Source organism: Cucurbita moschata, unplaced genomic scaffold, assembly GCF_002738365.1.
Source record: "Cucurbita moschata cultivar Rifu unplaced genomic scaffold, Cmos_1.0 Cmo_Scf00042, whole genome shotgun sequence".
Classification (NCBI taxonomy): Eukaryota; Viridiplantae; Streptophyta; class Magnoliopsida; order Cucurbitales; family Cucurbitaceae; genus Cucurbita; species Cucurbita moschata.
This window is the reverse complement of record NW_019268558.1, coordinates 1,643,740-1,715,828: the sequence shown is the minus strand read 5'-3', so window position 1 is coordinate 1,715,828 and position 72,089 is coordinate 1,643,740. Positions and strand designations below refer to the sequence as shown.

General features: G+C 36.3%; 4 protein-coding genes and 1 long non-coding RNA gene across 8 annotated transcripts; 3 read left to right on the top strand and 2 right to left on the bottom strand.

The window, feature by feature from the left end:
- Positions 1-16,946: 16,946 nt before the first annotated feature.
- On the bottom strand, positions 16,947-18,143 carry LOC111433407. Its single transcript, XM_023070458.1, has 4 exons — positions 17,895-18,143; positions 17,611-17,790; positions 17,379-17,475; positions 16,947-17,320 (listed from the first exon to the last, which is right to left on the bottom strand). Exons 1-4 carry the CDS (start codon positions 18,141-18,143, stop codon positions 16,947-16,949), a joined length of 900 nt encoding a protein of 299 aa, XP_022926226.1.
- Positions 18,144-37,668: 19,525 nt separating this feature from the next.
- Positions 37,669-55,059, top strand: LOC111433441 (basic blue protein-like). 2 transcript variants are annotated; one of them, XM_023070493.1, is made up of 3 exons: positions 37,669-37,672; positions 54,085-54,327; positions 54,747-55,059. In XM_023070493.1, the coding sequence occupies exons 2-3, from the start codon at positions 54,135-54,137 to the stop codon at positions 54,944-54,946; spliced, it is 393 nt and encodes a 130-aa protein (XP_022926261.1). In that variant the 5' UTR covers positions 37,669-37,672; positions 54,085-54,134; the 3' UTR covers positions 54,947-55,059. The 2 variants fall into 2 exon arrangements, with proteins under 2 accessions (XP_022926261.1, XP_022926262.1); XM_023070494.1 differs by lacking the exon at positions 37,669-37,672 and having other exon boundaries at positions 54,054-54,327.
- A 770-nt stretch (positions 55,060-55,829) lies between these two features.
- On the top strand, positions 55,830-56,846 carry LOC111433467. The gene is made up of 3 exons (XR_002708826.1): positions 55,830-55,941; positions 56,049-56,121; positions 56,490-56,846. It is a non-coding gene; the product is annotated as an uncharacterized LOC111433467 (long non-coding RNA).
- Positions 56,847-60,482: 3,636 nt separating this feature from the next.
- LOC111433406 lies at positions 60,483-60,978 on the bottom strand. The gene is made up of 2 exons (XM_023070457.1): positions 60,686-60,978; positions 60,483-60,621 (listed from the first exon to the last, which is right to left on the bottom strand). Exons 1-2 carry the CDS (start codon positions 60,976-60,978, stop codon positions 60,483-60,485), a joined length of 432 nt encoding a protein of 143 aa, XP_022926225.1.
- Positions 60,979-66,610: 5,632 nt separating this feature from the next.
- On the top strand, positions 66,611-68,604 carry LOC111433381. 3 transcript variants are annotated; one of them, XM_023070428.1, is made up of 2 exons: positions 66,611-66,789; positions 67,060-68,604. In XM_023070428.1, the coding sequence occupies exon 2, from the start codon at positions 67,075-67,077 to the stop codon at positions 68,131-68,133; it is 1,059 nt and encodes a 352-aa protein (XP_022926196.1). In that variant the 5' UTR covers positions 66,611-66,789; positions 67,060-67,074; the 3' UTR covers positions 68,134-68,604. The 3 variants fall into 3 exon arrangements, with proteins under 3 accessions (XP_022926196.1, XP_022926197.1, XP_022926195.1); XM_023070429.1 differs by having other exon boundaries at positions 67,018-68,604; XM_023070427.1 differs by having other exon boundaries at positions 66,932-68,604.
- The last annotated feature ends 3,485 nt before the right edge of the window (positions 68,605-72,089 follow it).

Sequence of the window (72,089 nt, the reverse complement as noted above, 5' to 3'; positions counted from 1 at the left end):
TTGTTGTGTCGTTTTAAAAATGTTTTCGAAACACGTAAGTCCATGGCTGTGTTTTTAAGTTAAAGGTTATGTTTTATGGAGTTTAAATGAAGTCTTCCGCATTCAATGTTTATGGTATGTATACAGAAGCGACCTTAAATTAAGTGAAAAATTTCGAGTCGTTACATAAAAAAATGTTTAAAAATATGTTTAGTTCACATTAACCATCATTAGTATGGGTTAAAAATATGTTTTGTGCGAATATTTGATTTCTGATTGATAATTATTCAATTTACAAGTATATTTATCAGATGGGTTTATTTTGAAAAGTTGAAGAAAAGTTAAACTAAAGTGAAAATTCATTTAGGTAAATCTATCAACATATTAATCGATACTACAATAACTTTGAATTGAAAGAAAGTGGAATTGTATTACAACTCTTAAGTATCTGTAAGAGGAGAAAAGAAGACTTTGTTAGACACGCTCACATAAAAGAAGAAAAAAGTTATACGTCATTACCAAACTATTGTTAGATTATGAAATAACGATGATATGTTGATCATGACTGCCTTCAAAACTATCCATGAAACAATCTTGAGATTATGGAAGAAGAGTAAAGTTAGTTTAACACTTCAATAATTAAGATTGCTAAGTATATATGTTGGAACAAATACAATTAGGTAAAATATGTTCAAAGATATGCTTAATTACAGGCTATGATAAAATTCTTAAAAAGATAAAATGGTACTTTATCTAATCTTGATGAAAAAAAGAGAATTTTAGGACGAATATCATTTTTTTAAAGAAATTTTAAATGAAAGACCATAAACATATAAGAAAATGGGTTAGTGTTAATAAAATATTTCCAAGTGAAGTCACTAAATAGTTAACAAAACTGATTAACGATTTAATTGCATTTGAGAGTCAAATGGATTCTAGTCATGATTTAGATAACTTCATTTTAGTGGAGAGTTATGAGATGATTCAACCGGTACCACAGGAGAGTTATCTTTAATCTATCCAAAATGCAACGACCCGAAATTTTTTATTTAATTTTAGGTTGCTACTGGATACGTACCATAATATTGAATGCGGAAGACTTCATTTAAATTCCATAAAACATAACTTTTATTTTAAAACATAGTCATGGACTTACATGTTGCGAAAACATCTTTAAAACTACACAACAAAAGACTAAATAAAATGAATAAGAGTTTAAGTTAAAAACATCCTATTCTAGCCTAAGTCTAAGAAAATAAATACCACTATTCTAGGCATATGCCATGATTTCGAATTGCGATGCCGTCGTCAGCCGTACAGGAATGCCTTGCCTTAACTTGAAAAATGTAGTAGCACATGGCTTGAGTATTTAAAGAAATACTCGGTAAGTGACCCCACTATTGGGGTTAAATGCAACAATCACATGCAATGAGATGATGGGACCTATCTTTCATTCCGTTTTTCCTACAGTGCTGTCCTAACGGATAATTTTGAACGTGTACCATATACACTACTGTAACACCCGCTCATCGACAATGCGATTAAAAGGAGTTACCATCGACAACGATAACAAACTCTGACATCCAATCATAAATCTCAAAATATTTCTAACAACATCCAGTAAAACATTTAAAACCAGTACTTTTTAAAACTTAAAACGACCAAAGTAAATTCTTGACAACGAAAGCATAATTACATAAATAGACTCAGACATGGATTCCCAGTCGTCTCTAGCCCGCTGGTCTCGTCCTCGGTTGGCCTGCATCATCTAAATCTGGAAAGAAAAGTTGTAATAATTTTGATGAGTAATTAGATTACCCAGTAAGTAGCTAGCTTATCATTCACGAGTTCATAACTAATCTTTCCAGGTGTTTTTAAGTTTTATTCGTCATTGACTCCTAGTTTATCTTATTAGGGTCATCTGTTCGTTAATGAGGTATCTTAGCTACCTCCAGCTTAGGTTATTGACTCTCTCTTGATATGCTTATCTAGAATTTTCGGACTCGTATGTAAGACTCACTCTCGGTCAAATACGGCCCGTCTACTAATTTCTTTGGTGGCCTGTTTATCTCATATACCAATGGTCAAGAGTACTCATGCTCCCTGACTTAGCACACAACGCGTTGGTCAGGAACTTCGCGGGAATTAGTAGACTATCATACTCATATAAATAAGTCATGGCTCAACAACCAATAAGCATATCCTAGAGTCATAACCTTTCCATTAACGTGCATAACATACTCACATTTACGACATGTTTTCATACATTTATCATGTTCAACACATAAAACATTCTGGCAATCGTTTATATCATGCTTACATCACAGGCAAGCAGTCACAATATACAATAAACATTCAATATCATCAAAGCTCATCTTAAAATACTAAGCTCTTAATCAGGTAAACAACATACTCACATGTTGTAAAACAAGTTAAGAACTAGTTCAAAGTTTGATATGCTACTTACTTGGTTTCGAACTTCTTTTCCCCCTTGAATGTACGTTTAATAGGTATTCGAACACAATTTCTTCCTATTAGACCTATATTTTACCAATTTCAACATAAGTATAGACCAATTTTGATAGGATAGGTCAAAAGGAGTCGAACGGGACAAACCGGGAGCCAAAATACCTTCTCATGCGCCCTCACGCGCCAACACAAATTCGGGATGGTTTTCCCATGCGCCTGATCCGCGCACAATCGCGCTCTCACTCGCAGACTCCCACGATCCTCGCGTGTCCCTCACGCGTTCGTCTTCAACCTCTATTTCCTGCAAATTTTCCAAACTTTTTCTTTAATACCCGTTATGTCCCGAAGCAATATTCCATCTCTACAGCTTGGATTTCATTCTGACTTCTTCTACAACTTTATAGATCTCCTAATTACGGTTCTAACAAGCCCTATTTCATAATTTATTATGCAATATGAACCAAGATATCGAGATTTAAAGGTTCGGTGATATGAATTTTTCGTTACCTTCGAACAACTGTCCGATTCAGCTCGTGGCCGTATCCCCTTCCTCAAAGGATTCCTTAGCAACAACCTCTCTTCCCTTACCCTCGATTGACAACCAAACTTAAGCAACCAAAACTCGAAATCTCAGAATTTTTCCTCCTCTGTTTTCTGGGTTTTCCTCTGTCTGCTGCTCTTCGTTTTCCTTTCTTTCTAAAGCCTAATCAAGACCCTAATTCGCTTCCACACCATCTACCAATCCCTTCATCATTCCCACGCCTCCAGCCTACGCGTCCATTGCCCCTCATCCCCCTTTACAGCAGCTGCTTGACGCAGTTGTTTCGTTTTCGTTTTCGTTTTTCGTTTTTCGTTTTTTTTATTTTTTTAATTATTATTATTAACAAACACAACAACAAATAAATAAAAATATATATTATCATTATTTTAGGTTATTACATCTACACACAGCCCATACATGTGAATATGGGCTCACCAGCTAGTTCGCACACCGCTGGGCCACTTTCCTTATTCGTTAGGCATACTCTGGGAGCCCCTTAGGTCGGACACCCGCTAGAACTAGTAATCGTTACGGCAGCGCTATGCAAAGCATAACGATCATTGTCCTGCCATTGGATGTACGCGTCCGTACCCTCGTGATGGGATAGGGATATCCCCCAAATGTATGAGCACACATAATGCATGAGGTCCCAAAACTTTTCCATTTTCATTATCCTTTAATACAACCCCGCTAGCATTATGTACATATCATATCATTTTTCATATCATTTCAGCTATCGTTCATTATTCATATCATATCGTTTCTCATTCTTCAGTTCTCAAATCATCTCAAATCATACATAATTTCTAACGGGGTTATATTTCATGCCATTTACCGTGATTTCATGTCATTCATATCATGCTGTATACACACAATTTAAGAGACCTAACATAACATTCTATGTTTTTAACATAACATTTCATCATATACACATCATACCATGACATGTTGCATCACAATGTATCATATCATAAACAAGTCATAACGTAAACACTTCGTAGTCATATCGTTCTCTAACTTATCATAGCCTTAACGTTCTTATTCCTATCACAGACATATCATTACATAAACGTACCATAGTCATATCATCACAAGAACGTATCCTAACACTACCGTTCTATCAATCCTAACGTTATCGTTCTATCAGTCTATCACAAACCATCCCTTTCTACCTGTAACCTAACCGTATTCTTCCGTCAATCTCTCTTATCCATATCACTCCGGTATGTAACCTAACCTTAATGTTTCATGAACGTTTTTTACTCCTATTGTTACATTTTGTTTTGTGCATCATTCTCGTACCGTATCGCAAACATATCCTTGAACACATCGTACCGTAATTATTATCATACAATTCACATATTATAATATACACATAACATATAAGAAGCATATCGATCCACAAACAATTCACACATATCAATATATATGACACGTGCAGAACCATGGGGCACGTGTCAACATCAAATATAACCATGCCGATAGTAAGGTCACTTACCTGGTTAGCTTAAGTCATTGTCACGAATATATCCTTAATGAAAGTTCGATTTCGTCATTTGAAATCCAAGTCAACCTATGTGAGCCCATGACGTTAGCTTCAAGTTTGAATTCTATAAAATTATTTCTCTAATTTACATTGGCCATCGTAAAATTCTGATATTTACTGTTAGACAAACTTTAATTGAGTTCCTTCCCCTATGATATTTCCTGTTTTATTGTTAAATTCTGTTCAACAAATCTTTCCTCGATCTCCCTGTAATTATTGTTAGATTTTCAACTGTGTAAACAAATATTACTGGCCAACTTTAGGCTATTATCTTACCGTTTATAGGTCTGACAACTAAAATTTTATTGAATCTAACCTTATTTACTATAACTTGCTAACAAAAATCTAATCATACGAATCTGATTATTATAGGGTCTAATAAAATATATGAGAAGATTTGATCTTAAATTAACCAAAATCTCTAAATTTGCAATCTGCCATTTTACTTTTCTCAACCTGTTGTTTCTTTTGCAGTAACTATTACTCTGGATTGTGGAGAGATAATTGTGGGAAGGGATAAGAGGTTAGTGAAGAGAAGGGGAAAAAGTTGTTTTATTTTTTTGTTTATTTATTATTATGATTGTTATTTAACTATTTTTTTTTATAATTATTTTTACTTGTTTATTTATTTTTTATTTATGATTTTATTTATTTTTTATTTATTATTTTTTTGGGCTATTACATAAGATGACCCAAATGATTTAAAAACTTTTCTTAGTTTTCAATAAATTCTAAATGAAATCTATAAACACGTCCTCCCACATCCATTGATGGACATTTAGTTGTTATAATTATCTCGAAAGCTTTTTTTTTGGTGTCTTTGTCTGCACATAATTCAAACTTTGACTCACATACTTACCTACCTCTCTTCATTTCTAGGTTTTCAAATCCTAACAAATCTGTGTACTTTCAATGTGAAATGTATATGATGTATCTTGGGCTTCAATCATGATCTCCTTCAGGATACCATCTTCTTCTGGGATGATAAATGGTCTTGCAATAGCAAATCATCATCTGATGAGACTGTAAACTCCTTTGATCTTACAGAGGTACATATCAATTCTCTAAGCATCTATGACATGTTTTTTTTAGTGTAAATCGGACTATCAACTAAGCTAACTTTGTTGTGATACCCATAACCATGATCTCAATCCCAACTCTATATATCTCATCCTACAACTCTCTCTAAATTGTGATTAGTGTAGAAGTGAGTTGTTTTTCTACTTAGTGCATTAGTCATAACATTAACTTTTCTTAGGTGATAAAAGGATATCAATATCAGTCTTTTATCAATTTCAACCATCTCCTTTGTCTCATGTTCAACTCTTCCTATGTAAAAAGATACTTGAGACTCTTATGGTCGATGAATACCTGTTCATTCTCATCATACACGTAATGCCAATAAAGTTCAACATGAACATCATGGTCGCCGATTTCATGTCATTGGTCGGATAGTTGCATTCACATTTCTTAAACTTTTTCAAGCCTGCAATTCCTTTTCATTTCTACATCAATATTCAACCTAACCCTTTCCCTACTCGATACAATATGTCCAAGAAAAACGATCTCGTAAAGGCAAAATGCACACTTCAAGTACTAGGCATACAACTAGTGCTCTCTCAACATCATTAAGAATTTTCTTAGGTGATTCACCACTATTTTAGAATAAGTTCTTATTCTAGTAATTAGCTCACAGAGTAACTTATGGAGTAATTTTAGGAGAATTGTTAGGAGACTTAGTAGAATAAATTACTAAATTATGAAGCAATTATAGATGAATTGTTAGTATTTTCCATATTGTGGACCAAGTTGAGTGCTTTCATTAAGAAGATTGTTAGTCGTTTTTAACTTGGAAAAGTTAAGGAAACTAGTTAGTGATTTGTTCAGTATAAATACTCATTAGATGTATGCTCTTTTCAAAATAACAAATAGAATTGAAAAGCATAAGGGCTTATGGTTCCTCTATTCAAAAGTTCTTTCTCATCAAGTTGTTCTTCATGTTTCAGTTGTTTGTTTCGACATATTTCGAGGGTAGGCTACATCTAACATTTGGTATTAGAGTTAGAATACCGAAAAAAATATCGTCACTACACAATGTCTTTGGAGGAGATATTATGACGATAAAGAGTGGAAAGAAGGGGAATGTAATGGTCCAGTACCTGTTACTCATGAAGAGTAACTATGTATCATGGTCGATAAAGATGCGTGTCAACTTACAAGCATAAGGCGTGTGAGACGCAATCGAGCATGGTGATGTTGAGGAGTGTAAAGATAGGATGACTCTTGCACCCATCTACCAAGCAGTCTTGGAGGACATCCTTCTCAAGTTGGCAGAGAAGGATTTGGAAAAGGTAGCATGGGAGAGGCTGCAAACAATGTATGTGGGTGTGGAACTTGTCAAGGAAGCAAAAGTGCAGACCTTGAAGAGTGAGTTCGAGTCTATTCACATGAAGGAAGAGAATCAATAGACGAATTTTTCATGAAATTGATGACGATCATCAACGACATCCATTTGTTAGGCAGTAAGGTGGATGAGATCTCCATCGTTAAAAAGTTACTTCAAGTTGTTCCCTTAAGAGTCATGTAGATTCTTACCTTTATCGAGCAGTTTGGCAACCTCAAGAACATGTTAGTTGAGGTGGTCATTGGTCGTCTTAAGGTCCATGAGGAGAGACTTCGTGGCTACAAAGACAAAGAGGTGGAGAAACACCTCTTGCACATGAGGAGTGGCTTGCACGGACAAAAAAGAATGATGTGGCTAACTCTTCTTTTTCGGGTACGAGGGGACTTGACAACCATAATAAGGAAAATAGAGATAATTGTGGAGTTCACTGCCCTGGAAGAAGAGGGAGACACAACCGAGCTAGAAAATATACCGACATCGACACCAACAAATCTACACATGTCATCATTGGTGATATTGAAATGCGTGATAAATTCTCTAGAACAAGAGCGCTCAGACGAGAGCACATGTGGATCCACAATAGAGCATGTACCAAAGAAGTTTCATTCTCTTGCTGAAATTTGTGCAAATACACTTGAAGAAGAATTGGATCTCGATGAGTTAGTATTGCTCGCGGGCGAGGAGCCGACATCTTACTGTGAGGCAGCAACTGAGACAATATGGAAGGAGGCTATGCAAAAAGAGCTTGAAACTATTGAGAAGAACAAGATGTGGGCATTGACTAACTTACTGCCCGAACACAAGTCCATCGATTTGAAGTAGGTATTTAAGCTGAAGAAGAAAAGTGAAGGAAATGTCATCAAGGATAAAGCAAGACTCGTGATTTTGAGGAGGTTTTTGCACATGTGGTTAGACTGGACAAGATTAAAAATATTCTAAACTTTATGATGTGCTCGCAAGAAAAAATAGTGTATACAAGAAACAATGGAGTTGAAACACTCATTGTTGGCATGTACGTTGATGACCTAATCGTAAATGGTATAAGTGTGGAAAGTGTCAAAGATTTCAAGCAGCAAATGATGAAATAATTTGAGATGACTTATCTCGGGTAACTCATGTACTACTTCGGTATTGAAGTGTACCAAAGAAAAGATTGCATCATGCTAAAGCAATCGGCCTATGCTAATAAGTTGTTGCAACAATTTAAGATGACAGAGTGCAACCCTACCAAGTATCCCATGGAAGAAAAGTTACAACTCGAGAAAGATGTTGAAGGAAGCTTGATGAGTTTCAATAAGTATAGGTGCATCATTGAAATGGTGAGGTACTTGACTCATACTTGTCCGGACCTTTCATATGTTGTTAGAATGGTAAGTAGGTACAAGGAAAAGGCCACTACGTGCATCATCAAACAGTTTAGCACATTCTCCACTATGTGAAGGGAACCACAAGCTACGAGTTGAAGTATTAAAGAGGAAGAGATCCTAAAGAACTAGTCAATTTTACCGATAGTGATTTAGCTGGAGGCATTGACGATAGAAAAAATACTGCAGGAGTGTCATTTTATCTCAATGGAAATTTGATCTTTTGGCAATCTCAGAAGCAGCAAACTATGGTACTATCTTCTTGTGAGGTCGAGTTCATGGTAGAAACTGCGACATTGTGCCAAGCATGGGATGAGAAATTTGTTGAACGAAGTGTTTAGAAATGAATTAAAGCCAATAAATCTCTACATCGACAACAAATCTGCGATTGCACAAATGAAGAATTTTGTATTTCACGAATGCAACAAACACATTGACACTCGCTTCCACTTCATTTATGAGTGTGTCGAGAAGAGAAAAATCTAGTTTTGGAGTCCACATGTACCAGAGATCAACGTACAAATATTCTAACCAAGACCCTAGCAAGGATTAAGTTTGCAGAGATAGGGAGTTGCTGGGAGTGAAGAATCTCTGAACAAAGTCAAGCTTACAGGGGTGATTATGAGCTAATAAACTTGACTTAACTTATGAAGCAACTATAAGAGAATTGTTAGTAGTCGCCAAATTGGGACTATGTTTAGTGATTTAATTAGAAAAATTGTTAGTAGTTTTTAACTTAAGAGAAAGTGCAGGAAACTAATTAGTGTTTTCTCCACTATAAATACTCATTAGATGTATGCTCGTGTTTCACAACAACAGAGAGAATTGAAAAGCATAAGTGCTTAAGGTTCCTCTATTCAAAAGCTCTTTCCCCTCAAGTTGTTCTTCCTGCTCAAGTTGTTTGTTTAGACATATTTCAATCGTGGGATATATCTAACATACACTAATATATCATCAATGAAGTAAATGGTGAATCTATCAAGAAAGTCTTCGAACGCTCAATTCATTAGTTCCATAAACAGTGCAATGACATTAGGTAAGCCAAATGACATAACGATGAACTCATGTGTCCATATGATCTCTTGAAATCTGTCTTATGTATGTCTCATCTCTAATCTTCATTTGATGATAACCTAATCTCAAGCTAATCTTGGAGAAAAATGAAGTTCCCTAAAACTGGTCAAATAAGTTATTTATCTTAGACAAATGGTACTTATTCTTGATAGCGACCTTGTTTAGCTATTTACAATCTATGCATAGATGCTTAGGTCTATCGTTCTTCTTCACGAATAATACAGAAGCTCTCCAAGACGATACACTGGCCGTATGGAGCCTTTATCTAATAACTCCTATGAATGTTCCTTAAGTTCCACGAGTGCCATTTTGTAGAGTGCTTTACGTATCAACGTGGTTTCTTGTTTAAGCTTGATCCCAACGTAGACTTCTCTGCTGGTAACCCTGATAACTCCTACATAAACACAATCTTGAATCCGTTGACCATTATTACTAAGGATACCATTCTCTCACGCTACTAAAATCCATCCGACCAACTAGAAATATCCATGCACCATGGATAATCAATGTCCTGGTCTTCTAACAATGACAACTCTTAGGGTATTCCTAGAACTGTCTTCTTTGTACATGAAAATTTGTAGAAAATAAATTTTCTCTAATACCAATTTGTAGAAAATAAATTTGCTCTGATACCAATTTGTTGAAACTAAAAGCTGCTTCGATACCAACTTTTAGAAAATAGACGCTCGCTCTGAAACTAACTCGTTTAGATAACGCTCACGAAACTGTGAAGGGGGTGTCGAGAGGGGAGAGACAAGGAGACAAACAAATTCTCAAAAGCCTTTTTCTATTTCGCATAACTTTAACTCTTTCTTCTTACTGTACTCTTTGCTCTCTGTGCTCTGATATTACAATGAAAGGTAAAGCCTATTTATAAGTTTTTCTAACGTTAAAAATGACCATAATTATCACACGTTTTCTCACCCATAAACCACTCCTTTCCTAAAATACATATCGTTTTTTTTACTGAATTTAAAAACCAAAATTAATAACAGCTACTTTTTTTTTTTTTTTCTTTTCTCCCTCTCATTTAAGTTTATTTTCAACAAAATCCCTCTATTGAGGGTCTGAAGGTCACTTCACTGCCATTACAATATATCCTGACATCATTCTCTTCTAGCCAGTCCATCCCTAGGATGATATCAAAATCTCGCATATTCAAGACAACTAGTGTCATCCTCAAAGCTCATCTTAAAGTTACCATAATACTTGCCTTAACACTATGGGTGGCCAATAACATCCTTGTCATAAGTGTGAGGTACCGGTAAGGTGAATCTTAAAGGCTTCAGATCTAAGTGAGCTTGTTCGACAATTCTCTCAGAGATAGAGTGTGTAGAACTATAATCAAATAACACATATGCGAAATGAGTAAAGATGGGCAAGGTATCTATAACAACTGCATCAGACTAATCAAACTCTCTTTTCTGACCAATCAGTAGATTAACATCCTGGTTCTTCTTATGAGGGCCCTTAGTAACTCGGTGGTCTAGCTTGCCAATCCAAAACACACTTTCGAGCTTGTTGTGCACTCACCATCGTGCTTGTAGCTGCAATTTGGGCATACTACTTTGTCTTCGTTCTACGTCTGATCAGTCACCTAATCGTTTATGATACTGTCTATTAAAGATCACGTATTTGTTTAGATTGTTGTAAGTTAGTATTTGATTAAATCTTCTTTTAGTTAGGAGTAGATTTGATTTTGATTTCATTTAGTTTTTTTATTTGTTTATTGCTTTGTTACTAGATTTTATGCAGATTTTTAGGTAGATTTTTTAATATTCTTTGTATATATATAGAGTCTTCTTGCTCTTCAAAATACAATCCTCTTATCAATCATTCAATCGCTCATTCTTTCACTAATATATTGGTATCAGAGTCGTCTTTTTAAGGAATCATCAAATGGAAGGGGAATCAAGTTTTTCAGCTATTGCACCACCAGCCTTCGATGGAGACAATTATCAAATGTGAGCAGTTCATATGGAGAATTATTTAGAGGCTTTGGATCTTTGGGAAGCAATAGAAGAGGATTACAAAGTCCCTCCACTTCTAGCAAATTCTACTGTAGTACAAATCTAAGCACAGAAGAAAAAGAAGACAAGAAAATCAAAGGCAAAAGCTTGCCTATTTGCAGTTGTATCTTAAATGATCTTCATTCGAATAATGTCCCTCAAACCATCAAAGGAAATTTGGGATTACCTCAAGGCTGAATATGAAGGAGATGAAAGGATACGTGGAATGAAAGTCCTGAATTTGATTATGGATTTCGAGTTGTAGAAGATGAAGGAGTCTAAGTCGGTGAGAGAGTACTCTTACAGACTTCTCAGTATTGCCAACAAGGTGAGATTGCTTGGTTCTATGTTAAATGATTCTAGGATCGTTTAAAAGTTGTTGGTCACTGTTCCAGAGAAGTTTGAAGCCACCATTACTACTTTGAAGAACACCAAAGACCTTTCAAAGATTTCTCTTATAGAGCTCTTGAATGCTTTACAAGCACAAGAGCAAAGGAGGTCTATAAGGCAAGAAGGGGTGATTGAAGGTGCCTTACCTATTAAGCATCAAGGCAACAACAAGTATAAAAACAAGAAAAATTTGAAAAACCAATCGAAGAATGTTGATTCATCTGCCAATTATCAGAAGACAAAAGGAGGAGATTTCAAAAAAATCCTGTCCACCTTGCCGCCATTGTGAGAAGAAAGGTCATCAACCATATAAGTGTTAGAGAAGACCTAGCACTAAATGCTCCAAATGCAATCAACGTGGACATGAAGCTGTGATCTGTAAAGTCAAAGGTCAGGTAGAAGAAGTAGATGCACAGGTTATTGATCAAGAATCAGAAGATCAATTGTTTGTGGTCACTTGTTTCTTAGACAAAGAATCAAGCGAGAGCTGGTTGATTGATAGTGGGTGCACAAATCATATGACACATGACAAGAAGTTTTTTTTAGGAATTAAGAGACACTGATGTCAAGAGAGTGAGGATTGACAATGATGAGGCACAGTAGCTATAACAAGCTATGAAGGTACAAAATTTATTCCAGATGTTTTATTTGTACCTAACATTGATCAAAATCTCTTAAGTGTTTGTTAGTTACTTGATAAGGGCTATAAGGTGTTGTTTGAGAATAAGCCGTGCTTGATTAGAGATGCTAGTGGCAAAGACTTGTTCAATGTCAAAATGAAAGGAAAAAACTTTGTTCTAACTTCAATGGAGAAGGAGCAGATGACCTTTATATCCAGAGCTAGTGCCATTGAGATTTGGCACAAAAGACTTGGGCACTTTTATCATTAAGGTTTGCTTCAGATGCAGTCAAAGAAGTTGGTAGAAGGATTCGTTGACATTGATGATGACATGCCTCCTTGCCACACTTGTAATTTTGGGAAGCAACATTGGCAACCCTTTCCTAAACAAGCATGAAGAGCCTAAAAAAAACTGCAGCTGGTTCATACTGATCCTTGTGGTCCTCAGCGATCACCATCATTAAATGGTAATCTTTATTACATTGTTTTTATTGATGATCTAACAAGAATGTGTTGGATCTTCTTGCTGAAACAAAAGTCAGAAGTTGTGGGTGTATTTTGGAAATTCAAAGCCAGAGTTGAGAACCAAAGTGCATGCTTGATTCAAACTATAAGATTAGATAGTGGCAAGGAGTACACTTCAGAAACTTTTAACAGGTTTTGTGACGAGGTTGAAATTGAACATCAATTGACACCACCATACACTCCTCAACAGAATGACGTCAGTGAAAGGAGGAATAGATTTATAATGGAGATGATGAGATGCATGCTCCATGAGACAGATCTCCAAAAAGGTTTTTGGGAAACAGCAGCAAATGTTAGTTTATTTAATCTTGTATTAACCATAATTCAGTTTATTTAATCTTGTATTAACCATAATTCATTTTATTTACTGTTTGTATTTCAAATTATGTCAGTCAAGGGAAGTTTAGCAGTTAAGGAAAGTTATTAGCGGTTAAGGGTAGTTATTAGCGGTTAAGGGAAGTTATTAGCAGTTAGTGTGGCTATTCTGTCTATATATGTACTGTGTAACAAGTTGAATAATAATGAGTAAGTTGGTTCCTCTCTTAGTTGTATGAGTGTTTTTTGACAATTGGTATCAGAGCCAAGTTACATGCCAAAGATCATGTCGTCAAAGTCTACAACAAAGGAAGGTCTGGTATCACTCCAATACCCGACGTTATCGAGAACCAACTACTCAACATGGGCTATGAAGATGAAGGTCTATTTGCGTGCTCAAGGGGTGTGGGACGCAATCGAATCAACTGAGTCTCTGGATAGTCTTGATGAAAGGAAGGATCAAATGGCTTTAGCAGCTATCTATCAAGCAATCCCTGAGGAGATGTTTTTGTTAGCAGAGAAAGAGACAGCAAAAGAAGCATGGCAGACGTTAAAAACTATCCATGTCGGTGTTGAACGTGTAAAGGAGGCAAAGATCCAAACTCTGAAGATTGAGTTCGAAATTATGAATATGAAGGAGTTCGAGACTATTGATGATTATGCAACAAGGTTGACAGGAGTTGTTAATAAAATACGTACTTTTGGAGACAAGTTTGAAGAGGCATATTTGGTGAAAAAATTTCTCCGCTCAGTACCTTCTAAGTTTCTTCATATCGCATCGGCAATAGAGCAATTTGTCGATTTAAAGGTGATGACCATGGAGGAAGTCATTGGCCGTGTTAAAGCATACGAGGAACGGATCGGTGGAAACAAAGAGAATGCTGAACATGTCTATTGACTCAAGAAGAATGGAAAGCAAAAGAACGTAGCGACAATGGAGGCCATAGCCGAGTGCGAGTTCGCAGTGGTCGCTGGAGAGGGAGAGGTCATGGACGTGGAAACGAATCGTTTCATCAAGAGAAGAAGGCTGACAAGAGCAAGGTAAGATGCTACAATTGTCAAGGCCTAGGCCACTATGCCTCAGAATGTCGGAAGGTGAAGTGTTATAATTGTCAAAAGATTAGCCATTATGCATCCGACTGTAGATCGAAGAAATTGGAGGATTAGGCACACTTGGCTGAGACGCAAAGTGATGAGGATGAGCCAGCCTTATTTACAGCACAAGTTTGGGAAGTCCGAACTCTCAGTTCACCAGAGTTGACGGAGATGGTTCTTTATGAAGAGAAGGTTGTCCGAGAAGAAATTGAGAAGAAAAGCAACACTTGGTTCCTAGATACGGGAGCCAGCAATCATATGACTGGTTGTCGAAGTTGGTTCTCAGAATTGAACGAGTCAGTGACTGGCACGGTGAAGTTCGGAGATGGATCACTTGTATAGATAAAAGAACGTGGAGATGTGAAGGTTGCGTCTATGAAAAAACATAGAGAAGTTAATCGATGAGAAGATAATCGATGGCTCTGTGAAAGATTGAATCGGAGGAAAAAATAGAGAAGTGAGAAGAGAAGAAGAGCGATGGCGAGAAAATCGTTGGCGCTGTGAAGTTTGAATCCGAGGAGAAGAGCGATGACGTTGTGGCGGAGGTCCAGAATGTGGCAACGGAGGTAGTGAAAGCAAAGGAGATAAAAGAGAAGGACTGTGACGGTGAGAAGAAGGAGAAAGAGGACGAAAATAATGGCTGTGCTATTGAAAAACAGGTCACCGGAGAAACGAAAGCAGAGAAAGAGAAGGAGAAGGAGGCCATTGTTCCTGACAGTGCAATTGAAGTAGCACAGGTAATTAAACTTGTTGAGGAAAAGCTGTTGGCCGGACAAGTAGAATAGGTAATTAAAACTGTCAATGAAAAGCAGTTGCCCATTGAAACGAAGACAGAGAAGAAGGAAGGCGGCGATAATGGCAGTAGCGGTATCGTTGAACAAGTAGTCAAACTGGTGAAAGGAACTATTGATATCGAATGTCATTATGTGAAGGTAAAGCAAGTAGAAAGAAACAATTGCATGGGAATCCAATTACATGGACTTCAAAGAGACAAAAGATGGTGGCAGTTTCATCCTGTGAAGCGGTGTATATTGCGACAACGTCAGCTGCTTGTCAAGGAATATGGTTAGGACGTTTACTGAAAGAATTGGTTTGAAGAATGTAAGAATGTGAAGATCGAAATACAAGATTAAGGGGATGATTTGTTAGTTTATTTAATCTTGTATTAACCATAATTCATTTTATTTACTGTTTGTATTTCAAATTATGTTAGTTAAGGAAGTTATTAGCAGTTAAGGGTAGTTATTAGCAGTTAAGAGAAGTTATTAGCGGTTAAGGGAAGTTATTAGCAGTTAGTGGGGCTATTCTGTCTATATATGTATTGTGTAACAAGTTGAATAATAATGAGTAAGTTGGTTCGTCTCTTAGTTGTATGAGTGTTTTCTGACAGCAAATACTGTTGTGTGCTTGCAAAATCGAATTTCAACAAAACCTGTGAAGGTCCTGACACCATTTGAAGTTTGGTATTGTTACAAACATTCTTTAAAATTCCTTAGAGTATTTGGGTGTCTTTGCTTCACTTACATTCTGTTAGTGAAAGAGTGAGTGATTGAATGGTTGATGAGAAGATCATATTACGAAGAGCAAGAATGCTCTCTATATATAGAGAGAATACAAAAAGATATTTAAAAATGCTACCTAAAAATCTGCAGAAAATCTAGTTACAATCTAGTAAACAAATCAAAAACTAAATCAAATCAAAACTAAATGAACTCCTAACTATAAGGAGATTTAATCAGATACTAACTAACAACAATCTAAACAATTACGCTTTAACACTCCTCCTTGTTTAGATGCTGTGAACTCCAAACTTTTTTTTGAACACCCATCTTACTCCAATTATCTTTCTGTTTAGAGGTCGATCAACCAGCTGCCAGGTTTTATTTTTCTCGATTACCGAAAGCTCCTCCTTTGACAGGTGCATCATCAACCAAAGCATCTTGTCGTTCATCTTCAGACTCTTCTTGTCGTTCATCTTCAGAATCTTCTAACATGCTACCAAAGATGAAATTTTTTGGTGCATTAGAAATCTTATTAACCTTCGTCAGTTCTTCCCAATTCCATTGCTCATTTCCAGCAAAAAGAACATCTTGGCTCACAATAACCCAACTAGTGTGTGGTTGAAAAACTTCATAAGCTTTGGATATACTGTTAATACTCAACAAAGATGCCAACTTTTGCCTTTTTATCAAGCTTATCACACTTAACCTATGGAATGTAAGTGAAGCAAAGACACCCAAATACTCTAAGGAACTTTAAAGAAGGTTTGTAGTCATACCAAACTTCAAATGGTGTCAGGTCCTTCATAGCTTTTGTTGAAATTCGATTTGGCAAGCACACAATAGTGTTTGATGCTTTTCCCCAAAAACGTTTTGGAAGATCATTCTCAAGAAGTATGCATCTCGTCATCTCCATTATAAATATATTCCTCCTTTCACTAACGTCATTTTGTTGAGGAGTGTATGGTGTTGTTAATTGATGTTGAATTCCAGCCTCTTCATAAAACCTGTTAAAAGTTTCTGAAGTGTACTCCTTACCATAATTTGATTTTATAGTCTCAATCAAGCATGCACTTTCATTTTCAACTCTAGCTTTGAATTTTCGAAATACACCATTTTATGATAGTGTTCGCTGATGACCACAAAGATCAGTATGAACCAGTTGCAACTTTTTGGAGGATCTCCATGCCTGTTTAGTAAAGGGTTGCCTATGTTGCTTCCCAAAATTAGAAGCACGGCAAAAAGACATGTCATCATTAATGTCAAGGAGTCTTTCTACCAGCTTCTTTGACTGCATCTGAAGCAAACCTCGATGATGAAAGTGCCCAAGTCTTTTGTGCCAAATCTCAGTGGCACTAGCTCTAGATACAAAGACCGTCGGATTTAGAGCAAAGCTTTTTCCTTTCATTTTGACATTGAACAAGTCTTTGCCACAAGCATTGTTTATTCTCAAACAACACTTTATAGCCTTTATCAAGTAACTGACCAACGCTTAAGAGATTTTGATCAATTTTAGGTACAAATAAAACATCTGGAATAAATTTTGTACCTTCATAGCTTGTTATAGCTACTGTGTCTTTTCCCTTGACTTCCAAGTGTTCATGATTGCCAATCCTCACTCTCTTGACTTTAGTGTCTCTTAATTCCTAAAAAAAAAAAACTCCTTGTCATATTGTCATATGATTTGTGCATCCACTGTCAATCAACCAGCTCTTGCTTGATTATTTGCTGGAGGAACAAGTGACCACAAACAATTGATCTTCTTTTTCTTGATCAATTACCTGTGCATCTACTTCTTCCACCTGACCTTTGACTTTGCAGATCACAGCTTCATGTCCAAGTTGATTGCATTTGGAGCATTTGGCGTCAGGTCTTCTCCAACACTTGTATGGTGGATGATCTTTCTTCTCAGAATGGCGGCAAGGTGGATAGGATTTTTTAGAACCTCCTTCTTTTGTCTTCTGATAATTGGCAAATGAATCTCTATTTATTGATTGGTTTTTGAAAATTTTCTTGTTTTTATACCTATTGTTGTCTTGATGCTTAACAAGGCACCTTCAATCACCCCTTCTTGCCTCATAGACCTCCTTTGCTCTTGTGCTTCTAAAGCGTTCAAGAGCTCTGTAAGAGAAATCTTTGACAGGTGTTTGGTGTTCTCTAGTGTAGTAATGGTGGCTTCAAACTTCTCCAGAACAGTGACTAGCAGCTTTTCAACGATCCTAGAATCATTTAACACAGAACCAAGCAATCTCACCTTGTTGGTAATGTTGAGAAGTCTGTCAGAGTACTCTTTCACCGACTCAAACTCCTTCATCTTCTACAGCTCGAAATCCCTAATCAAATTCAGAACTTTCATTCCACGAATCCTCTCATCTCCTTCATATTCAGCCTTAAGATAATCCCAGATTTCTTTTGCTGTTTTAAGGGACATTATTCGCATGAAGATCATCCGAGATACAGCTGCAAATAGGCAAGCTTTTGCCTTTGATTTTCTTGTCTTCTTGTTCTTCTGTACTTTGATTTGTGCTACAGTAGGATTTGCTGGAAGTGGAGGGACCTCGTAATCCTCTTCTATTACTTTCCAAAGATCCAAAGCCTCCAGATAAGTCTTCATTCGAACTACCCACATTTGATAATTATCTCCATCGAAGACTGGTGGTGCAACAGCTGAAAAATTGGATTCTTCTCCCATTTAGATCTCACAGATCCCTTAAGAAGATAGCTTTGATACCAATTGTTAGTGAAAGAGTGAGCGATTGAATGGTTGATGAGAAGAGTATATTACGAAGAGAAAGAATGCTATATATATATATATATATATATACAGAGAATACAAAAAGATATTTAGAAAATCTACCTAAAATTCTGCAGAAAATCTAGTAACAATCTAGTATACAAATCAAAAACTAAATCAACTCCTAACTATTAGGAGATTTAATCAGATACTAACTGTCAGTAATCTAAACAAATACGTGATCTTTAACACATTCCACAGGTCAAACATGATAAGCTTGCCAAAAAGGCAGAAGCTGACACCTTTGTTGGGTATATCATTATATCAAAAGCTTATAGAGTTTCTCAACCACTCATTATGTTGGGAATAAACTTAAATGAGAGAGAGAAAAAAGAAAGAAAGAAGTAGTTATGAATTTTGGTTTATAAATTTAGTTAAAAGGCATGAAATGAGTGGTTTATGGGTGAGAAAACGCTCGATAGTTATGACCAATTTTTAGCCTTAGAAAACTTATAAATAGGCTTTATCTCTCATGGTATAAAGCAGAGCAAGTAGAGCAGAAGAGAGTAGAGCAAAGAGTAAGCAGAGCAAGAGTTACAGAGTTAAAGTACAATGTAATAGAAAAGGTTTTTGAGAATTTCTTTTTCTCCTTGTCTCTCCCCTCTAGACACCTCCTTAACAGTTTCATGAGAGTTATCTAAACGAGTTAGTCCTAGAGTGAGCGTCTAATTTCTACAAGTTGGTATCTGAGCGATTTTTAATTTCAACAAATTGGTATCAGAGCAAATTTATTTTCTACAAGTTGGTATCAGAGCCGATGACGAACATGATGGGACAAATGCCGCTGCCACGATTGACAAAGACGACTACGAGAATTGGAACATCCAAATGAAAGCTCTTCTTGGTTCGCAAGACGCATGGGAGGTGTCCGAAGACGGTTTCGATGAACTGAAGGATACCACGGGTTATACGGCGGTGCAAACGAAGGCGCTAAAGGAATTACGATCAAAGGATAAGGCAGCATTATACATGCTGTTCCGAGCTATTGACGATTTGAGCTTTGAGAAGATTGCAAGGGCAATTACTTCAAAAGAAGCGTGGGACACTCTAGAAAAGGTGTTCAAAGGAACCAACCGAGTCAAGCAGGTGCGTCTCCAGACTTTGCGTGACGAGTTGGAGAGCATGAAGATTAAGGAGTCAGAAAATGTATCCAACTATATTACACATGTACAGACCGTGGCGATTCAGCTAAATTGAAACAGAGAAATGTTACCCGAGACGTGGGTTGTGGAGAAAATCTTGAAGTCTTTAACAGACAACTTCGAGAATGTCGTATGTGCCATAGGAAGAGTCAAAGGACCTGATGAAGTTCACAGTCGATGAGCTTGCCGGTTCTCTCGAGGCACACGAGCAACGTAAGAAAAAAAAGGAGGAGCCACTCGATCAAGCACTTCAGACGAAGGCATCGATAAAAGATGAAAAAGCACTCTACTCACAAAATTTTCGAGGTAGAGGTCGTGGAAGCCGCTAGAATGGTCAAGGTGGTCAAGGCAACAGTTACGAAGAAATCTATAATGAGAAGAGACTATCGAGCCAAGCAAATTGGCGTGGAAGATGACGCAATCAAGGATGCGGTCAAGGATACAATTCCAACATCTAGTGTTACAAATGTCAGAAATATGGCTACTATGCAAATAATTGTAACACCGACAGATGTTACAATTGTAGTAGAATGGGTCATTATGCAAGATATTGTCGAGCCGAAGAAAAGGTGGAAGAAACCATCAACCTGGCCTTAGATGACGCAACAAGTGGAGGTGTAACGATACACCTTCCAAGGAAAAAAAAACCCGCCGAAAATAGCGAGATCCACTCCGACTCCCTTAAACCCTAGGAGTGGCTGCCTCCTTTAGGTAGGAGCGGACGCTAGTGTACTTCGGAGCAAGGAGAGGTAGATGCGCCACCAGAGATGGACAAACGACGACGCTTCCACCGGCGACAGTAGCCAAGCTCCGCGATTAGGGCCTTCAAGGCTTTCGGACGAGAAAGACGAAGCGGCAGGCGTGGGTCGACCCTCAGCATTTTGCGAGTCGTCTCGGCCAACGTGCAGCTCGCACCTCGCAGGCCGCACTCGGACACCACCCCTGGGCCCCATTCCCTTTCGACCCAAACTGGAGGCACGTCCAGAAACCCTGCGCCGGTAGTGTTCTTCACAGTCGTCGGTTTCAGCTCCATCGGCGGCTACGTGCGCACCTTGCTCCACTAGGTTCAGCTTGGCAATGCGGCTCGGCGGCGCGGCTTGGCGGCTCGACATCCAAATAGTATACCAATTCCTAGGTTTTTTACCCTTTTAGAGCCATTCCCACCCTTGTTTCAACAATCTGAGGTCAGTATAACTCCATTTTGACAAAATAGCTTGCGATAGGGACGTACCTTGGTAGCTAGGCATAAGGGATAGTTGTGAAAGGGCTCTAAGTGTATCATGTTACCTTACTGTTGGCATTAGTTATGTATGTATGTTGGTGTGTGCCTCGTGGCCCTTGCATGCACCATGTGTGTTGTTGATGTATGGTAGGTTAGATGTTTCTTGCAGTGGAATGCTATGTATGCCATGTTTATGTATATGTTTCTTGTAGTGGAATGTTATGTATGCCATATTTATGTATGTGGTTCTTGCAGTTAAATGCTATGTATGCCATGTTTATGTATATGACGTTTGTGACACGGTTTGCTACCTTGTATGTATGAGCTTGATTGACATGTCATGATTGTAATGAGAACCCCGCATGCCATGAATGTGATGACTAGTATGCTACGATATGCTTACCCGATGTTTGACCCAGTTATGCTATGTAATGCGGTGAGGGGATGGAACGTTGTATGTATAATGCCATGGAGGTAAACCTCAAGAACCTCATGCACGCTATGGTTATGTACCTGGGGCACTCCCCCGTTATGCTACTGATGATATGGACGCGTATATTCGATATGTGTTTGCCACGATATCATGCAGGCCCTCCTTTGTCCGTGGTGTTCGGTATTGTATGTCATACATACCCAACCAAGCCAGGCCTAGGGAGTTCGCTTGTGAACTCGCCTAGTGGGCCTACAGTCACACACGTGGGCCATGTGTGGGAAAGTACCCTGCATCCACCCCGCCCGGACAAAGCAAGGGCCTAAGACCATGGGAAGGAATGGAAGACAGACCCCTCTCTCAGTTTCTTTCTTTTAACACTTGTGCTCATGTAGGTGTATTATGTGCTACATGTATGTGTATTGTGTGCGACTGTTTGTATCCGGATGTATGATTATATGCTTAACCCCAACAGTGGGGCGACTTACTGGGTATTTTATATAATACTCAAGCCACGTGCTACCCATATTTTCAGGTAAGGGCAAGGCTCCCATGTACGGCTGACGGTGGATGCTGCGAAGGCCATGAAAATCTTGAGGAGAGTTTGTAGTGTCGTAGGTACCTTGTTGGATTCTTTTGGGTTCATAGTTATTGCAATTGTTTCCTCTAGTTCTCTGTTGATCATTTCTAGGCTAGGTTGTCGTTATTGATTTCCCCAAGTATGAACTGCTTATAATAATGAACGCATTGTCGTTATTGAGATTGTCTTACGTGAACTCTTGTTCTGTTGATTATGCAAGTATAAGGTAACGTCGCTAATTAGGTTAGAGAAAATTAGGGGCGTTACAGGAGGCATCCTCTTGATGGCCCAAAATGAAGAGCCGAACACAAAAGGAGACGGCGGTATGAAAGACGATGGCGATAGTCGTGAGGTAGTGGAAACTGTTAAAAATGAGGTGATGCGCAGCGGATGTGGCGAAATCCTGATAGCAGAGACAAGAAAATCGGATAAAGATAAACAACCGAATAACAGAGAGCCCGAGCTCGAAGAGAGAGAGCTCCAATGGCCGGAAAAGCAATTCGAGGAAGAAAGAAGAAAGAGGATGAAAATTGAAGAAGAAAAGAAAGAGTTGAAAGCAAAAGTTGAAAGGTTAAAGAAAGAAATGACTAAATTGAGTAAGAGTTCATTCTGTCTAAAATAAGAGAAGGAAAAGAATGAGAAGATAATCTCCGATCTTACGAAGAAAGTTGAAGAAGGTGTGGAGAAAGAGAAAGGCCTGTTCATGGAGATCGAGGGTCTAGTGGACGAGCTAGTGAGGGAGAAAGGTATAGAAATGCTGACTCAACAGGGAGACTCACTCAACGTGAACCTGAATCAAGTTCAACAGGAGGCAGTGAATTTACGACACACGATTGAGACACTCACTCGTGATAAAGCCGAATTGGAGGAAGCAAGAATGCTAGCTGTAAATGTCGCCATGGACTTGCGAAGGGAATTGAGTAAACTGAACGAAGCCATGATGTCTGAGTCAAGCGCGGCTAAGAACGGGAGAAATGAAGAGTTGGTGCCTCAGATGGGCTGTTCTCGAGAAGATCCAAATGAAGTCTCATCAGAGAAGGACAACCTTATTTTGCCGCTCGAGGAAAAGGAGAGAAAATTGAAGTAACCACGACTGAGCTTGAGAAGACGAAAACGGCGCAGATGGAATCATTGAATAGAACATTTAAGTTTATGTGGGAGTTTTGTTGGGAATAAACTTAAATGAGAGAGAAAAAAAAAAGTAGTTATGAATTTTGGTTTTTAATTCAGTTAAAAGACATGAAATGAGTGGTTTATGGGTGAGAAAACGTGGGATAGTTATGACCATTTTTAGCCTTAGAAAACTTATAAATAGGCTTTACCTCTCATGGTAAAAAGCAGAGCCAAGTAATGCAAATAGCAAGCAGAGCAAGAGTTACAGAGTTGAAGTACGATGTAATAGAAAAGGGTTTTGAGAATTTCTTTGTCTCCTTGTCTCTCCCCTCTCGACACGTCCTTCACAGTTTCGTGAGAGTTATCTAAACGAGTTAGTCTGAGAGCGAGCGTCTATTTTCTACAAGGTTGTATTCGAGCAATTTTTAATTTCAACAAATTGGTATTAGAGCAAATTTATTTTCTACACATTAGTCGTGTTATTGTGAGCCGAGATGTTCATTTTGCTGGAAATGACCAATGGCATTGGGAAGAATTGACGAAGGTGAATCAGATTTCTAATGCACCAAACAATTTAACTTTGATAGCATGTTAGAAGAGTATGAAGATGAACGACTAAAAGAGCCTGAAGATGAACGACAAGATGCTTTGGTTGATGATGCACCTGTCAAAGGAGGAGCTTTTGGTGATCGAGAAAAAATAAACTTGGGAGTTGGTTGATCGACCTCTAAATAGAAAGATAATTGGAGTAAGATGGGTGTTCCGAAAAAAGCTTGGAGTTCACAGCATCTAAATAAGGAGGAATGTTAAAGATCACGTGTTTGTTTAGACTGTTGTGAGTTAGTATCTAATTAAACTCCTTATAGTTAGGAGTGGATTTAGTTTTTTATTTGTTTATTGGTTTTTTACCAGATTTTCTACCGATTTTTTAGTAGATTTTTTTTAATATCTTTTAATATTCTTTGTATATATATATAGAGCCTTCTTGCTCTTCAAAATACAATCTTCTTATCAACCATTCAATCACAACATCTAAATAAGGAGGAATGTTAAAGATCCCGTGTTTGTTTAGATTGTTGTCAGTTAGTATCTGATTAAATGAGTGGATTTAGTTTTGATTTGATTTAGTTTTTGATTTGTTTACTAGTTTGTTACTAGATTTTCTGTAGATTTTGAAGTAGATTTTCTAAATATCTTTTTGTATTCTCTCTCTATATATATATAGCATTCTTTCTTTTCGTAATATACTCTTCTCATCAACTATTCAATCGCTCACTCTTTTACTAACAATTGGTATCAGAGCTATCTTCTTAAGGGATCTATGAGATCTAAATGGGAGGAGAATCCAATTTTTCAGCTGTTGCACCACCAGTCTTCGATGGAGACAATTATCAAATGTGGGCAGTTCGTATGAAGACTTATCTAGAGGCTTTGGATCTTTGGGAAACAATAGAAGAGGATTACGAGGTCCGTCCACTTTCAGCAAATCCTACTGTAGCACAAATCAAAGTACAAAAGGACAAGAAGACAAGAAAATCAAAGGCAAAAGCTTGCCTATTTGCAGCTGTATCTCGGATGATCTTCATTCGAATAATGTCCCTTAAAATAGCAAAATAAATCTGGGATTATCTCAAGGCTGAATATGAAGGAGATGAGAGGATTCGTGGAATGAAAGTTCTAAATTTGATTAGGGATTTCGTGTTGCAGAAGATGATGGAGTTTGAATCGGTGAAAGAGTAGTCTGACAGACTTCTCAACATTACCAACAAGGTGAGATTGCTTGGTTCTGTGTTAAATGATTCTAGGATCGTTGAAAAGCTGCTAGTCACTATTCTGGAGAAGTTTGAAGCCACCATTACTACTCTAGAGAACACCAAACACCTGTCAAAGATTTCTCTTATAGAGCTCTTGAATGCTTTACAAGCACAAGAGCAAAGGAGGTCTATGAGGCAAGAAGGGGTGATTGAAGGTGCCTTACTTGTTAAGCATCAAGACAACAAATATAAAAACAAGAAAAATTTCAAAAACCAATCGACGAATAGAGATTCATTTGCCAATTATCAGAAGACAAAAGAAGGAGGTTTCAAAAAATCTTATCCACCTTGCCGCCATTCTGAGAAGAAAGGTCATCCACCATACAAGTGTTGGAGAAGACCTGACGCCAAATGCTCCAAATGCAATCAACTTGGACATGAAGCTGTGATCTGCAAAGTCAAAGGTCAGGTGAAAGAAGTAGATGCACAGGTAATTGATCAAGAAGAAGAAGATCAATTGTTTGTGGTCACTTGTTTCTCAAGCAAATAATCAAGCAAGAGCTAGTTGATTAACAGTGGATGCACAAATCATATGACAATATGACAAGAGTTTTTTTTTAAGAATAAAGAGACACTAAAGTCAAGAGAGTGAGGATTGACAATGATAAGACACAGTAGCTATAACAAGCTATGAAGGTAAAAAATTTAGTCCAGATGTTTTATTTGTACCTAAAATTGATCAAAATCTCTTAAGCATTGGTTAGTTACTTGATAAAGGCTATAAAGTGTTGTTTGAGAATAAACAATGCTTGATTAGAGATGCTTGTGGCAAAGACTTGTTCAATGTCAAAATGAAAGAAAAAAGCTTTGCTCTAAATCCGACGGCCTTTGTATCCAGAGCTAGTGCCACTGAGATTTTGCACAAAAGACTTGGGCACTTTCATCATCGAGATTTGCTTCAGATGCAGTCAAAGAAGCTGGTAGAGAGACTCCTTGACATTGATGATGACATGTCTTTTTGCCGTGCTTCTAATTTTGGGAAGCAACATAGGCAACCCTTTACTAAACAGGCATGGAGAGCCTCGAAAAAGCTGCAGCTAGTTCATACTGATCTTTGTGATCCTCAGCGAACACCATCATTAAATGATAATCTTTATTACATTATTTTTATTAATAATCTAACATGAATGTGTTGGATTTGCTTGCTGAAGCAAAAGTAAGAAGTTGTGGGTGTATTTTGGAAATTCAAAGCTAGAGTTGTAAATGAAAGTGCATGCTTGATTCAGACTATAAGTTTAGATAATGGCAAGGAGTACACTTCAGAAACTTTTAACAAGTTTTGTGAAGAGGCTAGAGTTGAACATCAATTGACAGCATCATACACTCCTCAACAGAATGACGTCAGTGAAAAGAGGAATAGATTAATAATGGAGATGAATCTATTGAGGAGTGTATGATGTTGTCAATTGATGTTCAATTTCAGCATCTTCACAAAACCTGTTAAAAGTTTCTGAACTGTACTCCTTGCGATTATCTGATTTTATAATCTGAATCAAGCATGCACTTTCATTCTCAACTCTGGCTTTGAATTTTCAAAATACACCCGCAACTTCTCACTTTTGCTTCAGCAAGAAGATCCAACACATTCTTGTTAGATCATCAATAAAAAAAATAGGGTTTTATGAAATGATATGTCCCAAACATGATTGTATATGATTGCATTTCCTGACCCCAATAATAACGTACTTAGTCTTTCTTAAAATACTCAAGTCACGTGCTACTCTTATTTTTCAAATAAAGGTAAGACACCTCTGTACATCCGTACAGGAATGTTTTACTTTTACCCGAGACTAAATCAGACGATATCACGGTGGCAACCATGAGACTAAAGTTAGTGTAAATGCACTCATGTTGTTTTTCTTCCATAGCCCTTAGGTTAGATCAGGGCAATGCTTTATTTTCTAGTTTTATTTAAAACTCACGTTATTTACTTTTTCCCATATTGTTTTAATAACCTATAATGAACGTATAAGTCATAGTGTCGTTATGAAATATTTTAAATAAATTTTTCGCACCTAATAACTATGTCATATATTTGGCTTCACTCTTCAATATTAAATATAAATTCGTCCAATAATTTTTGCATCAATCATTGCATTCCTAACCCACAATACAAAATCACCCCTTCAATTTATAATCACTCTTGGATTTTTAAATTATACATCCAAGAGAATTCTTTTTTTTTTTTAATTTATTTATCAAAATGAATTGGGTGTGAATAGTACAAAGAACTTAATCTAAACTTAACTCAATTGATTTAGACATTATTTTATTATATACATATATTCGTTTTTTTTTTAAATCAATAGTATAATAGTTATTCAAATTTAAAGTTGAAAGTATAGTCGGCTAAATTTTGGAATAAAATATTATATTGCACTAATTTTATATATTGGACCTAATTCAAGATGTGTTTCGTCGAAAATGAGTGGTTCGCACTTGGACGTACGCCAGTCACTGGTTCAACTTAATGAAATACCTTCCTACATCTAATTGATCAAAAAATTGCAATGAGTGGCACGAACTCTTTTTTATTTCGAGCGGTGTTATAGGCCACTAGTTGATATGTAGACGGAGATTTGCATCATGCTTTGTAATGACCCGAAATTTTCTACTTAATTTAAGGTCGCTACTGTATACATATCATAAACATGAATGCAGAAATACTTCATTTAAACTTACATAAAACATAACCTTCAGCTTAAACCACAACCGACTTACATGTTTTGAAAACACCATTAAAACGATACAACAAAAGACTAAATAAAATAAATAAACGTTTAAATTAAAAAACATCCTATTCTAGCCTAAGATTAAGAAAATAAATGCGACTACCCTATGCATGTGCCATGGTCTCGAGTTGCGATGCCGTCGTCAGCCATACAGGAATGCCTTGCCTTAACTTGAAAAATTTAGTAGCACATGGCTTGAGTATTTAAAGAAATACTCAGTAAGTGACCCCACTATTGGGATTAAATGCAACAATCAAATGCAAATGAGATGATGGGACCTATCTTTCAATCTGTCTTCCTTCGGTGTTGTTCTAACGGGTAATTTGGACGTGTACCATATACTCTACACACAGCCCATACATGCGAGTATGGGCATACCAGTCAGTTCGCACACCACTTGGCCTCATTCCTTGTCGGGCGAGCATACTCTGAGAGCTCCTTAGGCCGGACACCTGTTAGAACTAGTAACTATCACGGCAACGCTATGCAAAACATAACGATCGTTTTCCTGCCATTGGATATACGCGTCCGTACTCTCGTGATGGAATAGGGGTATCCCCCCAAATGCATGAGCACACATAATGCATGAGGTCCCCAATATTTCTGCTTTTATCATTAATGATTATAACCCTCACTATCATCTTTCATGCTTAACATGTTATTTCTCATTTTTCAGTCTACATATCATACATAATCCTAACGGGGTTACATTTCATTTCATTTATCGTGATATCATGTCATTCATAACGTGCTGTATACATACAATTTAGAAAACATAACATAACGCTCAATGCTTTTAACATGTCATTTCATAAAGTGTAATTCATACAAAAATTACCTCGATGGTCACACAAAACAATCTAAACATAACATGTCATATCGTAAACACTTCGTGGTCATATCGTTCCCTAACTTATCATAGCCTTAACGTTCTTATACCTATCACAGTCATATCGTTACGTGAACATACCTTAGTCATATCATCACAAGAACGTATCCTAACGCTATCGTTCTATCAATCTATCACAAACCTATCCCTTTCTACCCATATCCTAACCATATTCTTTCATCAATCTCTCCTATCCATAGCACTCTAGTATGTAACCTAACCTTAACGTTTCATGAACGTATCTTACTCCTATCGTTACATTTCGTTTTGTGCATCCTTCTCGTATCCTATCTCAAACATATCCTTGAACACATCGTACCATAACTAATATCATACAATCCACATATTATAACATAACATAAACATAATATAAGCATACCGATTCACTGATAATTCACACAAATCAGTATATATGACACGTGCAGAATCACAGACACGTGTCAACATCAAATATAACCATGTCGATAGTAAGGCCACTTACCTGGTTAGCTTAAGTTGTTGTCACGAATATATCTTTAATGAAAGTTCGATTCCGTCCTTTGAAATCAGAGTCAACCTATGTGAGACCATGACATCAGTTTCAAGTTTGAACTCTACAAAATTATTTCTCTAATTTACGTTGGTACATTGTTAAAGGTCTTGGAATGTTATATATCTATAATTATATTTTTATTAAAAATCTTATAATTCCATGGTTACTGTTGTATAAAAGAGTAGATAACACTATTTCAAGTTATTCTGGCCTTTACTACCTGTATTTACCCTCTCTTTTTACTATTTACCTTTCTCTCTATATTTAGTTTGTGGTTTTTAATTCCTTAATCTTCATTTTTTTATCTGCCTTTTAATTCTGTATTCCAAATTTGGACTGGAGCTAGGTTTCCAAATTTTTCCTTATTTTCCTGTTCACAAATTTTATTGGCCATTCTATTTTTAATCTATTCATTTGATTTACTAGAATTTGTATAAATGATTGACATCTAGTTTTTAAGTCAAAGCTAAACAATTGTAATAATTCAATTAAGATCTAATTGGTTGTGATTTCTAGAAAAAAAATAGGATAAAAAAAATGAAGATTTAATATATAACTTATTGATTAGATCTATCTCCACTTAAATCTCCTCAGAATCTCAACTGGGTAAATGTCGTTCTCTTTTTCTTTTCTAAGTAACTCTGACAATTCTTGTTTTTCTATTTCTTTTTTAAGTAACAGTTACTTTCTGGCGGCTAAGATGGGAGAGATAATTGTGGGAAGGGATGAAAGGTTAGTAACTGTTACTTTCTGGCCGCTAATATTGGTTGATGAGAGATAATTGTGGGAAGGGATGAGAGGTTAGCGGAGAGTAGTGGGAAAATCTTGTTTATTTATTTAATTATTATTATTTTAACTCTTTTTTATAATTATTTTTATTTGTTTATTTCTTCCTTTATTTTTAGGTTATTACAGCGTTGCCTTAACTTGAAACAGAGGTATCATGTGGCTTGAGTATCGGCAGAAATACTCAGTGAGTGACCCACTGTTGGGGTTAAATGCAAGAACATGCGAATGCGGACCTATAATATCAGTCTATTTTGTACTATTCTAATTGGGCACCTTGGATGTGTACCATATACTCTACACAGCGCATACATGCGTGTATGGGCTCACTAGTCAGTTCGTGTAAGAACTGGGCCGACTCGATGACTCTAAAATGACCGGTAAATTTTTCGCGAAATCAAACCATTAAAATTTAAAACATAATTTACATTATACGAAAATAGTGGGCGCATTAGTAATTTAAAATATAACATAATGGTTAAAATACAAAATAAGGAACAAACACAAAACGTCTTAAAACAATGGGTCGAGGACGACGGGTGAGGTTTGTCTATGGCACCTGCTCCAAAGTCCTTTACCGACCTCGACCAGCTCATTATTTCCTGAAAGAAAAATGGAGAATAAGGAATGAGTACAAGACTCAGTAAGTAGCCTACTTGTAGGCTCTTAATCGTGTCCATGATATGCTAGGGTACCACGTTCTTTCTTTTCTTATTCTTGTTCTTGCCGTATGTTCTTGTTATGTTTCTTAATTCGTTCTCCAAGACACTTTCCTTAGGATTTACGGTACTAGACATAAACTTGTCGACCTGTGTCCGAGTCTTCATGCGTTTCAAGCGACACAGTCTTAATACCTACGCTCAAGGCTTCATACGCTCCAAGTAGCGTAGTCTAAGTCATAAGCATGATGTACCGCGGGAGGTCTTAGGAGGTTCTTGATTCATGGCTAGGGTAACTTACTCTCTTCTTGCTCCATCGTGGCCATAGGTCACTCCCCATGATAGACCATAAAGGTCAAGTGATCGATGCATGCATGAACATGGCATAGACCATAAAGGTCACGTGATCGGTGTGTACATGAACATGGCATCCTGCAAATCATAACTGTAACAACCGGAAAAATAAAATAAAATACTAATAATAATAATAATAATAATAATAATAATAATAATAATAATAATAATAATAATAATAAATAAATAAATAAATAAATAAAAATTAAAATAAGAAAAACATTTGGTAACCGAACCCTCCTACTTCCTTCAATCTCTCACCATTCCTCCCCTTAAAAATAAATCTGGAAACAAATCAGTAAATTCATTTTCTGTAAAAACAACTGCAGATTTACCTAGAATTTCTTCCTTTCTACAAAAACAAATAGAAAAAAAAAAGGTTTAAGCAGATTTAGTTCCGCGGGGGGAGATATGTCATTTGATTTGAAGAGGTTAGTAGTCCTATATTAAATCTTACTTCTAGGATATTAAATAATATTAATTTTGTTAGAATTATTTAATTTTAAATTAGAGATTAAATGAAAAAAATTATGTATTAGTTTAGGAAATTACGACCAATTATATTTTAGATCTACTAAATTGTTGGTTGACCAATAATTTTATATGAATTATAGGAAAAGACTATAACCAAATGAATCGATTAAATTAAGAGCTAAGAATATAATTTTTAAGTAAATCAGAAGGAAGACAAAGGAAATAAGAAAAAATGAAATAGAGATGGAAATCGGGAACACTGTTAACTGAAAAGAAAAGAAAAAAATAATAAAAATAAAATTTTTAAGTAAATGAGAAGGAAGACAAAGGAAATAAGAAAAAATGAAATAGAGATGGAAATCGAGAACACTGTTAACCGAAAAGAAAAGAAAAAAATAATAAAAATAAAAAGGGAAGATTTGGAAGTAGGAATAGATTAATAAAATTGCCCAATAATATCTCCTTACAGTGAAATTAATTAGTAAGAGGGAAGATTGAGGAAAGATTTGTTGAACCGAATTTAAAAATAAAACAGGAATTAGAGGGCATGGAACTCCATTAAATTTTGTCTAACAGTAAATATCAGAATTTTAACAATGTAAATGAGAGATAATTTTATAGAGTTCAAACTTGAAACTGATGTCATGGGCTTACGTAGGTTGACTTGGATTTCAAAGGACGGAATCGAACTTTCATTAACGATATATTCGTGACAACGACTTAAGCTAACCAGGAAAGTGACCTTACTATCGGCATGATTATATTTGATGTTGACACGTGCCCTGTAGTTCTGCACGTGTCTTATATGTTGATATGTGTGAATTGTCTATGGATCGATATGCTTCCTATATGTTATGCTATGTTATAATATGTGGATTGTATGATAATAATTATGGTACGATGTGCTCTAGGAGATGTTTGAGATAGGATACGAGAAAGATGCACAAAACGAAATGTAACTATAGGAGTAAAATACGTTCATGAAACATTAAGGTTAGGTTACATACCGGAGTGCTATGGATAGGAGTGATTGATGAAAGAATACGGTTAGGTTATGGGTAGAAAGGGATAGGTTTGTGATAGATTGATTGAACGATGGCGTTAGGATACGTTCTGGTGATGATATGACTAAGGTACGTTAAGTAATGATATGTCTGTGATAGGTATAAGAATGTTAAGGCTATGGTAAGTTAGAGAACGATATGACTATGAAGTGTTTACGTTATGACTTGTTTATGATATGATGCATTGTATGCTAGATTATTGTGCTTAAGTACGTAGTTATGTGAACGTGAATGTATGCTTTTAGTCTGATGTGATGTGTAATGCATGTAACGATGTGTGGTCCTTGAACGATTATGGCTTGTTTGTATGAATATTTGAATGTAACTGCATGAATTTTATGACATGAAATACGGTAAATTGCATGAAACATAACCCCGTTAGAAATATGTATGATATGTAAAGAAATGAGAATGAGAATGACATGTAAGCATGAAAACGTGACAGGGGGTTATGTTAATTAATGATAACTGTAGGACTAGTGGGACCTCATGCATTTGAGGGGATACCCCTATCCCATCACGAGGGGAATGAGGCCAAACATGACATCCTGCAAGAGAAACACGATGCAGGGCATCCCACCTAGAAGAGGAAACAAGGCCTCCTTAGAAAGCACCCCATGGTGGGAGCGTCACAATTGGACATGCTTAGAGTATTACCTAGCATTCTTGAATTTTGAGTCTTGAGGACTTTGGTCCCTTATGTTTGAGTGGTACCTAGCATTCTTCTTGTCTTGGTAGTTGTAAAGCTTGTTATTGATTCTTAATCTTGTAAGTTTCTAAGGTTCTTATTTTCTTGAGGCGTAAGTTGTTATATACATTCGTGATCATATGAACCCATCGTAATAACTAGCATGAGTTATTCTAGAAGGTCATAAGTTCATAATGGACTCCTTAGAGGGTTTTAGAAGGGTCTTGAATCTTGACATGTTTCCTTTAGGCGTTTCCTAAGTTCCATCTTGGTTTAGGTTCCAAACTTGCTCCAACCACCTTGTAATCTTGAACTTATTCTCAAGTCATATAGAGTAGACCTTAAAGAGAATAGTTGGTAAGTTGGAGCATCGCCAAACCTTGAGCTAGGATATGACTACTTGTTTCGTTTTTAGGAACTAAGCCTTAAAGGTTCTCATGTCATGCCTTGTGTTACCTGAAAACTCTTCCAAAGTAACCCTTAATTTTCTCTGCATGAGTGCATAGGTGGCGTTATCATAATTGTGGCATCCTATTGAAAATTCGTGATGTAGGGCATCTCATTTAGGTGAGGGAGATAATAAGTTCATCGTGGCATCATGCTCATGGTACATATAGCAGGGCATCTCACCTAAAGAGGAATAGGGGTCTCGTGGTACACTTCGTGATGGGAGATAACGGTTACTCCGGGCATGGATCCTAGCAACTTGTTAAGCTTGTCATTTGCATTAACCTAGGTGTTTCTATGCATTCTTGGGGATCCTAGGTTTATGCATAATGTCTTGGGTCAAGCTTGGGAACATACAAGTTCTTCTTAGGAATAGCCCCGACGTGGTCTTGTGCACGTAGAGTCTCATTAGAAACCAAGGGTACTTGTGGAGAATCTCTTCTTTAGTGGATACCTCTTTCGTCATCCTAGGAGGCAAAGTTGCATGGTTCGTGATATACGTTTTCCCCATATCTTGGTTTCGCTACCTAACGTTTTCCAATGACTCCCAAACTTCATTTCCTTATACAACCTCTTGAGATAAGGATTCATACAACATTTCATAATGTTGGGAGGTCATTTAGGACTTAACCCGTAGGTAGTCTTCCGTAGGGGCATTATGGTCATTTTACCCCTAATTCATGGTTTTGCTCCTTAACGAGTTACAATGGTTTTCAAACTTCATTACCTAATCAAGCATCATAAATAAGATTTACGGTAGAGTTTCATAGCATTTGGAGGTCATCTTGGTCATGAACCGTAGGTAGATATCCTTAGGGGCATTATGGTCATTTCTTCCCGTTTCTTGGTTTACCTACTTATCCTTATCCAATGACCACAAAATTTCATACATAACCTTATAATGATATATTATGCTCACCAATAAAATTTTATAGACATCAGAGCTCATTTAGTGGGTTATCTTAATGTTCCTTAAATCCCGAGTAATTTGGTCGGTTTAAAGCCTTAACTCACGATTCTTTGGATTTTTCTTTCATATATCCTTGTGTCATACTTCGTTTAGGGTTCATATGAAAATCCAAGCGATTCCAACAAGTATTTCTTAAGAAAAACCCAATGTTGCTACTTACCTCATCGTCAACGTTCGGGACCTCCATTCTTGAGTTTCCGGTATCCGAATTACTTCCAATTTCCTTCCACTGACTCCTTATTGTGTCTAGTTTCTTTTTGTTTACCGTAGCCTAAGATATTCGCCTCCAAAGTTCGTCCAAAATCATTTTTCTCACCGGAGCTAAAACAGGGGATTCATCATTGGGCAACCAATTTTGGGGGTTTTCAAGGCTCGATTTCTCCATGGAACCTCTTCCATATCCTTTCCTCAAGCTACATGAATTAGTTTGGAGGACATTCTTTGAGTGTGGGACCTTAATTTTGAGAGATCATTCTCGGTATGCAACTTTTCGAAACGTCGGATTTTCGATCTCTTGGGTAACTTGTTCTACGACGTTTTGACTCTCGATTCCTTCATCAAAATTACTCAAATCCTTCCTCTGAAGCTAAAGAAATCCTTAATTTGAAGGAAAAGGGACCGTAGATAGGATTTCGTCACTTATTCCCAACTTAAGCCCGAAATCGATTTCCTTCAATTGGGCACGCTCCCGAGGTTATTTCTCTTCGTGGTCTTCAACGAAAACAGTCCGTGGAGGTGCAAAAACTTATTGGGATCGTTCTTGCTCGACGAATCGTCATGTATCCCCGGATTGCATTTTCAAGCTTTCCTTTAAGTTCTTCAATGGGGGATTGAATTGCGGAAATGGTTTCTGGGCACTTTCAACACTTCATTCCTTCATAGAACTTGTGGGTAATCTTGCTTAGAAACGGTAGGAATACATTTGGGAAGAAATGGTGGAGAATTGCTCTCGAATTTGGAATAAATCAGAGAGTAGGAGACCCACAATCTAAACGCTCATAACTCTTGAATGGGCTCTCAACCTTGCTCGATTCTTGTTCCATTTGTCGGAAATATCTACTCCAATTAGAGCCTCACCGACTTTGGTTTTGAATACCAGCCATTGGATGTGATGATCTGTCCGTCTTCTAGATCATATCCAATTTTGGAGGAGATCCAACGACTGAGATTCAAGGTTTGAAAGATTTTGCTCAGATGGTCACAGTAGATGCTCTGATTATGATTAGAGGGGCATTTTTGTGATTATCCATCCTTCTAGGGGTATTTTTGTAATTTGCCACTTTCCGAATATTTTATTATTATTTTCTTCAAAAATTCTATTATTTTTCTAAATATTTTTCATCCCTTGGTCATTTTTCTTTTCTTCGGCACATATTGCATCACAATATATCATATCATAAACAATTCAATTTATCACATATCTCATACCATAACATATTTCATATCATATGACAACATATTATATATATATATATATATATATAAATATATCCGTCATACACACAATAACACAACACACCATAACACAACACACCATCTAGATGATCACACAGAACAGGAGAGAGAAAATGAGAGGAGGAATATTGAATAAAGATTTATATTGATGACTTTAAGTATGTACGGTAAGAGACAATAGATAAGGCAGAAAGTACATTTTAAAAGCACTACTAAGATTGTATATATATAGTTCAATTTACTTTAACTTTACCATATATAATCATCTTTAGCCTTTTATTATATATTGTTTCACTATATATGACCATTTGCATTATATGTCATTTACTACATATAGCTTTATTACGTAGAACCGTAGAACGAGCTATAAATAAGCAGCATGCTCCATAACCCAACACTTACGGTATGGGGCCAACTACGGAGATGTCACCTAAACTCTACTAGAGAATATGAGAATAATGTCTATATAATAGTATGATGACAATTATGGGTTGAAAAGATGTCAAGGTTGCATTTTGAGAGCCTCTAAGGTGATTTAAAAGTATCAATGAGGTGTTACGATCATGGTCAAAGTGTTATAGAAATTTTATGGAGATAGACTACAATACGAGACTTTCAGGATATATTTTAAATTTAAGAATGATTTGGGCGAAGGATCGCCATGATTACAATTGTAGAATTTGTCTCTAAATCAACTAAAAGTTCTATGGTAATCTTCCCTATACCCTTACACCAATATATTTCATAGCTCAATATAAACCTTTGTTTTGTTTTTTGATTTTTGTTTTTTAGAAAAATAGCCCATTTCAAGATGTTCCAAAGGTATTGTGGTAGTTAAGGTTCCAAGACCCTTTATTTGAAGTTGGATTTAGTATCCCAAGTTCTATTACATGTAATGATATCCACTATGCCTCTGCAATACCAATTATCTGTACCCTCTTTCTACTCGGGGAATCTTTTAAAATTAGTTTGTGAGGATATATAGGTAAATGGGTCTGTTGTTGGACATTTAGCAAGGTTTAGAGGATGTGACTTGAAAGTCCAATTTAGCAAGGTTTTGAGGATGTGACTTGAAAGTCCAAGTAATACACGAAACTGGTTAAACCATTAATCTAGTTAAAAGAAGAAATCAAGTTATCTTAAATGATTAAAAAAAAAAGGGTTGGAATTAAGGTTGGGTTAAATATTTGATATTTTCCAGCATTAGTATCCACATGAATGTTGATTTCAAGGATGCGCCTGAGCCATGAACCTACTAAATGGACTCTTTTTCTCATTAAATTGCAACGGAAAGCTTCAAATGACATGACAAGGTTATATATGAAATTTTGTGGTCATTGGATTAGGTTAGGGGGCAAAGCCAAGGGTAGCTAAAACATGACCAAAATACCCTATAATTATGGCTCACTGGCTTATGACCCAAATGACCTTTGCATAGTATAAATTTTTTCCTTATGTGATGGTTTAGAAGGATTATGAAAATATTCAAGGTCATTGGAATATGTTGAGGATTTAAACCAAGATTTGGGTTGGTAAATGACCAAAAGTATTCTATAAGAATTCTATGATATTTTCAAGACTGTAAAGAACTCTAAATGATATGAAACTTTATACGGGGCTCATTTATGATCTTAAGGGTAATTAGGTAAGATCCATGAGTTAATGTAGGTTGTTAAAAAATTAATGATGTATCAACCAGTGGGAGTTATTTATGACCTCAAGAGACTCATTTATGGCCTTAAGGTGTGATGGTTGATGGATTATGACCTACCAAAGATGGTATGGTTGTTGCAACCTTTGAGCATTCCATATTGGAAATATGAAATATAGTAATGAACTTCAACGTGGGTCTACAAAAATTCTGAAAGGATATACAATGATGTAGATGATCGTTGAAAAACTTACCAAGTCCATATACTTTTTACTTGGGGAGGATACCTATATTATTGACCGTTAGGCTAACTAAACATGAGTGATATTGTTAGACTATATGGAGTGCAAGTATCGATAATGTCAGATTGAGACCCACGCTGTGCACCCAATATCTATCATAGTTTTTCATAACATTGGGTACTCGCGTTGACTTCATTACTGGTATCCATCCACAAACCGATGGTTAGATGGAGCGTTTGAACCCTATCTTGGAAGATATATTGCGTGCCTGTGTGTTGGATTTTGCAAGTAGTTGAGAATTTAAGTTGTATCTTACGGAGTTCTTTTATAACAACATCTTCGAAGCAACTATTGAGATGACATCGTTTGAAGCATAATAGGGGAAATGGTGTAGGTCCTAAGTTTGCTGGGGACGAGGTAGGTGTATGAGAGTTGATGGGATTCGAGTTAGTCCAGACTACCAATAGGCCGTACAACAGATCAGGGCGAGAATGCGCACAAATCAGAGTAGACAGAAAAATTATTCTCATGAGAGGCGTAGGAGCTTAAGATTTGAAGTGGACAACATAGTATTCTTGAAGGTGGTCCTGATGAAAGGCGTCTTAAGGTTCAAATGTAAAGGCATGTAGAGCCCATGCTTCATCAAAACATGGGAATTTAGTGACCCGCACACCCAAATTTACCTGCAACCGAACCTGGTTCGGCAACCCTTGCGACATCCTGCTCCATAGTCACCCCATAACCAAACCAAATCAATATTCTGACTCACGTGCCGTCTAACATTGCTGAGCTCGGTTTCGGTGACTCTATTTCGACGTAGCCGACATATTTGGCTCGTATTGGATGAATTAAATTGTATATCATGCCATAACTTCATGATGTGGGTTTACATAGGTGAAATTAAAATTTAAGGAGCGGTTTTGAACCAGCTTTAGGATTATCTTGTAACTTCGACTCAGGCCAGCTATATAAGTGGTTCTACTGTTGGCATGGTTGGATGAATTGAATGATGTTGACATGGTTGGATGATTTGAATCATACTATGAAAAGAGTAGGTTGTGACCCTCACGTATAGACAAGACAAGGTGACAACATAATAGTGATGTCCAACCAGCCACGTAAAGGCCGAAAAAAGACGAATGCCATGATGCGACTGAGGAGGATGGTGCATCATCTAACCCACCATAAAAATGTGCATAGGCAAGACAGAGGCAACAATGTTGACAGAGTGTCATTGATAGACTTGTTGAAGGGTCGGGTAGGGCCTCAGGCCTTAACCTCAAAAAGGGAATTTGGGCATGCGATTCTGAAATCAAGTTTGTTCATATAAAATTTGAAAACTCATCAAATTCGGTGTCAATTGGACATAGGACGAACTCTTCATGACACAGCATGCCCATTTCTCCAAAATCATGTTTACAACTATCATACCAAAAAATGTCTCAAAATGAACCTTAGGAGGAGGTGTGATGTCAACTCTCCACCATCTCTGGGCCCTGTGGCTAAGTAGCTACCCTATGACATATTCATGTGTCATAGACGAGTGTCTCCGACGACTTCCCTTAAAATGGGTATTCCAAGACAGTGCCGCATGACACTGGTGGGCCAAAATTGTGCCATTGTGTATGTGTCAGAGGTTGGATTATGCACTTGCTATCCATAATGGATTTTATAAATGAACTAACATGGACACAAGATGATCCAACGCCTCGATATAACTTGATGGATGGATGTTCAGGATGTCTCGATCATGTGAGCGACAAATGGGTCTGTTCTCGATGAGCATGATCGAGCGAGCTAAGTTAATCGATGACATCCCAGGACTTGGGATGACATCAAAACATGATGGCCATGTCAATTGGAAACCAAGATGAGAATTGAGACGTGACGTTGCACGTGAGAGACCTTGGCCTCAAGCCGAGGCAAGGTCGAGTCGAATAACTTGAACTAGTATAGAGGCAAGTCGGTTGGGTTGTAGAAGGTTGAACATGCACACGTAGGTCCCAGCAAGCTTGAATTCCGCACAAGTTGTATTCGGTTGACGAAGACGAACCTCACCTAAGGTCCAATGAAGTCATGAAGACAAACGAAAAATAAATAGGAGGCATAGATTTTCCTCAAGGCTTGTCATGAGCGTGTCAAGATCACGATGTCAGAAGGTTGAGAATGTACAACCATAAAAAATGGCACGTTCTCTGTGGCCCCTCCATGTGTCGTTTTTTATGATTGCCATGATGTAAATTATGTTATGTAGTGTTATGACTTATGTAATGTCAAGACTACGTGATGATATATTATGACTTATGTTATGCTATGATATTGTGCACACCATGTTAGCATGTTTATTTTCTAGACGGTGAAATGTTGATATGTCAATAATGTATTCTTGAAAACGTTTATGAAAGAACGAATGCACAATCTATATATTATATGATTTGAAGCTACAGAGACCTCATGCATTTTTGTGTGTCATATGCATCGGGATACTTCCTCGTCATGATTAGTATGGATGCGTATGTTACAACATTTATGTCTGCCATAATGTTATGATACGATATTCTGTACACCATAATACTATGTGGCTCCTTTCCCTCTATGGCTCTAGCAATACGAGTGTGAGCTAGCTGAAAGGTAGACCTAGGGGTACGTATACACCCGCCTAGTGGGTCCATGTGTGCATACTTGGGTCGTGTGCAAAAAAAAATACTAAACATCCAATTTTAGCTCAAACTGAAAAGAAGAGTTTAAGGCCATGAAATAGGGTTTTATGAAATAATATGTCCCAAACATGATCGTATATGATTGCATTTCCTGACCCCAATAATAACGTATTTAATCTTTCTTAAAATACTTAAGTCACGTGCTACTCTTATTTTTCAAGTAAAGGTAAGACACCTCTGTACATCCGTACAGGAGTGTCTTACTTTTACCCGAGACTAAATCAGACAATATCACGGTGGTAACCAAAGACTAAAATTAGTGAAAATGCACTCATGTTGTTTTTCTTCCATAGCCCTTAGGTTAGATCAGTGGAATGCTTTATTTTCTAGTTTTATTTAAAATTCAGGTTATTTACTTTTCCCATATTGTTTTAATAACCTATAATAAACGTATAAGTCATAGTGTCGTTATGAAATATTTTAAATAAATTTTTCGCACCTAACAATTATGTCATATATTTGGCTTCACTCTTCAATATTAAATATAAATTCTTCCAATAATTTTTGCATCAATCATTGCATTCCTAACCCACCATACAAAATCACCCCTTCAATTTATAATCACTCTTGGATTTTTAAATTATACATCCAAGAGAATTCTTTTTTTTTTTAATTTATTTATCAAAATGAATAAATCTAAACTTAACTCAATTAATTCAGACATTATTTTATTATATACATATATTCATTTTTTTAAATAAATAGTATAATAGTTATTCAAATTTAAAGTTGAAAGTATAGTCTGCTAAATTTTGGAATAAAATATTATATTGCATTAATTTTATATATTCGACCTAATTCAAGATGTATTTCGTTTAAAAGGAGTAGTTCGCACTAGAACGTACGCCAGTCAGTTCAACTTAATGAAATACATTCCTACACCTAATTGATCAAAAAATTGCAATGAGTGGTACGAACTCTTTTTTATTTTGAGCGGTGTTATAGGCCGCTAGTTGATATGTAGACGGAGATTTGCATCATGCTTTGTAATGACCCAAAATTTTCTACTAAATTTAAGGTCGCTACTGTATACATATCATAAACATGAATGCGGAAATACTTCATTTAAACTTACATAAAACATAACCTTCAGCTTAAACCACAGCCGACTTACGTGTTTTGAAAACACCTTTAAAACGACACAACAAAAGACTAAATAAAATAAATAAACATTTAAATTAAAAAACATCCTATTCTAGCCTAAGATTAAGAAAATAAATGCGACTACCCTATGCATGTGTCATGGTCTCGAGTTGCGATGTCGTCGTCAGCCGTACAGGAATGCCTCTATAATGACCCAAAATTTTCTACTTAATTTAAGGTCGCTACTGTATACGTACCATAAACATTTAATGCTGAAGACTTCATTTAAATTCCATAAAACATAACCTTTATCATAAAACACAGCAATGGACTTACATGTTTCGAAAACATTTTTAAAACTACACAACAAAAGACTAAATAAAATAAATAAGAGTTTAAGTTAAAAACATCCTACTCTAGCCTAAGTCTAAGAAAATAAATATCACTATCCTATGCATGTATCATGGTCCCGAGTTGCGATGCCGTCGTCAACCGTACAGGAATATCTTGCCTTAACTTGAAAAATGTAGTAGCACATGGCTTGAGTATTTAAAGAAATACTCCGTAAGTGACCCCACTATTGGGGTTACTTACGGAGTATTTCTTTAAATACTCAAGCCATGTGAAGTGACCCCACTATTGGGGTTAAATGCAACAATCACATGCAAATGAGATGATGGGACCTATCTTTCAATCTGTCTTCGTACAGTGCTATTCTAATGGGTAATTTGGACGTGTAGCATATACTCTACACCCAGCCCATACATGCGAGTATGGGCACACCAGTCAGTTCGCACACCACTGGGCCTCATTCCTTGTCGGGCGAGCATACTCTGGGAGCTCCTTAGGCCGGACACCCGTTAGAACTAGTAACCGTCACGGCAGCACTATGCAAAACATAACGAGCGTTTTCCTGCCTTTGGATGTACGCGTCCGTACCCTCGTGATGGAATAGGGGTATCCCCCAAATGCATGAGCACATATAATGCATGAGGTCCCCAATATTTTACTTTTATCATTAATGAATATAACCCCCACTATCATCTTTCATGCTTAACATGTTATTTCTCATTTTTCAGTCTACATATCATACATAATCCTAACGGGGTTACATTTCATTTCATTTATCGTGATATCATGTCATTCATAACATGTTGTATACATACAATTTAGAAAACATAACATAACGCTCCATGCTTTTAACATGCCATTTCATAAGGTGTAATTCATACAACAATTACCTCAATGGTCACACAAAACAATCTAAACATAACACATTGCATCACATCGTATCATAACATGTCATATCGTAAACACTTCGTGGTCATATCGTTCCCTAACTTATCATAGTCTTAACGTTCTTATACCTATCACAGTCATATCGTTACGTGAACATACCTTAGTCATATCATCACAGGAACGTATCCTAACGCTATCGTTCTATCAATCTATCACAAACCTATCCCTTTCTACCCATATCCTAACCATATTCTTTCATCAATCTCTCCTGTCCATAGCACTCTGGTATGTAACCTAACCTTAACGTTTCATGAACGTATCTTACTCCTATCGTTACATTTCGTTTTGTGCATCCTTCTCGTATCCTATCTCAAACATATACTTGAACACATCGTACCGTAATTAATATCATACAATCCACATATTATAACATAACATTAATATAATATAAGCATACCGATTCACTGATAATTCACACATATCAGTATATATGACACGTGCAGAACCACAAACACGTGCCAACATAAAATATAACCATGTCGATAGTAAGGCCACTTACCTGGTTAGCTTAAGTTGTTGTCACGAATATATCTTTAATGGAAGTTCGATTCCGCCCTTTGAAAAACGAGTCAACCTATGTGAGACCATGACATCAGTTTCAAGTTTGAACTCTACAAAATTATTTCTCTAATCCGCACTTTGAAATCCGAGTCAACCTATGTGAGACCATGACATCAGTTTCAAGTTTGAACTCTACAAAATTATTTCTCTAATTTACGCTGGTCCATTGTTAAAGGTCTTGGAATGTTATATATCTATAATTATATTTTTATTAAAAATCTTATAATTCCATAGCTACTATTGTATAAAAGAGTAGATGCAACTATTTCAAGTTATTCTGGCCTTTACTACTCTCAGTATTTACCCTCTCTATTTTCTATTTACTATTTACCATTTACCTTTGTCTCTGTATTTAGTTTGTGGTTTTTAATTTCTTGATCTTCATTTTTTTTATCTGCCTTTTAATTTCCTTATCCAACCGTTTCCTGTTCACAAATTTTATTGGTCATTCTATTTTTAATCTATTCATTTGCTACTGATATAAATTTAATATAATATTACTAATTGGACCTGATTTACTGGAATTCGTATAAATGATTGACATCTAGTTTCTAACTCAAAGCTAAACATTTGTAATAATTTAATTAAGATCTAACTATAATTGGTTGTGATTTCTAAAAAAAATAGGATAAAAAAAAATGAAGATTTAATATATACCTGGTCGATCAGATCTATCTCCACGTAAATCGGTTACTTTCTGTCAGCTAATAATAGGTTGAGGAGAGATAATTATGGGAAGGGATGAGAGGTTACCGGAGAGCAGTGGGAAAATGTTATTTATTTATTTAATTATTATTATTTTAACTATTTTTTTGTATAATTATTTTTATTTGTTTATTTATTTTTGGGCTATTACAGCTTGAAACAGAGGTATCACGTTGCTTGAGTATTTGAAGAAATACTCCGTAAGTAATAAGTGACCCCACTACAAGAACATGCGAATGCAATGACGGGACCTATCATATCAGTCTATTTTTCCTACGGTACTATTCTAATTGGGCACCTTGGATGTGTACCATATACTCTACACACAGCGCATACATGCGTGTATGGGCTCACTAGTCAGTTCGTGTAAGGACCGGGCTGACTCGATCACTCTAAAATGACCGGTAAATTTTTCGCGAAATTAAACCATTAAAATTTAAAACATAATTTACATTATACGAAAATAGTGGGCGCATTAGTAATTGAAATTAAACCATTAAAATTTAAAACATAATTTACATTATACGAAAATAGTGGGCGCATTAGTAATTTAAAATATAACATAATGGTTAAAATACAAAATAAGGAACGAACACAAAAGTGGGCGCATTAGTAATTTAAAATATAACATAATGGTTAAAATACAAAATAAGGAACGAACACAAAACTTCTTAAAACAATGGGTCGAGGACGACGGGTGAGGTTTGTCTATGGCACCTGCTCCAGAATCCGCTACCGACCTCGACCAGCTCATTATTTCCTGAAAAAAAAAATGGAGAATAAGGAATGAGTACAAGACTCAGTAAGTAGCCTACTTGTAGGCTCTTAATCGTGTCCTTGNCAAGAACATGCGAATGCAATGACGGGACCTATCATATCAGTCTATTTTTCCTACGGTACTATTCTAATTGGGCACCTTGGATGTGTACCATATACTCTACACACAGCGCATACATGCGTGTATGGGCTCACTAGTCAGTTCGTGTAAGGACCGGGCTGACTCGATCACTCTAAAATGACCGGTAAATTTTTCGCGAAATTAAACCATTAAAATTTAAAACATAATTTACATTATACGAAAATAGTGGGCGCATTAGTAATTTAAAATATAACATAATGGTTAAAATACAAAATAAGGAACGAACACAAAACTTCTTAAAACAATGGGTCGAGGACGACGGGTGAGGTTTGTCTATGGCACCTGCTCCAGAATCCGCTACCGACCTCGACCAGCTCATTATTTCCTGAAAAAAAAAATGGAGAATAAGGAATGAGTACAAGACTCAGTAAGTAGCCTACTTGTAGGCTCTTAATCGTGTCCTTGATATGCTAGGGTACCACGTTCTTTCTTTTCTTGTTCTTGTTCTGGTAGGCTCTTAACCATATTTTTTCATCAATCTCTCATATCCATAGCACTCCGGTATGTAACCTAACCTTAACGTTTCATGAACGTATCTTACTCCTATCGTTACATTTCGTTTTGTGCATCCTTCTCGTATCCTATCTCAAACATATCCTTGAACACATCGTACCGTAACTAATATCATACAATCCACATATTATAACATAACATAAACATAATATAAGCATACCGATTCACTGATAATTCACATACATCAGTATATATGACACGTGCAGAACCACAGACACGTGTCAACATCAAATATAATCATGTCGATAGTAAGGCCACTTACCTGGTTAGCTTAAGTTGTTGTCATGAATATATCTTTAATGGAAGTTCAATTTCGTCCTTTGAAATCCGAGTCAACCTATGTGAGACCATGACATCAATTTCAAGTTTGAACTCTACAAAATTATTTCTCTAATTTACGTTAGTCCATTGTTAAAGGTCTTGGAATGTTATATATCTATAATTATATTTTTATTAAAAATCTTAAAATTTCATGGTTACTGTTGTATAAGAGAGTAATACAACCATTTCAAGTTATTCTGGCTTTTACTACTTTCTATATTTACCCTCTCCTTTTACTATTTACCTTTCTCTCTATATTTAGTTTGTGGTTTTTAATTCCTTAATCTTCATTTTTTTTTATCTGCCTTTCCAAATCTTTCCTTATCTAACCGTTTCCTTTTCACAAATTTCATTGGTCATTCTATTTTTAATCTATGCATTTGGCTATTGATATAAATTTAATATAATATTTCTAATCATGATTTACTAAAATTTGTATAAATGATTGACATCTAGTTTCTAACTCAAAGTTAAACAATTGTAATAATTCAATTAAGATTTAACTATAATTGATTGTGATTTCTAAAAAAAATAGGATAAAAAAAATGAAGATTTAATATATAATCAGATCTATCTCCACGTAAATCTCCTCAGAATCTAAACTGAGTAAATGTTTCGTTTTTTTTTTCTCAAGTAAATCTGACAATTCTTGTTTTTCTGTTTCCTTTTTTTTAAGTAACTGTTACTTTCTGACAGCTAAGATGGGTTGAGGAGATAATTTTGGGAAGGGATCATAGGTTAGTGGAGAGCAGTGGGGAAATCTTGTTTATTTATTAAATTATTATTATTTTATCTATTTTTTTTATAATTATTTTTATTTGTTTATTTCTTCATCTATTTTTGGGCTATTACAGCGTTGCCTTCACCTGAAACTATCATGTGGCTTGAGTATTTGAAGAAATACTCAGTGAGTGACCCACTATTGGGGTTAAATGCAAGAACATGCGAATGCAATGACGGGACCTATCATATCAGTCTATTTTTCCTACGGTACTATTCTAATTGGGCACCTTGGATGTGTACCATATACTCTACACACAGCGCATACATGCGTGTATGGGCTCACTAGTCAGTTCGTGTAAGGACCGGGCTGACTCGATCACTCTAAAATGACCGGTAAATTTTTTGTGAAATTAAACCATTAAAATTTAAAACATAATTTACATTATACGAAAATAGTGGGCGCATTAGTAATTTAAAATATAACATAATGGTTAAAATACAAAATAAGGAACGAACACAAAACTTCTTAAAACAATGGGTCGAGGACGACGGGTGAGGTTTGTCTATGGCACCTGCTCCAGAGTCCGCTACCGACCTCGACCAGCTCATTATTTCCTGGAAAAAAAAATGGAGAATAAGGAATGAGTACAAGACTCAGTAAGTAGCCTACTTGTAGGCTCTTAATCGTGTCCTTGATATGCAAGGGTACCATGTTCTTTCTTTTCTTGTTCTTGTTCTTGCCGTATGTTCTTGTTATGTTTCTTAATTCGTTCTCCAAGACACTTTCCTTAGGATTTACGGTACTAGACATAAACTTGTCGACCTGTGTCTGAGGCTTCATGCGTTTCAAGCGACACAGTCTTAATACCTACGCTCAAGCTTCATACGCTCCAAGTAGCATAGTCTAAGTCATAAGCATGATGTACCGTGGGAGGTCTTAGGAGGTTCTTGATTCATGGCTAGGGTAACTTACTCTCTTCTTGCTCCATCGTAGCCATAGGTCACTCCCCATGATAGACCATAAAGGTCAAGTGATCGATGCATGCATGAACATGGCATAGACCATAAAGGTCACGTGATCGGTATGTACATGAACATGGCATCCTGCAAATCATAACATGGTGCAGGGCATCTCATCTAAGTGAGGGGAATGAGGCCAAACATGACATCCTGCAAGAGAAACACGATGCAGGGCATCCCACCTAGAAGAGGAAACAAGGCCTCCTTAGAAAGCACCCCATGGTGGGAGGTATGGGCCACAATTGGACATGCTTAGAGTACTACCTAGCATTCTTGAATTTTGAGTCTTGAGGACTTTGGTCCCTTATGTTTGAGTGGTAACTTTCATTCTTCTTGTCTTGGTAGTTGTATAGCTTGTTATTGATTCTTAATCTTGTAAGTTTCTAAGGTTCTTATTTTCTTGAGGTGTAAGTTGTTATATACATTCGTGATCATATGAACCCATCGTAATAACTAGCATGAGTTATTCTAGAAGGTCATAAGTTCATAATGGACTCCTTAGAGGGTTTTAGAAGGGTCTTTAATCTTGACATGTTTCCTTTAGGCGTTTCCTAAGTTCCATCTTAGTTTAGGTTCCAAACTTGCTCCAACCACCTTGTAATCTTGAACTTATTCTCAAGTCATATAGAGTAGACCTTAAAGAGAATAGTTGGTAAGTTGGAGCATCTCTAAACCTTGAGCTAGGATATGACTACTTGTTTCGTTTTTAGGAACTAAGCTTTAGAGGTTGTCATGTCATGTCTTGTGTTCCCTGAAAACTCTTCCAAAGTAACCCTTAATTTTCTCCACATGATTGCATAGGTGGCGTTATCATAATCGTGGCATCCTATTGAAAATTCGTGATGCAGGGCATCTCATTTAGAAGAGGGAGATAATAAGTTCATCCTGGCATCATTCTCATGGTACATATAGCAGGGCATCTCACCTAAAGAGGAATAGGGGTCTCGTGGTACACTTCGTGATGGGAGATAACGGTTACTCCGGGCATGGATCCTAGCAACTTGTTAAGCATGTCATTTGCATTAACCTAGGTGTTTCTATGCATTCTTGGGGATCCTAGGTTTATGCATAATGTCTTGGGTCAAGCTTGGGAACATACAAGTTCTTCTTAGGAATAGCCCCGACGTGGTCTTGTGCACGTAGAGTCTCATTAGAAACCAAGGGTACTTGTGGAGAATCTCTTATTTAGTGGATACCTCTTTCGTCATCCTAGGAGGCAAAGTTGCATGGTTCGTGATATACGTTTTCCCCATATCTTAGTTTCGCTACCTAACGATTTCCAATGACTCCCAAACTTCATTTCCTTATACAACCTCTTGAGATAAGGATTCATACAACATTTCATAATGTTGGGAGGTCATTTAGGGCTTAACCCGTAGGTAGTCTTCCTTAGGGGCATTATGGTCATTTTACCCCTAATTCTTGGTTTTGCTCCTTAACGAGTTACAATGGTTTTCAAACTTCATTACCTAATCAAGCATCATAAATAAGATTTACTGTAGAGTTTCATAGCATTTGGAGGTCATCTTGGTCATGAACCGTAGGTAGATATCCTTAGGGGCATTATGGTCATTTCTTCCTGTTTCTTCGGGACCTCCATTCTTGAGTTTCCGGTATCCGAATTACTTCCAATTTCCTTCCACTGACTCCTTATTGTGTCTAGTTTCTTTTTGTTTACCGTAGCCTAAGATATTCGCCTCCAAAGTTCGTCCAAAATCATTTTTCTCACCGGAGCTAAAACAGGGGATTCATCATTGGGCAACCAATTTTGGGGGTTTTCAAGGCCCGATTTCTCCATGGAACCTCTTCCATATCCTTTCCTCAAGCTACATGAATTAGTTTGGGAGACATTCTTTGAGTGGGACCTTAATTTTGAGAGATCGTTCTCGGTATGCAACTTCCCGAAACGTCGAATTTTCAATCTCTTGGGTAACTTGTTCTACGACGTTTCGACTCTCGATTCCTTCATCAAAATTACTCAAATCATTCCTCTGAAGCTAAAGAAATCCTTACTTTGAAGGAAAAGGGACCGTAGATAGGATTTCGTCACTTATCCCCAACTTAAGCTGTAACGACCCGAAATTTTCTACTTAATTTAAGGTCGCTACTGTATACATACCATAAACATTGAATGCGGAAGACTTCATTTAAATTCCATAAAACATAACCATAAACGTTTAAGTTTAAAACATCCTATTCTATCCTAAGTCTAAGAAAATAAATGCCACTATCCTATGCATGTGCCATGATCTCGAGTTGCGATGCCGTCGTCAGCCGTACAGGAATGCCTTGCCTTAACCTGAAAAATGAAAAATGTAGTAGCACAAGGCTTGAGTATTTAAAGAAATACTCAGTAAGTGACCCCACTATTGGGGTTAAATGCAACAATCACATGCAATGAAATGATGGGACCTATCTTTCGTTTCATTTCGTTTCGTTTCGTTTCGTTTTCCCTACGGTGTAATCCTAACAGGTAATCGTGGAGGTGTACCATATACTCTACATGCAGCCCATACGTGCGAGTATGGGCTCACCAGCTAGTTCGCACACCGCTGGGTCACTGTCCCTAGCCGGTGGGCATGCTCTGGGGGCCCACCGGGACCAGTTAAAACTAAAATCGTCACGGCAGCGCTATGCAGGGCATAACGATCGTTGTCCTGCCATTTGGATGTACGCGTCCGTACCCTCGTGATGGGATAGGGGTATCCCCCCAAATTCATGATCACATAATATGCATGAGGTTCCACTAGTCCTACAGTCATCATTTAATGAACATAACCCCGTGTCACGTTTTCATGCTTACGTGTCATTCTCATTCTTATTTCGTTACATATCATACATATTTCTAGTGGGGTTATGTATCATGCAATTTACCGTATTTCATGTCATACAATTCATTCAGTTACATTTCAATACTCATACAACAAGCCATAATCGTACAAGGGCCACACATCGTCACATGCATTCATATCACATCAACTAAGCAGCATAAATAACATACATTCACGTTCACATGATTTCGTACGTAAACACAATAATCTAGCACACAATGTATCATATCATAACCAAGTCATAACGTAAACACTTCATAGTCATATCGTTCTCTAACTTACCATAGCCTTAACGTTCTTATACCTATCATAGACATATCATTACGTGACGTACCTTAGTCATATCGTCACAAGAACGTACCCTAACGCTATCGTTCTATCAATCTATCACAAACCTATCCCTTTCTATGCATAACCTAACCGTATTCTTTCATCAATCTCTCATATTCATAGCACTCCAGTATGTAACCTAACTCTAACGTTTCATGAACGTATCTTACTTCTATCGTTACATTTCGTTTTGTGCATCCTTCTCGTACCCTATCTCAAACATATCCTTGAGCACATCGTACCATAATTATAATCATACAAACCACATATTATAACATAACATAACATATAGGAAGCATATCGATCCACAGACAATTCACACATATCAATATATATGACACGTGCAGAACCACAGGGCATGTGTCAACATCAAATATAACCATGCTGATAGTAAGGTCACTTACCTGGCCAGCTTAAGTCGTTGTCACGAATATATCTTTAATTAAAGTTTGATCCCGTCCTTTGAAATCCGAGTCAACCTTGTTGATCAGATCTATCTTCACTTAAATCTTAGGTGAATCTCAACGGGGTAAAGGTCATCCTCATTTTTTTTCTCAAGTAAATTTTACTATTATTGATTTTCTGTTTTTTTTTTTCAGTAACTATTACTTGTTGGCATAAGGATAGGTTGAGGAGAGATAATTGTGGGAAGGGATGAGAGGTTAGTGGAGAGGAGTGGGAAAGGTTTATTTTTTATTTTTTTTTATTTTTTTATTTTTTTTAATTAATTAATTTTTTTTATTATAATTTTAACTATTTTTATAATTATTTTTATTCGTTTATTTCTTTATTTATTTTTGGGCTATTACACAAGCCAGAAATCGATTTCCTTCAATTGGGCACGCTCCCGAGGTTATTTCTCTTCGTGGTCTTCAACAGAAACACTCTGTGGAGGTGCAGAAACTTATTGGGATCATTCTTGCTCGACGAATCGTCGTGTATCCCCGAATTGCATTTTCAAACTTTCCTTTTAAGTTCTTCAATGGGGGATTGAATTGGAGAAATGGTTTCTGGGCACTTTCAGCACTTCATTCCTTCATAGAACTTGTGGGTAATCTTGCTTAGAAACTGTAGGAATACGTTTGGGGAGAAATGGTGGAGAATTGCTCTCGAATTTGGAATAAATCAGAGAGTAGGAGACCCACAATCTAAACGCTCATAACTCTTGAATAGGCTCTCAACTTTGCTCGATTCTTGTTCCATATTGTTGCCCCAACTTCAGACTTTATAGGAGAAGCTTAAACCGACATTGAGAGCTCCAGAATCGTCGTGAATTGGCGGTTTGGATTTTATGGAATATCCGCCGAAAATATCTACTCCGATTAGAGCCTCACCGACTTTGGTTTTGAATACCAGCCATTGAATGTGATGATCTGTCCGTCTTCTAGATCATATCCAATTTTGGAGGAGATCCAATGGCTGAGATTCAAGGTTTGAAAGATTTTGCTCAGATGGTCACGGTAGATGCTCTGATTATGATTAAAGGGGCATTTTCGTGATTATCCATCCTTCTAGGGGTATTTTGGTAATTTGCCACTTTTCGAATATTTTATTATTATTTTCTTCGAAAATTCTATAATTTTTCTAAATATTTTTCATCCCTTGTTGGTCATTTTTCTTTTCTTCCGCACATATTGCATCACAATATATCATATCATAAACAATTCAATTTATCACATATCTCATACCATAACATATTTCATACCATATGACAACATATATATATATATATATATATATATATATATATAAATATATCCGTCATACACATATCGTATCATAATCATATCATAGCGTAAACACTTCGTGGTCATATCGTTCCCTTACTTATCATAGCCTTAACGTCTTATATCTATCACAGTCATGTCGTACATGAACGTACCTTAGTCATATCATCACATGAACATATCCTAACGCTATTGTTCTATCAATCTATCACAAACATATCCCTTTCTACCCATATTCATCACTACACATAACCTAACCATATTCTTTTATCAATCTCAAATATCCATAGCACTTCGGTATGTAACCTAACCTTAACGTTTCATGAACGTATCTTACTCCTATCGTCACATTTCGTCTTGTGCATCCTTATCGTATCCTATCTCAAACATATCATTGAACACATCGTACCGTAGTTCACATATTATAACATATACATAACATATGATAAGTATATCAATCCACAAACAACTCACACATATCAATATATATGACACGTGTCGAACCACGAGGCACGTGTCAACATCAAATATAACTATGCTGATAGTAAGATCACTTACTTGATTAGCTTAGGTTGATGTCCAGAAGTTATCATTAATGAAAGTTCGATTCTGTCCTTTGAAATTCAAGCCAACCTAAGTGAGCCCATGACATCAGTTTCGAGTTGAACTCTATAAAATTATTTTTCTAATTTACCTTGGTCAATTGTTAAAAGTTTTGAAATGTTATATATCTATAATTATGTTTTTATTAAAAATCTTATTTTATATGGTTTCTCTTGTATAAAAAATTTGATAGAGTTATTTCCTGTCCTCTATATTTGCTTTTCTTATTTTTTTTTCTTTATCTATATTTACTATGTAGCCTTTTGCTTTTCTGGTTTTTCTCTTTATCTATATTTACTCCCTCTTAATTTTGTTCACAAATTTTCTTTGCCATTTTATTTTTAATCTATTTATTTGTCTACTTATATAAATTTATTGATCTAATATTATTAATCTAATGTGATTTAGTAGAATTCATATAAATTATTGGCATTTAGTTTCTAACTCAACTAAACAATTATAATGATTTAATGAAGATTTAACCATGATTGGCTGTGATTTCTATAAAAAAAATAGGACAAATAAAATTAAGATTTAATATATATCTTACTGATCATATCTATCTCCACGTAAATCTTGTCTTGTGAATTGGGTAAAGCCATTCTCATTTTTTCCTCAAGTTAAACCTGTCAATTATTGTTTTTCTGTTTTGAGGTGGGCTGAGAAGAGATAATTGGGGAAGGAATGAGAAGTTACTAGAGAGAAAGGAGGAAGATTGTTTCTCTTTCTTTTAATAGCAAAACGAGGAGACATAATCAATTGCAAGACGGGCCGCTACTTCTCCGCAGGAAACAAAGGAAAAGAAAAAGGAAGTTTTGTATGTTTTACATATCTTTATAACCATCATTTTCAAGCTTCAAAGGAACACAATTGTTTTCCATATCTTTTTTGAGAGCTACTTCGGCTTCACGAATGGCTCGACATGAGGGGAGCAGCGGAGCGGTTTCGATGAGCATGGTGGTTGTTGCAATGGCATTGCTGCTGCTGCTTGGCTTCGATCATGGCGATGCTGCTACAACTTTTGTTGTTGGCGACTCGAACGGATGGAACCTAGGCGTGGAAGGATGGCCTAATGGGAAGGTGTTTAAAGCTGGTGACATATTAAGTGAGTTTTCAACTCTCGTTTTGATAGTTGAATAGTAACTGATGTTCAACTCTCGTTTTGATAGTTGAATAGTAACTGATGTTCAACTCTTGTTTTGATAGTTGAATAGTAACTGATGTTTTACTTGCGTAATCGTATCTATTAAGAATAATGCTCTGATACTATGTTAAGAATGAAAAACAGAAGTGGGATCGAAAATCTGAAAATATTCTACTAACCAAATCCTTGAGATAAGATAAATTATATCAAAACACAAGTCCCGTAGCAGACTCGTTTTAAAGCCTTGAGAGTAAACCCGAAAGGGAAAGCCCAAAGAGGACCTGGGTCGTTACATTACAGCTATATAAAATATATTCGAATAATATCCGATCGAATTCGCAGTTAGATCGCAATGAATACATACATTTTTTTTTTTGTAGGATTCAACTATAACCCGACAGTTCACAACGTGGTGGCCGTGGACGAGGGGGGTTATAGAAGCTGCATAGCTCCCAGAGGCGCCAAAGTGTTCAATTCAGGCAAGGATGAAATCACGCTTTCAAGAGGAAACAGCTTCTTCATATGCACCACCCCAGGCCACTGCCAAGCTGGGATGAAAATTACTATCAATTCCCTCTAGTTCTTAACCACCCCGTATCGTTTACACATCGATCTCGATGTAAATGTTCTAAGTAACGATGATTTGGAAACATTGTGGAAATAAAATAATTGATAATAATTAAGTAGTTATATATATCTTATTATTAATTTTTCTCTTTGTTTCCTATTAGGAGGTCCATCTCATTTCGTTAGTATTTAGCATTTCTAATCTATTTAACTTGAATTTGGGAAATAGAGCATACCTCAATTACCTTAATTTATTTTATTTTTGGAATATGACTAAAATTTTAAATGTTTATTTAAGAACATGAAAATGGTCGAATAATCATTAAAATGTCATATTTTTTTAAAATCTTATTTAGAATTTAAATACTTTCTTTCGAACAATGGAAAGAAATGATAAAAGAAAGCTTTCAAATCTTATTTAGAAGTTAAATACTTCTTCTCAATGATGGATTTTATGGTAAAGAAATGATAAAAGAAAGCTAACCAATTTTTAAAATTGAAAATTAAATAGTCATCAATAAGGTATAAAATAATAATTAAAGAAAGTCAAATTTATTCTACAGTTAGAAAAAAAATTAATTAAACTTTTAAAATACATGGTAAAAGTGATTGAAAATAAACCTTTTTTTAGTACTATAGATTTTTAAATTATTTTCTTTTAATGAAATTTAATTATTATTATTATTATTATTTTATTAAATTTAAATTGATTCAAAATCAGCTTGATGGTAGAAAGTCTCTGGAGCAGGGCAGAGACGAACAAATTTTCCCCATCTCCGTCCACCAATAATAGCTGAGCCTGGTTTGTGAAGGGAAAGTACGTGTTTCGAGTTTAAGATGACTTTTATGGGTTGGCTTTAGAGTTTCATATTCTAAATTCTCTCTCTGTAGGGTATGAAATTGATCGAGGTTGATTGGTATAGACTCGTTAGAGGACGATTTACACTTTCAGGAAGGATTCGTGAACCAAGAGGGACTATAGAAGGAGATTGAGCTTGGAAATGTAAGGTACGATTTTGGGGTTTTGAGGAATTTTAGTAGATAATATCTCCCTCGCTTCTTGACCAAACTTGATGATTTGTTGCTCATTACGATTAAATTGAATAATACTGAAGGTTTGATGAAGAAACCAAAATAGAAGTCTGCAATGTGAGAATTGATGATGGGAAAAGACACATCTACGTGAAGGTATGTCTAGATTACTATACTATATCTCTTTTTATGATACGTTTACGCAAGTGGTATTTATGCTGTTATATAGAGATGATGAGGGGTTCATCAATAAACTCCTAATTGTGAACTTGCTTCGATTGCAGAGGGTCTGAAAATATTATTTTTCCACAATTCCGGTGAAGATGACATCAAACCAATGCTTTAATTTCATATTCAAAATTAATTTCCACCGATCTCAGTTGACTTACAATCATATTGAATTCATTTATATGATCAGCAATAGATTCACCGTCACATATTTGTAAATTGAACAATCTCCGCATAAAATACACCTTATTCATAGTCGACGTTTTTTGGTACATACTGAACAGTACCTTCAACAGATCTGATATTGTCTTCTCCTTGATGATGTTGAACGCCACATTTTTTGATAGCGTCAACCGAATCAACCCTGAGGCCTGCTGATCCTTGAGCTTCTACTGCTCCGTGTTCATTGTATCCGAATTCACCTCCTACAGGGGTTTGTGAAGATCTTTCTCGTACATATAATCTTCAATCTGCATCGTCCAAAAATCAAAATCGGATCCATCAAACTTCTCAATTCCAACATTTGAGCTTTCGATCTTCACAGATGATGATGAATCTCGCCTAAATTTGATACTAGTTCATAGGATCACACAATAACACAACACACCATCTAGATGATCACAAAGAACAGGAGAGAGAAAATGAGAGGAGGAATATTAAATAAAGATTTATATTGATGACTTTAAGTATGTACGGTAAGAGACAATATAGATAAGGCAGAAAGTACATTTTAAAAGCACTACTAAGATTGTATATATATAGTTCAATTTACTGTAACTTTACCATATATAATCATCTTTAGCCTTTTATTATATATTGTTTCACTATATATGACCATTTGCATTATATGTCATTTACTACATATAGCTTTATTACGTAGAACCGTAGAACGAGCTATAAATAAGCAGCATGCTCCATAACCCAACACTTACGGTATGGGGCCAACTACGGAGATGTCACCTAAACTCTACTAGAGAATATGAGAATAATGTCTATATAATAGTATGATGACAATTATGGGTTGAAAAGATGTCAAGGTTACATTTTGAGAGCCTCTAAGGTGATTTAAAAGTATCAATGAGGTGTTACGATCATGGTCAAAGTGTTATAGAAATTTTATGGAGATAGACTACAATACGAGACTTTCAGGATATATCTTAAATTTAAGAATGATTTGGGCGAAGGATCGCCATGATTACAATTGTAGAATTTGTCTCTAAATCAACTAAAAGTTCTATGGTAATCTTCCCTATACCCTTACACCAATATATTTCATAGCTCAATATGAACCTTTGTTTTGTTTTCTGTTTTTTGTTTTTTAGAAAAATAGCCCATTTCAAGATGTTCCAAAGGTATTGTGGTAGTTAAGGTTCCAAGACCCTTTATTTGAAGTTGGATTTAGTATCCCAAGTTCTATTACATGTAATGATATCCACTATGCCTCTGCAATACCAATTATCTGTACCGTCTTTCTACTCGGGGAATCTTTTAAAATTAGTTTGTGAGGATATATAGGTAAATGGGTCTGTTGTTGGACATTTAGCAAGGTTTAGAGGATGTGACTTGAAAGTCAAGTAATACATGAAACTGGTTAAACCATTAATCTAGTTAAAAGAAGAAATCAAGTTATCTTAAATGACTTTAAAAAAAAATGATTTGAATTAAGGTTGGGTTAAATATTTGATATTTTTCCAGCATTAGTATCCACATGAATGTTGATTTAAAGGATGCGCCTAAGCCATGAACCTACTAAATGGACTCTTTTCCTCATGAAATTGTAACGGAAAGCTTCAAATGACATGACAAGGTTATATATGAAATTTTGTGGTCATTGGATTAGGTTAGGGGGCAAAGCCAAGGGTAGCTAAAACATGACCAAAATACCCTATAATTATGGCTCACTGGCTTATGACCCAAATGACCTTTGCATAGTATAAATTTTTTCCTTATGTGATGGTTTAGAAGGATTATGAAAATATTCAAGGTCATTGGAATATGTTGAGGATTTAAACCAAGATTTGGGTTGGTAAATGACCAAAAGTACTCCATAAGAATTCTATGATATTTTCAAGACGTTAAAGAACTCTAAATGATATGAAACTTTATATGAGGTTCATTTATGATCTTAAGGGTAATTAGGTAAGATCCATGAGTTAATATAGGTTGTTAGAAAATTAATGATGTATCAACCAGTGGGAGTTATTTATGACCTCAAGAGACTCATTTATGGCCTTAAGGGGTGATGTTGATGGATTATGACCAACCAAAGATGGTATGTTTGTCGCAACCTTTGAGCATTCCATATTGGAAATATGAAATATAGTAATGAACTTCAACGTGGGTCTACAAAAATTCTGAAAGGATATACGATGATGTAGATGATCGTTGAAAAACTTACCAAGTCCATATACTTTTTACTTGGGGAGGATACCTATATTATTGACCATTAGGCTAACTATACATGAGAGATATTGTTAGACTATATGGAGTGCAAGTATCGATAATGTCAGATTGAGACCCACGCTGTGCACCCAATATCTATCATAGTTTGTCATAACATTGGGTACTCGCGTTGACTTCATTACTGGTATCCATCCACAAACCGATGGTTAGATGGAGCGTTTGAACCATATCTTGGAAGATATATTGCGTGCCTGTGTGTTGGATTTTGCAGGTAGTTGAGAATTTAAGTTGTATCTTACGGAGTTCTTTTATAACAACATCTTCGAAGCAACTATTGAGATGACATCGTTTGAAGCATAATAGGGGAAATGGTGTAGGTCCTAAGTTTGCTGGGGACGAGGTAGGTGAATGAGAGTTGATGGGATTCGAGTTAGTCCAGACTACCAATAGGCCGTACAACAGATCAGGGCGAGAATGCGCACAAATCAGAGTAGATAGAAAAATTATTCTCATGAGAGGCGTAGGAGCTTAAGATTTGAAGTGGACAACATAGTATTCTTGAAGGTGGTCCTGATGAAAGACATCTTAAGGTTCAAATGTAAAGGCATGTAGAGCCCATGCTTCATCAAAACATGGGCATTTAGTGACCCGCACACCCAAATTTACCTGCAGCCGAACCTGGTTCGGCAACCCTTGCGACATCCTGCTCCATAGTCACCAGAGTTAGTGCCACTGAGATTTGGCACAAAAGACTTAGGCACTTTCATCATCGAGATTTGCTTCAGATGCATTCAAAGATGCTGGTAGAAGGACTCGCTGACATTGATGATGACATGCCTCTTTGCCACACTTGTAATTTTGGGAAGCAACATAGGCAACCCTTTCCTAAACAGGCATGGAGAGCCTCGAAAAAGCTGCAATTGGTTTATAATGATCTTTGGTTTATAAGGTTCAAATGGTATTCTTTATTACATTGACCCATAACCAAACCAAATCAATAGTCTGACTCATGTGCCTTCTAACGTTGGCTGAGCTTGGTTTCGGTGACTCTATTTCGACGTAGCCGACATATTTGGCTCGTATTTGAGTTATTCGAACTTTTGGGACTTGTTCTTATTGTTTTAGACCATTTCAAAGTAGTTTTTATATTTTCGGGAGCAATTGAGTGAGTATGACCTCATTTTTGTTCATCTAAGTTACCTTATGGCTAAAAGTTGAATTAGTTGACACCGTTGGATGAATTAAATTGTATATCATACCATAACTTGATGACGTGGGTTTACATAGGTAAAATTGAAATTTAAGGAGCGGTTTTGAACCAGCTTTAGGATTATCTTGTAACTTCGACTCAGGCCAGCTATATAAGTGGTTCTACTGTTGGCATGGTTGGATGAATTGAATGATGTTGGCATGGTTGGATGAAGGATATAAAGGTCGTCGGATTTAGAGCAAAGCTTTTTCCTTTCATTTTGACATTGAACAAGTCTTTGCCACTAGCATCTCTGATCACACACTGCTTATTCTCAAACAACACTTTATAGCCTTTATCAAGTAACTGACCAACGCTTAAGTGACTTTGATCAATTTTCGGTACAAATAAAACATCTGGACTAAATTTTGTACTTTCATAGCTTGTTATAATTACTGTGCCTTTTCTCTTGACTTCCAAGTGTTCACTATTGCCAATTCTCACTCTCTTAACTTTAGTGTCTCTTAATTCCTTAAAAACTCCTTGTCATATGTCATGTGATTTGTGCACCCACTGTCAATCAACCAACTCTCGCTTGATTCTGTGCCTGAGGAGCAAGTGACCACAAACAATTGATCTTCTTCTTGAATAGCTACTTGTGCATCTACTTCTTTCACCTGACCTTTGACTTTGCAGATCACAGCTTCATGTCCAAGTTGATTGCATTTGGAACATTTGGCGTCAGGTCTTCTTCAGCACTTGTATGGTAGATGACCTTTCTTCTCACAATGGTGGCAAGGTAGATAGAATTTTTTGAAACCTCCTCCTTTTTCCTTCTGATAATTGGCAGATGAATTTTTATTCGTCAATTGGTTTTTAATATGTTTCTTATTTTTATACCTGTGATTGTCTTGATGCTTAACAGGTAAGGCAACTTCAATCACCCCTTCTTGCCTCATAGATCTCCTTTGCTCTTGTTTTTGTAAACCATTCAAGAGCTTTGTAAGAGAAATCTTTGACAGGTCTTTGGTGTTCTCCAGAGTAGTAATGGTGGCTTCACACTTCTCTAGAACAGTGACCAACAACTTTTCAACGATCCTGGAATCATTTAACACAAAACCAAGCAATCTCACTTTGTTGGCAATGCTGAGAAGTCTGTTAGAGTACTCTTTCACTGACTCAGACTCCTTCATCTTCTGCAACTCAAAATTCCTAATCAACACAAGACTTTCATTCCACGAATTCTCTCATCTTCTTCATATTTAGCCTTGATTGCTATTTTAAGGGACATTATTTGCATGAAGATCATTTGAGATATAGCTGCAAATAGGCAAGCTTTTGCCCTTGTTTTTCTTGTCTTCTTTTCCTTCTGTGCTTTGATTTGTGGAAGTGGAGGAACCTCGTAATCATCTTCTATTGCTTCTCAAAGATCCAAAGCCTTCAGATATGTCTCCTTACGAACTGCCCACATTTGATAATTGTCTCCATCGAAGACTAGTGGTGCAACAGCTGAAAAACATGATTCCCCTTCCATTTGATCTCAAAGATTCCTTAAGAAGACAACTCTGATACCAATTGTTAATGAAAGAGTGAGTGATTGAATGGTTAATGAGAAGATTGTATTATGAAGAGCAAGAATGCTCTATATATATACAAATAATATAGAAGGATATTAAAAATTCTACCTAAAAATCTGCATGGTAACAGCAATCTAAACAAACATGTGATTTTTAACAGACGCCCTTCTCATGTTAGCAAAGAAGGACTCGGAAAAAGTAACATGGGAGACGTTGCAAACAATGCATGTGGGTATGGAACGTGTTAAGGAAGCAAAAGTGCAGACCTTAGAGTGCATTCGAGGCTATCCACATGAAGGACGGAAATCAATAGACGATTTTTCCATGAAGTTGATGACGATCGTTAGTGGCATCCATTTGTTAGGTAGCAAGGTGGATGAGATCTCAATCGTTAAGAAGTTCCTTCATGTTATTCCCTTGAGATCGATGCAGATTCTTACCTCCATCAAGCAGTTTGACAACCTCAAGAACATATCAGTTGAGGTGGTCGTTGGTCGTCCTAAGGTCCATGAGGAGAGATTTTGTGGCTATGAAGACAAAGAGGAGGAGAAACACCTCTTACTCGCACATGAGGAGTGGATATGCATGAACAAAAAAGAATGATGCGACTGACTCTTCTTTTTTAGGTACAAGGGAACGTGATAACCATAATAAGGAAAATAGAGGCCGTGGACGTGGTCGCGGACATGACCGAGGACTTGGTGGCAGAGGAGGCTATGACAATACTGACAAACCCATGACAATGCCAACCCTAGGAAGGACAAGAGTATGAACAAATGTTACTCTTGAGGAGAATATGGACACTATGTGGTAGAGTGCCTCAAGTAGAAGTGTGATGAGGAGTCACATAATCGCCTATACAAGATCCATCCATCCTCTCTATTGACGACACTTGCAGACCCAACTTGGTTATGATATGGAAGACTTGGGCACGTGAACTTTTAGGCACTCAAAATGATGAGAGAGAAGAAGATGACCTAGTTTTCATACACCCGAACTAGTTATGTGAAATTTGCCTTGTTTTCAAACAAGCAAGGCTGCGATTCCCAAATCAAATCAGTTTCTGTGCTGAGCGACCACTACAACTAGCTCATGCAGATTCATGTGGCCTGATCAACCCATCATCGATTGTTGGTTGCAAGTATTTTCTTTTACTTGTTGACGATTATAGCAGTTGGATATGAGTGTATATGTTCGAAGAAAAAGGAGAGCATTATGTGTGTTCTAGAAGTTCAAAAGACTCATTGAATATGAATCTGATCACAAGCTGAAAATCTTGCATACCGACCAAGGTGGCGCGTTCTTATCCCAGAATTTCTCAACGTTTTTCGAAGAGGAAGGTATCAAGTATCAACTTACCGCACCATACACTCCACAAAAAAATGAAGTGTCGAAGCATGGTTCGGCAAGGCACCTCACTTCGAATACCTAAGATTGTTCAGTTGTACATCACATATTAAGTCTGTAAAGTCATATATCAAAAAGCTTGATGAAAGAAGACAAAAGATAGTGTACTTTGGCATAGAGAATGAGAAGACACAGAGGCTGTATTATTCGTAATATGAGAAAATTTATGTAAGTAGAGATGTCATAGTTGAAGAAGAGAAGAAGTGAGATTGTGCAGCGTTGACGACAACAAGCAAACTGTTATAGAATTCACCTAGAAAGGGTACTGACAAATCCACACATGTCATCATTAATGATATTGAAAGGCGTGATGAATTCTCTAAAACAAAAGAGCTCAAGCGAGAGCACATGAGGATCCATAATAGAGGATGTACCAAAGAAGTTTCGTTCTCTTACTGAAATTTATACGAATACACTTGAAGAATAATTGGAACCCGACGAGTTAGTGTTGCTCGCAGGTGAGGAGCCGACATCTTACCGTGATGCAGCAACTGAGACAATATGGCAAGAGACTGTACAAAAAGAGCTTGAAACCATTGAGAAGAACAAGATGTGGGCACTGACTAATGTACATACCAGACACAAGCCCATCGGTTTGAAGTAGTTGTTTAAGTTGAAGAAGAATAGTGAAGAAATGTCAGCAAGCATAAAGCAAGACTCGTGGCGAAGGGATATATGCAATGATAAGGAGTTGATTTTGTGGAAGTTTTCGCGTATGTGATTAGACTAGACACGATAAGGTTTATTCTAGCAGTTACAACTCAACATGGGTGGGAGGTCCATCACTTATGACACTATCAGTCCGACCAAAAGGAATTCATATCTAGTCTCTTCTTCTGTCCTAAGAAAGCTTTGACAGTCTCTACTTGCTTACCCTACCCTTATGCCTCTTTATATCTATCACAATAGCTATTCACAATATTGTGATGTAATTTGATAAAGCTTGGGCCACTTCAAAGCCTTAAATCTTGTCTCTAAGACCCTAGATAAAACTGTCAATCTTTTTTTTATCTGTATTTGCAAACTCATGAAGCAAATTGGGAAAAGTTGTTTAACTCGTGGTCATACTCATTGATAGATTGTATCACCTTGCTTCATATCTAAATATGTAGTATGGTTCTTATATCTTGTGACAACGAGATAGGGGCCATGTCATAGCACCTCCATCGACACTGAGCATGCATTGTGCGCTTTTCAACCAGAAATATGTTTCGCCCTTCAACATGTTAGTGGTCTAGTGCACCTGGAACTGGTATGGTCATTTCATATACTACAAGGTCATCTTTATTGCCTCCAACCATGCTTCAATGGCTACTAGATCTACCTTTCCATCGTCAAAGAAGGGTGAGTTGTAGTTTTTAAAATCCCTCAGGTCACTGGATTCAACTTTTGTCCCTCTAATTTAGTCTAGCTATCTATTGTGGTTGTCATAAACAACTGCATGGACTCTAGGGTGAAAGTAATGGTAGGTTGTGCTAGTGGCACGTCCTGGGTAAGCGCTGGTACTTGAGGGATCTCTCTTGATACCTCCAAAGGTTAGTTGTCTTAACTTTTAGGACTTTCACTATGGTGCCATCTGCAATTGAAATCCTCTCTTGGGATCTATATCATACATGAAATCCTTCTTTATGATATATCAAAAGATAATTAACCTATTCACCCTTGCATCTCAATCAACTGCGAAAGAATATTTCAATGATCAACAATAAATTATGGCTCTTACACGTTCTATCTCATGAAATTCAATCACATCTTATTTGATTGTAGCGGGACGTATCATCGAGTTAAGCCATAGATGATGTACGACGCTCTATCTAGACCAATGTACAAGACCTATGATTCAATTGCGTTGATACCAATTAGTCAAAACCTGATTTTCGAAGATTTGAGTCACGAATTGCAACGTAGACTTAACCAAATAAAAAGTACAATAAAAATTTTGAGCAAATTAAAAAAATATCCTTTAAAAGATCAAAATAAAAAAATTTACAAATTCTTATTTAAAAGTTTATTATAAAATAGGAAATGAGATACAAAATAATAAATAACTTCTAAGTACATAAGGATTGACGCCCATGACGACTCTCATTTGTGAATGTACAACTCTCGCAGAGTCCCATGAAGAAAATATATATATATATATATATATATATATAATATTTATTTAGTGTATTCATTAAGCCACCGGACTCCAATCACATCCATGACTCAATAGATTATCAGAGACTTTCATTTAGGTTTTAGCAAGTTTAGGCCTAAGTTCTGTAGTTATTTGAGCTTCTTGGAGGTCTTGAAGTTTCAAGTGGTTCTCGTGTATGTCGCAAACTCAATTGGGTCTAAAAAATTGTTCAGTTCCTTAGATTAAACCCAATCGGAGAAGTTATTCACCTATTCTGGCACGTGGATCTACTATACGACTTATTTGAGTTATGTGGTGAACCAACTTCTCTATTCTTTAGACTTAGCTAACTACAGTACCTTGGAAGTGAATTGTTAGTCTATTCACCGTAGGAGACGTGACCTTATCATAATCATCTCATAAATGATAATATGTATTATCTCTCCTGAACATCATTTGGGTGAGGATAGTTTGCAACCCTTACACAAGACTATAAATTCACACTAAATTCGGGGGAGCGATCCTATGTGATGATAAACTACAAAGTCTACTTGTGGGTGAGGATAGTTTGCAACCCTTACACAAGACTATAAATTCACACTAAATTCGGGGGAGCGGTCCTGTGTGATGATAAACTACAAAGTCTACTTGTGTGGTCTGTCGCCCTCTTTTAGGGTAAGTTTACAAAGTCTCCTTGTCCATTGTCACACACGATAGAGGCACAAATCACCTCGACGCACTATCCTATACGACTGACCTAGGTTAAGCTTGAAGGTACAAGTTTCTGAATCCTATCGATGATGTTATTTCGCGCAAGTGCACCTCCTTTCGAACCCTCTTCAACGCATCTGCAAATAGAATTCGATAATGTACTTTGTCTACTTTCTTTCAATATTCATATCTTTTTCTATATAACTTGATTAAACTGGATTCCTTCGTTAAAGTTGGAAGAACTTTAATCCAATTTTTCAATACAATTATCCTCATTCAATTTAGTAACTATGGAGAGTTGTTGAACAAAATCTAAAATCGTACTGTTCTTAAGATTCAATCAAAACTCCGACTTGTAATCAATTTTTCTCATAGATTCTTTCCTGAGTTTTGTACTAAACTGTCTCACGTTGATTGGGGAGGAGAACAAACCACCATTTATAAGGGAGTGGAAACCTTCCTCTAGCAGACGAGTTTTAAAGCTTTGAGGGCAAGCCCGAAAAGGAAAGTCCAAAGAGGACAATATATGCTAGCAGTGGATCTGGGTCGTTACATAAACGACCTCATAAATACCTTATAAATTAATTTCATAACTTAACACTCAAGGAATACCGAATCTAAAAGAAAAATCGAATCTAAAATTTCAAAATCTTTACCACTATATCTTTCCAATATTGTCTCTAAGGTCCTTAGTAAAATCCCTCTAGGTCGGGTCAGAGATAGGAATCTGTATGGTTCCTAAAATATGAGAAGTCACATGCCACATACAAACAAAACACTAGCCTATAAAGAATAAAAAAAATTGATGAAAAGGTCTCAACTTTAGTTGAATTTTTATATGTTTGGATATTGACATTTAGATTTGTTCTGTAGTTAATGAGGAGAGTGAAAAGGTTGCAGCAAGAGGTTGGAATTGAATGAAGATTTGTACTAGTTAAAATATTGCAGACACCCCAATAATTGGGGCCTATCCAAATATGGGCATTCGGCCTTCGCAATATCATAATAATTTCCCGTATTAGCACTACGCTCATTTCGTTGGCAAACGAGCCCTTAAATTAATAATCTATAATGGGTTCTCTGAACCTTCCCTCCCTTCATTTCTTCTTATTATTATTATTTGATTTGCGGTTCTTCATCAGACCTGATACTCTTAACACTGATTACGGAGTTCTTCGCCTCATTTTCAGGTAATCGATTTTAATACCTTAATGCCGTTTCTTTCTTTATCTGTGATGTTCTTTAGATTGCAAAGCTTTTCTGTGGATTTCGCATTGGTTTCTGAGTTTCTATGTTTGTGCATTTGAATGTGGTTTTGGAACTTTGATTTAGGAAATGGATTTCTGTTTGGATTGATTGATGTTGTTAGGGTTTAGATTACTCGAATTGATTGATTGATTGAAGCAATTCAAAATGAGGGGAAAATAAGAACTACTGTGCTTCTATTTGGATCCAAACAGGGCGTGAATTAGAGTATGAAATATTTGAAGGCATCCATGATTCCTGGGGGGGTTTCTTATGGAGGTGGTGACTGGCAAGGATCTATGGGGGTTCCTTATCAACACCCACAATATCATGATAGTAGTCGATATCAATCTCCGGTTCGTGGCAGCTTTCCATTGACAATGGGAAGCTTGCAACAGAGGGATCATTGGATTGGACTTGGCGATTATGATAACAGGGAGAGGGGCAATGATATGACAAGCGATGAAGATGAGGAGGGGATCTATGTTCATAATGATGCTCGTAACGAGAAGAATGGATCGCAATGGCAGCGTGTGAAGTGGACGAACAAGATGGTGAAGCTCTTGATTACTGTTTTATCCTATATGGGAGAGGATTCTGGTTCTGGATGTGGAAGCTTAGGGACAAGGAGACTTGTAGTGTTACAAAAGAAGGGGAAGTGGAAATCGGTTTCGAAGGTAATGGGCGAGCGAGGTTATCATGTTTCGCCCCAGCAATGTGAGGATAAATTTAATGATCTCAACAAAAGGTATAAGAGACTGAATGATATGCTCGGTAGGGGGACGTCCTGCGAAGCTGTCGAGAACCCTGCGGTTTTGGACGAGATAGATTATTTGAAAGCAAAGGAAAAGGATGATGTTAGGAAGATTCTAAACTCCAAGCATTTGTTCTATGAGGAGATGTGTTCTTATCATAATGGCAATAGACTGCATTTGCCTCATGATCCAGAATTGCTTCATTCTTTACAGTTGGTTCTCGGAAATAGAATTGATAGTTCTCGAGTTGCTCGATTTGTAACGAATCAAGTTGTAGCTGAAACTGATAGAATTTGTCAGTTACAACAGCTACGGATCGAGTCGCATTGTATTGAGTTAGAAGAGAAACGTGTTCGAATCGAAATAGGGAGATTGGAATTGGAGAACGAACGTATGAAGTGGGAGCGATTTAAGAAGAAACGAGAGCGGGAATTAGAAAAATTGAAGTTGGAAAATGAGAGGATGAGGGTCGAGAATGAACTCATAGCATCACAACTGAAGAAAAGGAGATGCTCTCATCTTCACAGGATTTGAACTCTGTTTTTGAAGAACTTATTCCAAAGGCTCCTCTCATATGAACCAAATATTCCCCTTGGAGTCTCCATTTCCAAAGCCATGTAGCGGCCCATATAGCGGCCCAATATAGAAGCCCATAAAGAGGCTCAAATGAATCATTAAAAGAATGAAAAAACAGCCCAAGCTTTATCCTCTTATCCATTTGCATCTCTCAACATCAGAGAGGTTGACATGAGAGAGAGAGAGAGAGAGAGACACAAATTCTTGGTCTTTATTTTTGTTGTGTGGGCACATGGGGGGCCTCCCATAATGGGCTTTTTTTTGGGGAATTGTTTGGGCCGACATGGGGGCCCATATACAAAATGTACCTCTTCTCTTAATTAACTTTGTACTTGTTTTTAATTGTTTATAATGAGTGAGTGGGTAATCATTATTTGATTAAGCTTAGAAGCTTTATGATTAGTATACAATTAAGCATATATATATTAGACATAAAAAGCTTAGTACTTCATCACCACATGCTCTCATGTTCCAATGATGTCCACAATTGCAGCAATCCAATGTGTATGTGTTCTTCTTTTAGATATTAAATAAATAAAAAATAAAAAAAGGCATAATAATAATAATAATAATAATAATAATGTGAAAAGTGATAATTCAGCATTAAAAACACTATTAATGCAAGAAATCCACAGCACATGCTTTTGATGACCCTTCTAATTTACTCTTTTTCTTTCAACCCCACATTCACTTTTAAGTAAAGTACCATTTAAATTGTAATTTAATCAAACTTCACCCAGTAATATTCAAAATAGGTTACTTTTAGAATAGTAAAAAAAAAGAAAAAAAAGTGGTAATTGAACCGTTTATGGTAAATTTGAAGGGCATTTTAGGTAATTTTAATAAGTAGATGATGATTAAGAAAAAGAAAATTAGAGAATTAAAAAAAGTGGTTACCTTGGAAGCACTACTCTTTAAAAAGACCTTATATTATTATTATTATTCCAAGGTTATTCTAAAACCAAAGGTGCTTTTGAAAAGTACTTAATAAGTAAAAACGTGGGTAATTAAGTTACCCACATATTTGATATTGTTTTTTTTTTTCTTAATTAAAAAATAAATTATAAATAATAAAATAAGTATATAAAAAATAATAAAAAAAGAAGAATCATTATAATGGGTGGAGTTCATAGTTAAGGTTATGTTAAGGGGAGTCTTGTTTTCACACCTCTGATGTCATGTCAGGATATATATATATATATATATAAACAAAATGATTTAAGTAATAGCTAACATATATATTAAAAATAATAATTTGTGGACAAAATTTCACCCCTCCCTCAGCCCCCACAAAACAAGGAAAGAAAATGACGTGAATTTGAAACTAAAATTTTCACTCAGAGAAAAATATTTATTTATTTTCAGAATTTTAATTTCAATATAAAATTAAAAAAAAAAAAAAAAGGGGTTAATCCAGAAGATGCAAGTGACATTCACATCACATGCCCATGTGAACTAACCCACCCTTTTTGTGTTTCACAACTTGAGTCCTTTCATAATAAATAATTGGTAATTTTATTTTAAAAATTATCATAATAAATAATTGGTAATTTTATTTTAAAAATTATCCCAAACCTCCACATGATATTATCTGCGGTTAAAAGGTAAAATTGAGAGGTGAAAGTAAAAAACATAAGCAAACATGATGATTACAAATGTGGAAGTGGGTGTGTGAGATCCAATGTGGCTGTTCCACTTTTTTCTAAAATATAATAATAATAAAACTTAAATTTGGAACCACCATACACATGGACACATGTGATTGGGTTGTAAAGACATTATGGGTGTTTGTTACTGTACACCCCACCTCATTGTATGGCATCCATATTCATGACCTTATAATAACATTAAAAATTACAAATATTTATTTATAAGATTCACATTTAGAGAGAGAAAAAGAAGAAAAGAAGAGAGAGAGAGTTGTGGAAGTAGGTGTTAGGCTGTAAATACAAAACAAGGTGGGGGCATAGTGGGGGGTACCCCCCATATCTTTTCCACCTCTCTTACATAAGGCATCTATCCCTTCCCATATATTATAATAATAATAATAATAATAATAATACTTTCAAAATAAAATTATGTCCTAATTATAAGGACCAAATACTTTGTAGTTATTATTATTATCTTTTTTTTAAATAAAAATTCAGAATTAAAATACAATATCTCAAACTATTATTATATTATTAATAATAATAACAATAATAAAAGATTAGAAAAAGAAAATACTTTTCTTTCCTTGAAAGCAAATGGCAATAAATCACTCCACCGGTTGATTTTTATATACAAAGCCTTTTCTTTCTATTATTTATATATATTTTTATTTTTTACTTCTCTCATCTCTACCATGAACATAACATAGAGGAACATCTTTTCCTATATAAAATTTAAATAATTAAGATTACTTTCTGTAACGGCCCAGATCCATAGCCAGCAGATATTGTCTTATTTGGACTTTTTCTTTCGAGCTTCCCCTCAAGATTTTAAAAGAATAGGAGAAAGTTTCCACGCACCCTTGTAAACGGTGGTTTGTTCTCCTACCCAACCAAAATTTCCACCCCTTCAGAGTTTTTCCTTCCTCCAATTTATGTGGGACCGCTGTTCTCCTCCCCAACCAATGTGGGACATCACAATCCACCCCCTTTGGGGCCCAGCGTCCTTGCTGGCACTCTTTCCTTCCTCCAATCGATGTGGGACCACACCGCCTTGTGTCTACCCCCTTCAAGGAACAGCAAGAAGGCTGGCACATCGTCCAGTGTCTGGCTCTGATACCATTTAGACTTTTCCTTCCGGACTTTCCCTCAAGGCTTTAAAACACGTCTGCTAGGGGAAGGTTTCCACACACTCATGACTGGTGGTTTGTTCTCCTCCCCAACCAACGTGGGACATCACATTATCGTCCAACAACCTTACATTTTGCAAAACATCAAATTAAATCAATATTTTGAGAACAAAGATTATTTCACTATAAAGTGAAAATTTTCAAAACTCTAACGCGCAAAAGACTATTATTCGAACTTTAGGAATCAACTAAAAATTGAAGACATCGAACAATACGGTAAAATTTAGGGTTTAGTTGAGAAATGGTAAAAAGTTTACGGTTTAGTTGAGAAATGGTAAAGTAATTGAAATTCTCGAAAAATTGAGCTGAATTGAACCAACACATATGAGTGTGTTTGTGTTGAGTTTCTTTTTCTGGGTCCTAACCTAGACATCATGTGAAGAGAGTTATTAACGGCAGTTAAAGTTTTGAAGCTGAAAAAGTAGAGGGTAGTTAATAATTATTTACCAGATCAACCTAACAAAAGTGAATACTCTTTTCTTTTTATCCGTTGCAATCTGATAATTCAAAGAACAATCTATACACAGAATCTCTCAATGTCCCATCATTTTCTCAACAAAATTACAAGTGAAATAAATAGAATTTGATCATGAATGAAAATTCTAAATCAATCCTGATTTTGTTTGCTGCCTATGACCTATAAATTTATTGTACATGGATAGCGATGGTGTATGCAAAATAATACACATTCGAGGAGTTTATTGCTAAATATTCAAGTAAGGTGGCTGATGATTGAGAGGATGATAGAAATAGTTAAACTTTTAACTATTTTGCAAAGATTTTACCTTAAATATTATAATGAGTTATTAGGTCATGTAGATTCAATGGAATGGAGGACCTGGACGAGTACAGTGTTAGGTTACGAAGTCTGCTCCCTGTATTTATAGCTTGGTCAACGGCTATATCTGATAAAGCTATATTTGGTAAAGCCATATTTAATAAAGACATATATGGTAAAGCTATATCCGGTAAAGCTATATATAGTAAATAACTATATATAGTAGATGGTTAAATCTGGTAAAACTATATATAGTAGACTGAACCATATATATATCCCGTCCAATAGACCTTTGAA

What these genes read in the sequence shown, in the direction of transcription:
- LOC111433407 (XM_023070458.1), bottom strand. Translation starts at nt 18,143, where the DNA reads ATGAAGGAGTTTGAGTCGGTGAAAGAGTACTCTGACAGACTTCTCAAC. An exon ending in GGTCTATGAGGCAAGAAGGG is followed by an intron (nt 17,791 to 17,894) that starts GTGATTGAAGGT and finishes GCCAATTATCAG; the next exon opens with AAGACAAAAGAAGGAGGTTC. An exon ending in TGGAAGAAGTAGATGCACAG is followed by an intron (nt 17,476 to 17,610) that starts GTAATTGATCAA and finishes TTTTTTTTTTAG; the next exon opens with GAATTAAGAGACACTAAAGT.
- LOC111433441 (XM_023070493.1), top strand. Translation starts at nt 54,135, where the DNA reads ATGGCTCGACATGAGGGGAGCAGCGGAGCGGTTTCGATGAGCATGGTG. An exon ending in TAAAGCTGGTGACATATTAA is followed by an intron (nt 54,328 to 54,746) that starts GTGAGTTTTCAA and finishes TTTTTTTTGTAG; the next exon opens with GATTCAACTATAACCCGACA.
- LOC111433381 (XM_023070428.1), top strand. Translation starts at nt 67,075, where the DNA reads ATGAAATATTTGAAGGCATCCATGATTCCTGGGGGGGTTTCTTATGGA.
- LOC111433406 (XM_023070457.1), bottom strand. Translation starts at nt 60,978, where the DNA reads ATGAAGGAGTCTGAGTCAGTGAAAGAGTACTCTAACAGACTTCTCAGC. An exon ending in AAGCATCAAGACAATCACAG is followed by an intron (nt 60,622 to 60,685) that starts GTATAAAAATAA and finishes GCCAATTATCAG; the next exon opens with AAGGAAAAAGGAGGAGGTTT.